We start from the raw sequence: 71,301 nt of genomic DNA, 5'->3' as shown, positions 1-71,301 counted from the left end.
TTGTTAAAACTAAGATTATATATAAAAATAGAGTTCCTATACTAATGCTATTTATATTTACCGCACTTACACTTTTATCACTTTCACTTAGCACAACACTGTCAGCTTTTTTTAGGGCGTACGACAACACTTGGAGATGTCGCAGGTCGACCTCATCCAAGTTGATAGGCTTCCAGGGCGATGCTGCTGCTGAAGTTGGGATTTCCGGAAAATTTATAAGAGGTAACTTGGGATATAGTATTGGAGATGCTTCGGAACTATGATGCCTCAGTGTGACGTCATCGATTTTTAGTTCGCAGTTATCATCGATCACAGCCAGGTAAGTACCTCTGATGTAGATTCTGCTCATCTCACTTCCACAGCGTGTCTTCAAAAGGATGTTGGCTTTAGAGTAGAGAATCCATCGATTAGGTTGTATGGGCTCTACTTTAATTGTCTTCACTTCCACCAGGATAGGATAACAGGTGGTAATATTCATAGTAAACTTCATTAAGTCCGCCACACAGGTATCCTCCATGGATCTTGGGGGAATGTGTTCTTCGTAGCAAATAAAGAAGCCTCTCTCCAACTCTTTGCAGCGTTTGGTGAGTGAGAATGTGTTCGAACCATTCGCAATAAGGTAAGGTTGTTTTGGGATAATTAGGACGGATTGATTTAGGTTGTTTGTAATAGGTAGAGGAAAGACGTGATAATAATCGTATATTCCCTTTTTGACCAAGGGAACTTCGATGATAAAGACTATCTGATTTTCTTTGATATATGCCTTAATCTCTACACACTGCTCTATTTTAATTAAATTTACATAATTTACGGGATATGCAAGGCTCTCTTTACGTTCAATTTTTCCTAAAACAGTTACAAATTCGTCAGTGTCTAATATTGACTGGTGGAGAGTTCCCATTTTGCTAAATGCTATTGCTGTTTCTATTTCATCCAATCTGATATACAACATTTGGAAGTTATGTAAAAATAAATTGTAAATATGAATTAATCTATTGTTTGTAAAATTTGTCATTGACTCATTCAGTATTTTTCTAATGTCCCAAATTTCCCTATCCAATTGGATGAAATTATTTTTTGTTACATTGCTGTTATTCGTAAATGTCCCCAACATTTCAGTGACCAGACTCATTTTCTTTAATTCTGAAATTTGTCGAGTTTTGAGTTCATTTAACATTTTATCATACTTCACAGCATCCTCATTGTCTAAGTTGCCAGTTATTACTTTTATAAGTGACCCTAAAGGGTTTAGTAGTCCACGTTTTATTCTTTTTGATGGATTTAATTGTCTGAGTTTAGTGAAAGTTATGTGTTTTAGGTGATCAGTTTGACTTTTGACATTCGCAAGTTCGAAATTAAAAACATTCTTGCCAAAATGGTTTAGGACGTGTTTATTGAGGTTCGCATAGCGGTTGAAATTAAACTCTATATCATCGTATACTAAACTTAAATCTAGATTCTTAATTATTATCCACTTATCGTAACTTATAATAGCAGTTCCCTCTTTTACAGGAAGTATCCCGGGATTGTGTTCAATCCGTTGTAGCTTGGCCTCCTCCTGGCTCTGGCTCAACTGGACCACCAGCAGGAGCACGACCCTGTGGAGGACGACGAATGTCCTTAATAGGTACATTGGTATTACGGTTCCTAACATCGACAGGTACTACATTCCTACTTATCTCTCCAACCACTTCTGCTTTTTGAAACCGGGGCTTATCTTTACCGCGTCTTGTGTTTACCCCTTTTATAAATATCGTGTCTCCTTCTGCTAGATTAAACCCTGTCTCTCCTCCCCGTCTTTCTTTAACCTTTTCCTTTTTTTCTAGCATTTCCTCCGTCATATATTTATACAGATATTTGGTTCGTCTCGCGTGTTCGGCTACCAGTTTTTGCGTGTAATATTTGTCAAACTCGACGTTAAAAGCATTAGTACAGTCGGTATGTCCAAATACGACTTCAAAAGGTGTAAGTCCTGTTGTCGAATGTATGGTGTGATTGTACGCCATTATTGCGTATGTCATGATCGAAGTTGCGTCCGTAATTTTCTGCTCGTATTTCGCAAGGCGATAAATTTCTAGGATGGTAGAGTGAAATCTTTCGATCATGCCCATAGAATTCGGGTTATGAGGTGTCCCTATGTGTAAGTTTATTTTATAAAATTTTAACGTTTCTTTCATTAATGTATTATTGAACTCTGATCCGGGATCAGCGCTTATCTTCTCAGGGACACCGTAGAATGAAAAGTATTTTATCAGAGCTCTTACTACTTCCGGTGTAGAGCGATTAGGAATTTCGAAAGCCTGTCCTAGTTTACTAAACGCATCAATGATGGTCAGGAAGTATTTCCCTTCTATTGAGAACAAATCCATAAACAATTCTTGGAAAGGTTTTGTCTGCGTCTGTGTCAACTGCAATTCAGGTTTGTATGGTTTGCGGTCGTACTTCATTGCTTTACAAATTTCACACGCGTTTATCACGCTACTGACTGTTATGTTCATATTGTTCCAGTAGTATACGCGTTTCAGCTTCATGAGAGTTTCGTTGATTCCTCGATGACATGTCTTACTCTCGTGGTATTTTAAAACAATTTGTCGTTGCTCTTCTTCGTCCTCTACATGTATAACTCTTTTAGTGCATTCAAATAGTTTGACTGTCCCTTTTCTAAAAAGTTTTATAGCCGCTTGTGTAAACTGTTTACGGTGAATTTCATTTTCAAAATATATGAAATGCTTAGTTTTCGGTTTTACATATTCTTTTAGGAATTGAGTGACCAAATCTGGCCTATTTGTTGGTAAATGTGCTTCTAATATCTTTTGATTGTTACTAGAGATATTCTTTACAGCCGTTTCGTTTCTGTTCCATGTATAAATTAACATCTGATTAGGTTTAGAGTCTATGGCTTCGTTTAGAATAGGTATGCCATTTGTGTCCATGTCTGGTGCCGAATGAACAGTTTGTGATAGAGACATGTTACTCATCGTTCCTTCTGGTATTGTAATGGTGCTTTCAGAAGGCGATAATATAGGGTACTCAGTTTCTAACTCATGCTTTGTTGTTTCTTCTTTCTCTCCACTGCTTATTGATATTACTTCGTCTTCCCGATTTGGTTGCGCGTTACTTAACCTTTCAATTTCAGAAACCACATCATCCAAGTAAGAATGTAATCGTCTTTCAGATTCGTCTACATTCACCTGCATGGATTCAGTATCGTCTTTACCTAAAGCATTTAGCCTTATACGGGATAACGCGTCCGCGTTGCTATTTTGTTTGCCATTTTTGTATATAATGTCAAAATCGAATTCTGAAAGTCGCAACTTCCATCTTGTTAATTTGGAATTTGGGTCCTTCATGGAATTCAACCATGCGAGGGGTCGGTGGTCTGTGTATATTGTAAACTTTCTGCCGTACAGATACGGACGAAAGTGTTTTACGGCCCATACAATGGCCAAAAGCTCTTTTTCGATGGTGCTATATTTAGTTTCTGCGTCATTGAGAGTTCTGCTCGCGTATGCAATGGGTTTGTCGCTTCCTATTGGTCCCTGTGAAAGTACTGCACCGATGGCAAAGTTGGAAGCATCGGTGGTTAACACAAATGGTTTCGAAAAATCCGGAAACTGAAGTAGAGGGGCGCTTACGAGGAGCTCTTTGCATCTTTCGAAAGCTGCTTTGAACTCATCGGTGATTTCAACCTTGTTTTTCTTTTTCAGACAGACTGTTAGGGGTCGTGTAATTTTGGCGAAATCTTTCAGGAATTTCCTGTAATATCCCACGAGGCCAAGGAAACTCTTAATTTCGGTAGGTGTTTTAGGCAATGGGAAATTGAGAACAGCCTCTATCTTATCGTTGTTTGGTTGTAGTCCATCCTTTGTAATGACATGGCCAAGGTAGAGAACTTCCTTCCTGAGGAACTCGGATTTATCCAGGGTTATTTTAAGGTTAGTTGCTCTGAGCCGTTCGAAAACTTTCCTGAGCTTTTCTATGTGTTCCTGAAGACTACATGAGTATACAATGATATCGTCAAGATATACCATACAGTGTATACCCTGCAATCCTCTTAAAATGCTATCCATGGCCCTCTGGAACGTGGCCGGAGCTGTTTTGAGTCCAAACGGCATGCGAGTGAACTCGTAATGTCCCGATTGTGTAGAAAAGGCTGTTTTCGGTCTGTCCTGCTCTGCAACTTCTATTTGATGATATCCACTTGCTAAGTCTATTGTGCTGAAATATGTAGACTTTCCCAGCTTATCGAATAGATCGGTAATGTTGGGCAGTGGATATTTATCATCGGTGGTGACGTCATTCAGGCGACGGTAATCTATTACCATTCGGTATTTGACCTCGCCTGAGGCATCCATTTTTTTTGGGACGAGGTGGACTGGGGCACTCCATGGTGAATGGGATTCTTGTATAACATTGTCCTTGAGGAGTTTTTGCACTTGCTTTTCTATTTCCAGATTTTGAGCTGGTGGTTGTCTAAATGGTTTAATATAGATGGGATCTTCATTTTTTGTACGAATGTTATGCTTTACTTCGTTGGTAAAAGTTAGCGGTAGTTGTTCACAATAAAAGATGTCGCGAAATTCATGGCATAATTTAAATATTTTATCCTTTTCTTCTTTGTTCATGTGATCAAGCCGGAGTCGTTTTAAATTGTCTTTCAGTAATTCGTCAATCTCGATATTAGTCGTGGTAAAGTTGATGTTGCATTCATTTCGTTCGAATTTTTCGACGTGCAACGGTTTAGAAAAAGTTAATGTGACGATATCTCTAGAGGCGTTTTGTATTACAGTTGTCGCGAAATAATTTTTGCATGTAACTATTGCGCTCGGCATACGCACGTCTTTACCGAAATCTACGAAATTAATAATCGCCTCTCCATCTTTCAGGTCCGCAGGAATCGTCACGCGTGTTTCAGTACGTGGTTGAAGCTGCACTTCGTATGGTGGGTTATATATTATTGGTATTTCTACATTTTTCGTTCGGAGAACTTGATTCTGCATATCGATTGTGGCGCCTAGTTGTTTTAGAAGGTCGGAACCGATCAAGCCATCGTAGCGATTATCGACGTCATAAACATAAAACTTATGTTGTAACATGCTCTTAAAAGTTTTCAGAAGGGGTATGACGATGACTTCGTCGTGTCTGCTACGAGCGTGAGTGCTTACAACCTCGAAGGGTTCGAAGAACTTATAGTTGGCGAAGAACTCGTCAACTTTCCTTGGGCTGATAAACGATCGAGTGCTTCCCGTGTCTATCATAAAACGAGCATTTATCTCAGGTAAGTTAATGTGTGGTAATTTTAATAAGCTATCACAATTAAGATTTACTATATCGGGTTGTTGGGTGCGGCCGGCTCGTGAAAATCCGGGGTAGTTTCGGTTGTTTCCGAGCTGGTCGGCTCTTCATACAGATCGTAATATGCTTCATAATCTCCTTCATTTGGATGACAGTAAGTTTCCGCAAGTTCATAGTTATAGAAAAGGTTATTATTACCTTCAGGTTCATCTAACATGTACTGTCTTGTTGCTGTTCGCATAGAGACATCAGTGTCCAATGGTTTGGAGTTGTTTACAGGGGGTCTGTATCCCTGAGGCTGGGGTGGAATCCCGAACCGATACTGATTGGGAATCCCGAATTTGAAACCCTGTGTGTTTTGATTGAAGTTGGGTCTAAAACCTTGAGGTTGGGGAATACCGAATTTAAATTGAGGGTTTGGTTTAAAATTATTTTGGTTTTGGGTCAGGTTTGGCTTATAGCCCATCTGCTGTGGAATCCCAAATTTAAATTGAGGATTTCCAGGTAATGGCATCCGGAACTGTTGTAAAGCACTTGGTCGAAAGACAGGTGTATTTTGTGGAATATTAAATTTAAAATTCTGGGGTTGAACATTTTGAGAATTTTGTGGTTGTACATTATGTGTTGAAGTTAACTGTTTGTGTTTAGAGTTATATTGGTGCTGGAAATTCACCTCTTCAGTTACGATGCCTAACGCATTTTCGAGAGTGGAGCAACCTTTTAGGCGAACAATACGTATTAGGTTTTCCGGAAGGTTATATAGAAAAACATTGAGCGCGCTGTTATTGTAAATGATCATTTTGGCTGCTTTTACGCCTTCGTCGGTCAACCGGTTTACTTTAGCAAATAAGGCGCTGCGAACATGTTGAATGCGGTTACAGAACTCATTGTAGGATTCCCCCGACTTTATTTTCATGCTCTCGAGTTCAATACTAATGCACTCCTCTGAGCGTGGGTCACCGAAATGCTGAAGTAACACAGATTTCAATGCATCCCAGGACGTTATGTCTTGTCTCTCACTGATAAGGGTAGCTGCTCTATCTACAAGCCTACTACTTATACAATGGAAAAGGTATGTGCTCTGAGCAAGGTTACCCTGTATCGTGTAACTATCTAGTACATATTGAGCTTTAGATAAGAATAAATTAAGCTGTTCAGGTTGACCACTAAACTTCGGTATCAAACACAGCATTTCTTTGGGAACTAACGTTACTTGAGCCATATTTAGTTTTATAACGAAACACACACAAAATAAAATAAATGTAACAAACAAAAGTAATAAAAATACTTAAAAGTTCACTTATCACCTATTTAGTGCGATATGTGAAAATCAGATATTCTTTATCTCAGTGAAGTTAACTGAAACAAACTATATAGAGCTATAGAGTTCACTTATTAATAATTGAGCCCGCAACTAACAGGAATAGATAAGCATAAGAAGTGGAATGCGAATTAGTCACTCACAAGCTGCTTACTGCCATATCCTCCACGATAAAGCTGCACTGAACTTCGTAGAATTATGTGTCTCTCGTATTATGTGAAAACGATTTTCACTCTGTCCGCTCACTCACTTGTGTTTAACTTATTTATTTGGTTCGTGGATATCTGCGACTTTTTGACCCGACGACCGATTTTCTAGTCCTCAGGTGCAGCCTTAATGCAAATATCCTACCGGCTGCGCCAGATAAATCACCCGGGGTGAGAGGACTGTTTTTAAAAAGACAATTTAATTGAATTTAAAACTATTTATTTAGAATAAGACACACGTATTCTCTAAAAGAAGTTCAGCTTAAGACTACTTTAAAAACTAATGGGAAGGGACCAAGCGTCTGATCTCATCACGGCTTATCTTATGCAACATAGCGCATTCTCTAGGCAGTCTAGACGCTTCATGAGCTTATCTTGGTGAATGTGCAACGTGGCGCATTCTCCAGGCAGTCTGGACGCTTAACTACCTACTTTTACTTTAATGGAAATAAACAGTTCCATAAAAGTTATCCAAAATTTAAACAATTCAAAGGAAATTTTGCAGCATTGCAAATAAAAGAAGCTATACGATACTTTATGCATCGAACAATTTTTGTTATTGTAAAGTTATTGTTATAATACCTTTTTAGATATACAAGAGATTTTTTGTTTATTCAGATTGATTGTTAACAATGAAAACTGTCTCATATTATGGTTATGAAAGTCTGCAGAGTGTGGCCTAAGATATGCATAAAGTAACACAGACAAATATAGTTTTGCATCTTAATAACTCTACTAGATAACGCAAATAAATATACCAGCGCTGCCTGTAATTGAATTCCGTAGTAATATTTAATTTCATTGAATTTTGTAATATCTGTGACGTGTAATTATTATTATCAATAAATGACTATGACTATGAAAACAAACATCCATATGGCTACCATTGCTAAAAGATAACTGTGAATCCGGCAGACGTTCTCCTGTCCGATCGCAGCGCCACTAATCGGGTCTTAACCATCCATGGAACCCAAACACACAAAATATTTCATCAAAATCAGTCGCTTCAAATATTTATTTGCAGTAGGCACTTCGACTTATTTAAAAACATATTAGACTTAAAAAGACAATTACATTGCGAAATACTAGTGCACGATATGTAAAAGACTAAAATGATGAAGTTGTGATGGTAGAAAACATGTCTATTGAATGAAGTTCAACTGGACCGTAGCGCCATCTCCCGTCGAATAGCGGCAACTATGAAATTCTGACTTCTACTAACGATAAGTATATTTTGCGAATTTGAAACAGACCGACAACTGTCAAAATTATGTGTTTGATAGCCTGTTTAAGACGCATCTTTCAAATAGTAGTACATACTACTATCTAACACTTATCTAAAATATCACTATCGGCTCTAATATTAAATTCGGCTATCAGCAAGTGGTTGTAACAGGCCTTTAGAATCGGAATGCGTATCTGAACGTCAATATCCGATTGACGTCATAGGAACCGTTTAAATAAACGGGGTGTTTATTGTTACAGACAATCGTGATGAAAGTTGTCAGTTTACAACTGCCGTCGGGGCCAAGTATGGAGCGCTTGCCGCTGCCATTCAGCCCTACCGAGCTGTTGTGGCGGTACCCGCTCCCGTGGGCGCCGCCGCCGCCGTCCCCGCTTGGGGACGCCAAGGCCCAGCTACCCGCGGGACTGCCCCCAGAACCCAGATTATGGACGAGAGAAGACGTCGCCGTCTTTCTCAAATGGTGCGAAAGGGAATTCGACCTGCCTAACTTCGACATGGATCTCTTCCAAATGAATGGTAAATTATTTTCATAACAATTAATAAATATTTACAGACTTGTATAAAAAAAAACAAGTCAATGTGTAGAACACACAACTTTTGATCTGAAAATCCTGGGTTTGTTAAGCGGCGGGAAAATTTATCAATAAAACTCTGTGAGACTGTTCCTAGTTATGAAAATACAATCACATGATTGTCCAAAAAGTAAGATGATTCCGTGCTATGGAAGGCTCGTTAAGCTGTTTGACTTGTAAGTATAATACAACACAATTATCTTTGTTACAGGAAAGGCCCTTTGTCTCTTAACAAAAACTGATCTAGGAGAGCGCTGCCCGGGTGCCGGTGACGTTCTACATAACGTGCTACAAATGCTGGTGCGTGACGCGGCCCTGCTAGGCAGGGTGCCATCGTCGCCCGTCACGCCAACCGCGCGCGCTATTACCTACCCACCTTCCCCGCACTCTCACCCCCCCACACCCACATGGGCGGTGGATGGTTTCCACCACTTCCATACCGCAGCCGCCGCAGCCGCTGCACAACCCAATTCCGTCACCCTAAGTCCTGCTCCATCCGTTGATAGCTCAGGAAGCCCTCAACGGGGCGAGCCCGTCACCTATGCGCCAGCTTACGCGCCTCCCGTTCAGAACTCGGCACAACCTAGCTCTGGAAGCAACCACTCAGATTCAGATGAAGAAGGCCAGATTGCTCCCCCACCACGCTCGCCGAAGGATGCCCCTCTAACGAGTCCGGCACCGCAGACCCATGCACCACCACAACATTCACATTACCGTGCTCAGCACAGAGAATTCTTCCCCAGCGATATGCCTGAATCTAATACCAGTAAGTATTCTATTCCTGTCATAAATAGTATGTATAATACTTACCTACATACGCAATTTTAAAGACGACTGTATTATAACAACGTTATGTTTATTTACAGACGGAAGATTACTATGGGACTTCCTCCAGCAGCTTCTAAATGACCCGACACAGCGCTACACAAATTACATCGCTTGGAAAAATAGAGAGACCGGCGTATTCAAGATCGTGGACCCTGCTGGGCTCGCTAAACTGTGGGGCATTCAGAAGAATCATCTTTCGATGAATTACGACAAAATGTCGAGAGCTCTCAGATATTACTACCGCGTCAACATACTGCGGAAAGTGCAGGGCGAACGACACTGTTACCAGTAAGTTTTATCTCTTCACAGATGGAAATATGTAACATCTAATTTGACTATACGAGTATCTCACTAACTCTGCTATCTATTCACAGATTTCTCCGAAATCCAACTGAACTAAAGAACATCAAAAATATCTCACTACTGCGGCAACAGATGAGCCCTACGAGAGTTCCTCCCCAGCCAGTAGTTAAAACAGAAATGAAAGAAGAGCGTTGTGAAGATGAGCCCGTCGATGAAGACATGCCAACCGACCTGAGCATGACGGCTTCGACGGAACCCTGGCGGAAACGCGCGCGTGCCGACCCCGCACCCCTCGCGCACGACAAACACCGCATCAGCGCCCTCATCGGCGACTCTATGATGCTCAAACGAGAAACTGACTACAGCTCCGAACATTACGCGCTCAATCTTATAAGTGAAAAGTGTGAACAATGATCGCCGACGACAGTCGGTGCAGAACGCTTACAGTGCGACTGTCTAGTGCATGTTTGGTTACAATGAGCTCCACCCACTAAAGTTCTAGTCAAATTCCTCTCAGGAAGTAATTGACGTCTTCCTCTAAAGTAAAATACCAATTTGATGAGATTTTATTATATAAAAAAACAATCACTGAGAGTATTTTGACAGATTTAGCGTGGAGTTAAACAGGGTATGGACCTTAAATGCCTTTGTGCCAAGTGGTTTTTATCTAATAGTGTCAATTAACAAAATAGTTAACGGCAAGAGACGAAGAGTTTATATGTGTTGATGTAATAGAGACTGTTATAATATTGTGTGCAATGGACCATTCAGGAGTTAAGTGTGATTATACAGCCAGTGGACTGTTGCCAAAAGTCAATATCCTTGTGTGTATGCGTGTCATGTTGCTGTTACGCGCTCATCGATGCATTTTTGTAATTTAATTAGTTTTACTGTACGTTCATAACATGATTTTGCTAAAACAGAGAGTACTGGCTCAAAGAAATTCATCTGTAAAATGATCGAATTGAAAAATAATTATTAATGCTGTATAGCATTACAGTCTTCCATTGTATTTTTTGGCAAACCATTTCAATTGTAGCATGTGAAATATAATTGCATTATTGTCTACCACAAATTAGAGCAACTCAAAAATATTTGGCAGCATATTCATTTCTAATTTCTAATTATTATTACAAATAGATAACGAAATATTATTGTAACCATAACAAAATATTGTGACAATAAAAAAAGAACAATGTAACTCAAACAAATTGCCTTGAAATGTTAAAATCACCCACTGTGATAAAAATAAAGTGGTAGAAACATAGAGTATGCTAGGGCTTTTACTCAAAGATTTCCAGCTACAATTTTCTGTGATCTCTATTATCAATATAGGTAAATGTCAGAGAGTTAAAAAATATAGAATTTGTAAATATAAAATAGGGCATATTATGTAAGTTAGAATAAGAAACTGACTGTAAACAGAGTGTATGTATGATTTGTGAAACAAAATGTGGAGCTTTATCAAAGTACCTAGTATATGGAGTAAGTACGACAACTGAGTTTGTATTTTTACAATTATTTCTATTTTAGTGTGCATATATATGCATACTATAATTCTCAACTTGTTGTACACAATATAAAATGATTCAAATAAATATTGTGTCAAAATTATTATAACTTAAAATAATAAATGGAGATAATGTTATTCCAGAATTATTAATTTCACCCTAATCCTTATTCCCATTCACCTGAATAAATTAGATACCTACTTTTTTCTAAAACACATAAAATTTACCTAATGTAGGCACATTAGGTATCATAATAGGCATATAATCTTGGTTCTACATGGTTAATTCTCAATGTTAACAGGCCAAGGTTGTAAAAAAAAAAAGTTATAATATCCAAGCAATTAATATTTTAGAATTCACTTTTATCCTATAAACTAATCAACTTACAAGATAATGATTAAGCACTTTCATCTGGTGTACTTTGGAAAAATATAATATCATCTGCTATTATTGTGGATGCACTTCGAACTTGACCATCGTCGAGTTTTACTTCTCCGTATGACAACTTTCCAGTAACATACACCCTTTGGCCTTTTTTTAGGAATTTGTAGACTGTGTCTCGGAGGCCTGGTTTGAAGACACTGATTCTGTGCCAATCAGTTCTTTGCAAGACATCACCAGATTCATATTTGTAACTAAAATGAGTCGCAAGAGGAAAGTTTACCACTGGATGTTCTTCTGATCCTCTCTTCTGTGGGTCGGATCCCACTCTTCCAAGCAGGGTGACTTGGTTGATTGCTAAAAGAAAAGACCCAATGAAGAATTTTTAGTCATCTTTAAAAAGTCAAATAGGATCTTTAGAAAGTTGAATGAAATGACTTACTCTTTTCAGTTTTCTGATTGTTAAGTCTCGAAGTAGAGAAGTTACTTTGTTGACATTGTAATCCAATGGCTCGACAAGCCACTAGGGGCATCTGCAATAAAGTTTAGTCATAATGATAACTTAGCATAACAATCATAATGGTAGATACAATAAAATGTACCATATCCTCAAAGTAAATTAAGGTAACGGTTGAGGATCCTGCCACCGGATTTTGCAGTATAATACCCACAAACTTAGTTTACTTTAAGGAAGGCAGTGATTTTTTTCTTTCACTTCAAAACTATAGCTTACATAAACATAAAAACTTATATTGAATCAACAAAAGAAGAATTAAAGCGTTATAACAAACACTTACCTTCAAAAATGAATGAATACTCAATTATAATAATAATAAAAAACAGCATCACACATTAAACACTTAATAGAAAGATATGGAGCAAGTTAAAACTTTTAAAAGCATTGTGTATAATAAATACTGCAAAAACCGGATACTAAAGACAATGGAAATAAAAAATATGATACAGATGTATTCAACATGACTAACTTACCCTTATGAAGAGATTTTTAGACATTATGTAAAATTCGCATTTAGTATTAACATTTACTTGTAAAATACTGAACACAAATTGTATCCAACAAACGATAAATAATAACCTTACTTTATCAAACTTCAAACGCTTAAAATTTTCCGCAGCCGGTTATTTTTATTTTTTTTTTAATTATTTGCCCATTCGGGCAGGACATCCGGTTATTTTTTAATACGTTTTTGTTTTTTCTCTTTGGTTCCAAACTTCATCCGACCAGGCTGTATGGCTATGTCCCTTTGCCTGCTCCTTCTCGGGGCAAATTTAACAAAAAAAAAAAAATCTCTTTGGTTCCGTTATTTGTGTGTTTCGTTGAATAAAGTAATAAATATTTTTTTTAAAGTAAGCAAGATATAAAGTATCCATACATATTAGTTCTCAGAACAATATTAGTTTGATATTAGTGGACTTTTTTGTCTCTTTCTCACATTTTAGTTAAATCGATTATAATGCTGGCTTGTATCCATAAAACTTTATAACTTTTGGTTTCTGGTATTGTGTCATATGATAATGTTGGTATAATCGATCTGCAAAAAATTATCTGAATAATATTTAAAAATGGCAATAATATCATTTTTTTTTACTTCTTTGGATGTTGATCTAATGTCATGACAGTAAATAATACGACAACTCTACCGAGTCTGTTCTTTATCTTGCTGTCAATATTGTTCAAATAAATACCTTTTTTCGCCTCAAAAAGAGATGTTTTCAATTTCTAGTTCAAACCAAAATACATAACATGACTCTAAACTGAAATTTCATCATGTACGGCGGCACTAGAATCGAATTTGTGCGCAAGAAGGGTTGTTGTTTATCGTTACCTAATAGTAAAAATCACGTAAGCGCTTTGTAGTTTTCAATAAATTCTTTCAAAAATTTTGTTTCTGTATTGAAAACACAAATATTTTTCTGAATAGGAATTAACTTTTCTATTGCAATGTTTGAAATAGCAAATTAGTGTGCGTAATTATGGTAACTACGATTTCGAGCGAGTGTATCTATACCATAGACATATAAGAGTATGGACTGGAAATACCTACAAAAAAAACGTGCCACTTCGTCGCATAAAATGGCGGCCTTTACTAGGGCTGCAAGCTGTTTCAATACTAGGATTACCATACTCGTACCTACTAGGTATAGCATCTTCTTCTTTGCGAGTCGATGGCGATCGATACTAAATTTTTGCTGACCAATAATAGGTATAGCATTATAATAATAAGTATTCATAAGAGAACAGAAAGGGAAGGTAAAGGGTAATTAGGTGGTGTACTGTATTTTTCGCAAATTTTTCGTGTATGTTTTGTGTAAAACTTGTTCTTTTTGGTATGTTGTGTGCAATAAAGTATATTTGTATTTGTAAAGGGTTTAGTCAAGATTTATTTAAGTAGTTTCCTTAACAACTCTATAACATTGATTACATTCTTTATTGCGCACAATTCGAATCCACCTGGAGTGTATAATGAAACATAAATTATAACGTAAATCTGTTTATTAGTAAGTATTCATTTCACACATTATTTATTATGTAACTACATTATATTTACAATAAATACAAATCTAAACAGTGTCAATTTGTTTAGAAATTGTCTTTGTGATACCCTGTCACATTGCATATAAATTATTATACGCTTTCGGAGAAAGAAAATGTAAAGTTAAAGCAAACTTTCTTATTTCTTGGGAATACTTCTTTGGCAAAGGTAAACCTTGAAATTTGTTTACCTGCCTTTTCAAAAAGTCTTGAGGTCCTGCCAATTCTTCCAACAATACACTTTGCCCTTTATTATTTGATTTTTATTCTGCAGATCTTCCATAATATTCTTCAAATTGGCTATCTTTTAATTTTTTCATCGCGTCTTCTTGAACAGACTGAAATAAAGTTTAATAATAATGTTAAAACAGTGTATGTACTAAAATATATCTGATTTAAGTGCATTGTGTACCTGGTTGAATTATACTATATCATGTTAAAAATATAAAATTATTTGATAAATACCTTTTCATGTACTGACTTATGAGACAGACGTACGGGCAATGGCAGCACAGACGACGTTGCAGCTGTGGATTAGTTTTCCAATATCACCTGTTTCAGTAAATCCAGTCGACAATTTTGGATTGAAAGATGGCCTGAAATGAAAGATAACATTCATTTATTTATATAAAATTTGTACAACTCATAATTGTTTCGACATATAATAGTTACAGACTAAGTATATTAAGTACATAATAATATGTAGTTGAATGATAGATAGTATAAACATGTTGTGATAACATGATACAAATATGTTATCTATCTAGCCAGTAGTGAGATGATGCAAGCTAGGCTGAAATTTAAATATAAATTTAAACACCAACAGCCTCTCTCTAACCATCGTCTTCTCAAGCTTTTATTTCTTGGAAACCTGTTAACGTAAAAATAATAACTAGTATTCTTAGCCAGTATTATTGGCGCAACACTAATTTGACTATGACGAATAAAGATATTGGAAAACAAAGAAAAATACGGTTTGTAGTATGACAATTACTCAAAATATATAAAGGTTTAATACAAATTCATGGCTCAGTTGCGTTGTAACATCAAAATCTATAGGATTGTTTGTATTATTCAATGAATACGGGGTACTAACCTATGAAGTGACAAATACGGTTGATTTCTGTCCTTTCTGGCACCACACTGTACAATACAATACACGGACATGTTGAATAACACTTTTTTCAACTTCAACTTCGATTTAGCAAATCAAATCCTCGTAATTTATCCGCAAAACACAAAATACGATCTCATAAACAGCTACTTGACAGCAGAAGTACCACAAAACACAGCGCATAAAATGGCGAAAAATGGCACGCACCTACAGCTGCTGTGACGTCATCACAAAATGTTGCCATAACTAGAAATAACAAATATATATTTATCTCTTTTACCAAATGAAATTTTGTACTATTAAAAAAGAGACAAAACGATTATTGACGACCTGTTTCATAAACTACTCATATTTGTATAAGATGATGTTTATATAGTAGAACAGGGCGCCTCCATATAATTTCCTATCTCTATGATCTATACACTAACGTCGATTTTTCCAATCTCGATTTTCTAGCCCGTGACCTTGACGCATCAGACTGGGTGGTTTGGGCAAAGACTATTAGATTTGGGTAGCATAATAACCGCTTTAGCGTCGAAATTGCGTCGAAATGAAAACGAGCATGTTTTGTGTTGCTAGTAAGAAAAAAATCACAGTGGTACCATAACATTAAAAAAAACGTTTTTGATGCGTCGTTGTGGTTGACAGCTGCCATAGTGTAGTGGTTAGAATATATAGATAGAAAATATCTCTTCAACCACCACCATTCCCAATCCAGGAAAAGTTGTTGCCTGTGAAGGATGCCTTCAGCAGCGAATGCAAAGTCTGAAAAACCAGCCTCTTCGGAGGCTACGGATAATTCGCCTGTACGACAGATTATGACGATTATTGAACACAAAATCAGAAATTTGGAGAAACGAAAGGTAAGTTTAACAGTATAAACAATAACGTGTATTTGATTATCTTTGTAACAACGCAAACACACGTTCAGAATATTCCTTTTTTTCATTTAGTTCGAAGGTTAATTTGTGAAAAACGTGTCGCAACACCGGGTAATAACTGGGAATATTCGCAGCAAACGATTGACGCCATTTTCACACATGTGCTCCTCAAATGTTGACGATACAAAACCACGACGCCCAAAAACCTTAACCAATTACAATTTGTTTCTTCAGTTCTGTTCAGTATATTAAGATGGCTCTGTTTCAGGGCTTCACAGTAACTGCCAGAATCTTTTACATTTATTATGTTCTGGAATAAATACCATGCTCATGAATGTATAATTCTTGCATGGTAACTAAAACTATCTGTAAAATCTATTATAATGTTTAAATAGAATTGTTGATAATTTAAATGAAGCTTTACCTATAAAGTTTTGTACTAGTGATTTGTATTATCCTAATTATCTATTTCTTTGTCAGAAGGGGTTTACCTGTTCAGCAATAAGGGTATCTAAAGGATTCCCTAGGTTTCCTACTGCTGTTTAAAATTAATGTAATTAATATCGTGACAATGATTTTAATTAAATAATATTTTTTTATCACAGCAGTAAATAAACAAACATACTTTGTTATTTGTCCCTGGTTTGTACCTAATAACATGGTAGTTTCATGTGTGTTTCGTTATTGATATACATTTTGTCTTCAGAGCAAGTTGACATCATATCGTGACTTGCAAAAAGCAGGAAAAGAGCTGAATAGTGACCAGAAAGTAGCAGTCGCTAAATATGATGAAGTGGCTCAGACATTGGAGTTTGCAAGGGACCTCTCAAAGCAAGTGTCAGCAATTGCAACTTCTGCTGAGCGTGAGGCAAAGAAACAGGCTAAGAAGGTAAGTTCTTAACCAAAGTTTTTAAAATATGAAGCAGTAAAGAGATTTTAAAGGTTTCTAATATTTTAAAATTATATTTTAGGAAGCATGGGTGCGGTATGCAGCAGATACAAGTAAGATCCGTGAGGTTCTGCTGATAATGGATTGCCTCATGCAGATGGGCAATACAGAAGCACGTGAAGATTTCCTTAATGGTGTTAACGGTGCTTGCAAGCTTACTGAAGAAGATCTCAAAATATTGGATGACCTGTAAGTTGCTTGTTCATTAATTTAAAATACTGACATCTCGACTTGACAATATGGGAATGCCCTTTGTTATAATTATGTACATTAAATTCAATTGAAAACTTGTTTAATATGTAGTTGACTTAAGTTGACACTGATAGTGAAAATGTTATCCTTATCTATGATACAGTAAATATAATATAATTTTTCAGATATCCTGAAGTTACACCTAAGCACGAAGTGAATGAAGAGGGACAACCTGGATTTCACGCATACACAACTAAAGCCGCCGAGCATTTATACGCGATCATCGATGGCAAACCTAAGGAAATTTTCGGTACCACCTACACCCACATCAAAGAAATAGTGACAGCTGTACATGAGTGCGGCTATTTCGACAAGGGCGCCGACACCGGCATGCCCGCGGCCGAGGAGCCGGCGCCGCTTGCGCCCGAGGAGCCGGCCGAAGGCGTGGAGCACGAGCCTGAGGATGCGGCGCTGTACCCGGCCGCCGCCGTGCCGCCGCCGCAGCCCGCACCCGCGCCGCTGCCTGCGCCACCCTACCCCCTGTGCTCGCTGCCGCCGATCACTCTGCAGGAGGTCGAGCACGCCTACTTCGCGCAGCAGTACCCGCAACAGCGGCCCATCTCCGAAGTGATCGGATCCCAAAACTTCTTCTTCCTCCAGGAGTCCGAGATCGATAGCCCGGTCGGCACCCCTCAGCCCCCGCCGATAATGAATCAACCGTCGCCCCCAGCGCCGATCCCGACTCAGACGTTCACGAACCAGCACTTTGTGCAGCTGCCGGGCGGCCGCGTGGCGGAGCCGGGCACAATTCCTATGCCTCCGCAGCCGCACTTCCCGCCGCACCCCGAGCACGCCGCATTCCCGGGCGTGCCGCTGCAGCCGCCGCTGCCCGCGCAACCGCCGCTGGCCGGGCAGCCGCCGCTGGCCGTGCAGCCGCCGCTAGTCGCACAGCCGCCACTGGCGGCCGCGCCCGCACTCGAGCCCTCGCCGCCGCCGCCCGCCGACGAGCGCAAGGTGCACACGCCCGAGGAGAAGAGGGACGACGAATGGAAGGAGAGTCGAAGCCCCGAACGCGAGGAGACCGGTGAACGAAAGACGCAGGGTCAAGGCGACGGACAGGGCAGATTCAGAAGGTACGGCCGCGGTGGAAGGGGCACGTCGAATGGTTTTCGCGGCCGCGGAGCTTTCCAGAGTCGGCAAGGCGGCGACTTCCACGGCAGACACGGCGGCGAATACCAGAGTCGATCCGGTAAAGATGGCTATCAGAACAGACAATACAATGATGGCTATCAAAACAGACACGGCAAAGACAATTACCAGAATAAAGGTGGCAACGACGGTTATTACGGAAATGGAGACGCCGACGGCCACCAACAGAACGAGAACGGCGGACGAGACAGGTACAATGACAACAACCAGAGCTACCAGGGCGGCTTCAAGAGCCGCAGCAGAGGAGGCCCGCGCGGAGGCTCGCGGGGCGCTCCGCGGCCTCCCCGCCCGCAGCAGTACAGTCGTAAACCAGAAAATATTGAATAGTTCCCGTGGAACTTGACGACGAGTCGTATTCGTGGTGACGCCGTATAGCATTACTCTTAACGGACTAAATCATTTGTGAAGGCAGATTTCACCGGCAACAACGCGCTGTGGTAACAACAAACAGAGATTATCATTAAAAAAATAATAAAAAAAATACTAAAAAAAAAGCAAAATATTAAAACTTGAAACTGAATAAAAAATAAGTTACTTGAATTTAGATGTATGATATATGCGATTATTATAAGTTACGTAATTTTAGATTCTTGTATAGGTTGTCACGCAAGTGACACAGTGACGCGGTGAGTGGAGCGGCTCCGCTGCTCGGTACCTCGTGCGTGCCTCGTCCTCGTGATAATTTAGGTACAGGACAACTGTCTACCGGGACCTTTCCAAATTTCATTAACTTTGTACTTTTAATACGTTTTATTTGAAATGGTAATTATATGTGTTACTCGTAAGATATTCTATCCCAGTTGTTTTCCTTATCTAAACCATAACGTAAATAAAAGATAAGTATCATGAATTTTGCTATTATGACTGCGCTGATTTTAGATGATTTTGTTTTTAATTATTTGAGTAGGTATGCGATTCTACCTTATAATCTTCAGATTTACATATGTTTTATAAATTTGTGAGCGACACTACAGCGACCACTACTGGGCTTAGTAATCTGTCGCTCAGGTACATTATTTAAAAACAGTTTCGTCCAAGCTTCATCACTTTTCTAAACATTGTTCTCAATAGAGGCTGTGTGCAAGGAAATTAAAAGTATTCTATGAAAATAAAATTGTTTTAATGTTCTACTTCCGAAGAGTAATGTCCGTAAATTCCCAATTTGTTTATAACATCAATGGTATACCAGTGCTGACCCAGACAGAATGGCAAAAAAACTAAGGATTAAGAAGGAACAAAAGAATAAAACATTAGATTTCCATAAAACTGCCATTTATTAGATCTTATTTATGATAAGAATTGTCCAAAACAATTTGAGATAGCCCTGTCTAATCAAAATAAATAAAGTTTTTTATAACTTCAATTACCAGACAGAACTATTTATATTTTACAATTCTACTTAACTACGCTTTAACTAGATGTAGTTATAATAACCTATACAACCTAAAGCAATTATACAAAATATCTTTTATAGTGTACTTATATTAAAAGTAAAAATATAATATCGTCACATTTTGTTCATTTATAAATAAGGGCTGATAGAAACCTAGAGATAAATTCGAATCACAAAAGCTTTAGTACTATTTCAGGCCGTCTCTCAGGAATGTTACAACAACACTATTACGATCGCGAATGTTTGCGTACACCAAGATCTCCAAATAAGGAACTTTTTAACACAACACACGTAGCTTTTGTAGAACAAATGAAAAGGTAAACGGACACGATTTGTAAGAATTGTAGATGGAGTTATACAGTAGGGATATATAGTAACTTACTGGAGAAAAATATTTCAGCATTGAAAACTTGTTAATTAAAAAACAAAAAGGAGCTCTACAGTATTGATTTAACAAATTAATCGTTTTAAGTTTTGTACGCAGACCATTCCTTAACTCGCTCTTTTACATTGTGCAGGATGCGGAAATAGAATAGTTTAATATTTATTTTCTCTTAAAACTTTCGTACGCTGAGTACGCAACATTAATTAATAGTAGAGAACATTTGCATCACAAAGAAATAAATAATTCTTCTATTAAAAAGAACGCCTTAACATCTTTCGTGTCATATATTCATAAGCAAACCCAGATTTTTGGGAACAGTCAGACTTATTGCAGTATTGCTATTGAGATTTTTTATGCACCATCACCTACGTGTTCTATACAAAAAAATATTTCAATTGAAACGAATAATACTAATGTTGTTCCCCTGAAACAGATTGCACATTGTAATATTTATGTCTTTATTATTTACAATAATTTATTTTGTCGCATTTTTATACGATTGTACAGCCAATCATGCCTGGAGATTTATTTTAAAGTATGATATTGTAGTCACTCCAGATAAATATATTCTATTGTAATACCTGGTTTTTACGTACATTGGATTAGGCCTTATAACTACAATAGTGACATCACATAACCAACTGAGAATAGTAGTCAAGTTTTAAAAAGAAGGATTCAAATGGCACCGGAATATGTACTAAAATAAATAACTGATACTAAGTAACAGCCAATAAAATTCGACGAGTTTCCAAGTCATAAATAAAATTAACAATATGTGATGTACAATGACAGTTTTTAGTTTCCGTCCAGTTTTGTAAAAATACTCATTAAATGCCAATAGATACATATTATAAAATATAAATCAATTACATACATACAGCACATATTTCAAAAGTATATAAAAAGGAAATATGAAAATGTCCGTATGTGTTCCAAGCACTATAACGGTACAGGTTAACGTTAAATCATCTGCCGCGACATGGCGTGTCGCATTTTGCGTTCCCACGACTCCGCCTCAGCCCACGAGTGCCGAACATCTCGGAACAACTGCCGAAAAAAATTTACTTATTAAATAAGGTTGCACTGTACTTAAGGTAGCTAGCTACATTAGAAGTTAGGAACATTCAGCCATACTCCTTTTTGGAGTGGATGTTTTTTTTTTAGATAGTTTTAGAGTCTTGGTTTTATTACCTTCTGGAAAACACTATGGTGTAGTAGGCTTTATAACAATTTTGGTTCATAAAAGGAACGTGTGTCCAGTAGTAGCATGCATGGATATTATAGTGTAGATAGTAAAGGTGCCTTTATAAGAAAATAACAGGTATAACTTAAAATAAAATAAGGTGTCTGCTGGAATCAACACCAATGGTTTACTTGCTTGATTGTACAACACAACAGGGACTGCCCGTTGCATAGTACAATCAATTCTCGCCTATGAAGTGAAATAAAAATGGGCAAAATAGTGTCACTTTGAATAAAGAAAATAACTAAGACGACACTTCCTTACCTGGGATAACCAGACTTCATCCGCTAATAGTTCGTTGAGAATAACAGTGGTGTCTTTGCTCGGGTTCTGCATTCGTTTCTCGGCAACACGTTTACTGCACTCGGCGTACATCAGATACTTCTGGTGCGATATCCTCGAGTATAATTGTACGCGGCCGCAACACGTCGCACATACAAGGAATTCCTAGAACAATATTTTATGTTATTATTGTGTGTTATTTCGAGTGTTGAAGCGGGGAGATAATTGGGGAGAGCACGAGAATTTCACAGGGAGCAGGGAGAAACATTTCAAGTCACGAGGGCGTTGCGATCGCATTATAACCCATGTAACGGGTGTCACTTGTTATAGAAAAGGCAGTAACTTAGGACCGAAGATTTGAGCGTCAAGAAAGTGTAAGTCATAGCGTCCTATAAACACGTTACCTTCTCGTAAGCGAGCCTGGCGTCGGGCTGCACGGGCTCCAGCGTGGCGGGGTTGTAGGGCTGCCCGTAGAGCAGCAGGCGCGCCACGGCGGCGCGCGCGCAGGCGCGGCAGGCGCCGGCGCCGGGCGCCACGCTGAGGCCGGGCCACGTGCCCGCCGCCGCGTCCAGCGCCCGCGCGCCCGAGCCGCCGGCGCCGGCGCCCCCCGCGCCGCCCACGCCGCCCGCCGACGACACGCGCGCCCGCATCGACTCCGTCACCTCGTCTACCGTCTTCACGTTTGATAGGAAGTATTCGTCTGGAATTGTGGTTCAGTTATTGAATACCGACTTCAGACCCGTAATTAGAACAACGATGTCCATGATTTACTAGAGCGAAGTAGGTAGGTAGTGCGCCCTATGACCCAGGATACTTACTAGTGGATTGTCTATGAAGAGTATCGTAACCCTTTAGGCAATTTCCACAACCTGTTATGATTATTGGCGAATCACAGTGTGCGCCAAGCTAGCGGCCTCAAAAAAAAAATGGGCACGAAAAAATAATTTGACCATACCAAAAAATAGTACTCTTATTGAAAAAAATAGTACCTGTTGTAAAAAAAATAGTACCATCACGGTTCTGGATTTATAGCCATGTTTTATTGCACTTGCTAGCTTGACGGTGAGCGAAATATGGCGAGAGTTAACGACAAGGTCTTTCGCTTTGATTTAAACGCCAAAAAATAGTACCGAAATAGTACTCACCCCCTGCAAAATACCGAAAGTAGTACTTAACGGTTCCAAAGTTATAAAGGCAGTTCTTTGATCCCGCTAGCTTGACGTTTTGAAAATACCTATTATCTGGGGAACGCTTGCATACTTCAGTATGTAACTAATGTCAATAAACTCGTATGAAATAGTACTCCCTACCATCATAATTTTGATCCGATTCTCTTTGTAGAAATGTTAAAAAATCATCATAACCTATGCCATACATTTGTTGTTGATACAGTCACGTAGACAATTACATAACCTCACAATTTATTCGTAAGTATTGCCATTTTGGAGGTCTACCCTACCATTTCTTTGCACTTCAGAGTGCTGCTATTACAAAAAAATCCTATTGCATACACCCATATGCACTAATTTTAATAGAAAATGGCTGCATGGGTCTAGTTCTTATCGAAAACAATCTGTGATTTTAATACATCATAATACATTTTTAATCTGCTGTTTTATTTTATAATTTATACCTTCATGTTGAATTTGTTACGGATCGAAGTGTTTGTTAATAAACAATTTGCAGTATTTGTAGAATAACTCAAAGAGTTTCAACAATGATATTACTTTCATCTGACAACCCTGGCACTTCACCAATTTTTACCCAAAAATGGGGAAAAATACTAAAATCTGACAACATTCTTGACCATGTGTAATAATTTTGTTCGCGACTGTACTTGTCTTGATAAATGTATGACATAGGTTATAATGACTTTTTGACATATTTCTACAAAGAGAATCAGGTCCAAATTATGATGGTAGGGAGTACTATTTCATACGAGTTTATTGACATTAGTTACAAACTGAAGTATGCAAGCATTCCCCAGATAATAGGTATTTTCAAAACGTCAAGCTAGCGGGATCAAAGAACTGCCTTTATAACTTTGGAACCGTTGAAGTACTACTTTCGGTATTTTGCAGGGGGTGAGTACTATTTCGGTACTATTTTTTGGCGTTTAAATCAAAGCGAAAGACCTTGTCGTTAACTCTCGCGAAATTTCGCTCACCGTCAAGCTAGCAAGTGCAATAAAACATGGCTATAAATCCAGAACCGTGATGGTACTATTTTTTTTACAACAGGTACTATTTTTTTCAATAAGAGTACTATTTTTTGGTATGGTCAAATTATTTTTTCGTGCCCATTTTTTTTTTGAGGCCGCTAGCTTGACGCACACGAATCACACGTAGAAAAATTATGAAATATTGGTCTTACCTTGCTCTTGAAATATTTCTGTAAGAAAATTGGGATCCAACGCATGTGAAATTAATGTCTGTATGTAGACCTCAAAATTTTCCTGATACATTTGCGTCTCGAGCATTCTTTTCTCAATGAAGCTACAATCGTCGAACGGTAGTTCGCTTCTAACTAATTCTACTATTGTTTCTAAATGAGACTGCGACCGCACTTTCACTGGTACTTGGGTATACAACTTTTTATTATCTGGATTCCACGCTGCGTACTAGAAAAACAAAAAAGAGCATTTTTAAAAGTTTTTGTAAAACAAGGGCTTGCCTTGCGGGTAGTTCGATCGTCAAATATACGGACTGCATCTTCTCTTATTATAAAACAAACACTTACAGTGGATATATTTCTGTACAAAACCTTCCCATTTTCTTCAAAAGGCTCATATTTTTGCAGTAACGTTTTCCCATCAACTCTCCAAATAGCAGGCCACATTTCGTTTAACTCAGTTTTTATTGCCACGAATTCACCAGACTGCAATAAACATCCCGCTTATGATAAATACAAAGATTCAGAACCATATACAGGGTGTTGATGACATAGTAAAGAAAACTTTGACGGATGATTCAGACCATGATTCTGAGTCGAAATCAAGTGGAATTTTCCGTCGCAAAATATGGAACTGTAAATAACTAAAAAATACACTAAAATTTTCATGATTTTTCCGACAGGAAATTCCACTTGATATCAACTCAGAATCATGGTGTGATTCCCCTCAGTATTCGTTACGTTGTCACGATATAATAATTTGAACCTAATCTTATCAATCTTAGTTTGTAATTGTTTAAGTAGTAGTTCTAGGGGGCCAGTTGAAAAACTGGGAAAAAATAAGAAATTCACGTGTAGAAAGGTATAGAAATTCTTTTTACGTGTTAAATGCGCTGATATATGCAATAGCACTGCCTGGACACTCCATACAAAAATGTCGTTATAATCGTGTGCCCTTTAATCCGGTGAGTGCAAGCGATACAGACAGTCCACTTAAACAGACTTAAGTGACCCCTTCAATGGGTGCGCTGGTATTACCATCTCATGGCGGGGTGAACGGAATCTTGTAGCAAGTAGTAGCGCGAAATATCGAAGTTAATTTTCAAAATCGGTAACTAGCGACAACTTCTTTAAGTAATGCACATATAATAATAGAAAATTGACACTCAGTGGAAATAGCCCTGCCCACTTATCACAGACCTCTTACAGAATTTTATATTTAGTTCAATACTGGTGCTAATTCCTGTAAATAACTTCTAATTTTGTTTTAAGTTATATCTGTCATTTTCTTATCCGCCGAAAAGGAAAGGGACGGGTAATCGACAAGCATAAAATTTATGGAACACACGTTAATTTTTTAAGCACAAATCTAAAACCGTCTAAAAATTTTACATTGTTCAATGACATACCAGCGAGATACCTTTTTGATTCGCCCTGGTTATTCATTCATTTACTCTTCCTAAATTAAGAGCTGTCAATCATCCATCCCTTTCCTTTTCGGCGGATAAGAAAATGACAGGTATAACTTAAAGTAAAATTAGGTGTCTGCAAGAATCTGACCCCATTTTATTGACATATAATTAGGAATAATACTACGCTATTGACCATCTATTTACTAAATCTCTTCAGTTTCGCACCACAGCTGGATGCAATTTGTTTTTTCCTCTATATATTTAGATACCACCCGCACTGGGCCCGCGTGATGGTTTAAGGCCCGATCTCCCTATCCATCCACAGGGAAGGCCCGTGCCCCAGTAGTGGGGACGTTAATGGGCTGGTGATGATGATATTTAGATATTGTTCATTCACTTATATTTCCGTCTGGTTATTGGTAACACCCTTAATCTACTATCTAGTGATATAGTTGGTAAGGGTAGGTGATAATAGTAAAACTGTTGTAACATTACCTGATAAGGCATTTCCTCTATTGGCCTAGTATTATCTATCTGGCCACTACTGGATATCTGCTGATGCGATTTAATGTTCTGTAATTTCCTGTTCGCATTATTGTCGGCGTCCGCAGCCCCATATACCCCGTAACCAAGACTACCGCCATGAGCACCAACTAAAATTGTCAAGTAATAAATTGAGAATTACAACTCAAAAGTGAGAATTTACATTATTATGCAAAATATATTACCTGATTCTATCTGCCATTTAACTACGACAGATAAAGTTAACCTGTTATATCGAGCGTCTTAGAAAATAATATGGATTGTAGAAAATAACTTTTTTAAAAGGTGAATAAACTAATAAATAATTAGGGGAGGAGTGGTAAAGGAAAAGGATAGCCATATGATAACTCTTTAGTCATCATTGTGATAACATGTACACACTTGGAAAATAATTGAATGAATGACTCTTAATCAAAAAAATAGAAAATTAGTAAAGTTTACAGCAAATTCATTACATTGTATTGTACATGTCATCCCTATATTGGCGAAGTGAGGGGTGCTACCAGGAATAATTACAAAATTAAAACTATTTAACTCATTGTCAGTAATATACTTGTGTTTATTTTACGTCTTCTCCTATTTATTATACAAAAGTATTTACATAAAATATTGAGAATTGTGCATAAACAAATAACAATTAAATAGAAATACAAAACTTATGTTCGGGGCATGGCCTTCTAATACATTATCCTGCACTTACTTATAGCTGTCAATGTATTATGCATTTCATTTCTTCCTTATAGTAAAAGATCACTTTCAGCTAAATAATATGCATACACTATGGTAAGTACCACTAAACTCAAATACTTTAAAATACAATATGTTATTATATACAACAGACACCCACTGGTATTAATTCCATAAAAAAATATACCACAATTTTGGAATTATTAATGGTAGCACCCCTTCAATAGCGAGTATGACAAGAGTCACAAATTCTACAATTTACAATAAAATGGCACTAATAATGTGTCATTATTAACAACAATTGAAGTGAAATCTTGTTACAGACTAACCCTAAAAAAATATCAATCTCTACTGAAATAGGTACATCACATTTCTTCCATTGAAATTATATACAAAATAAAAAGAAAATAGATTTCATCTAATACAAAATTTACATTATCACAGTTAAAATGTAACAAGTTTTCACGGTATTTCGCCTAAGCGGCAATTAGCTTGCTCCTGTCATACAAGCTTCAGGGCTAGCTCTTCACCATCGCGCTCTACTTCTCAAGTGGAAATCTAATAAATTGAACGCACCTTCATCGGGCTGGTGTTGGTAATAGTATTGTTGCTGGGGCGCTGCCTGCAGCGAGGCCACGGGCTGCGGCGCAGGCGGACGTGGCTTCTTGGGCGCGGCCGGCTGAGGCGCTACCACGGCCGAAGGCGTTGGCTTGTTCATCGTCGTCCCTCGTGCTTTTTTATTTTTATCGTTAAGAGGTGTGCTAGGCACGTTTAGCACCGGCTTGTTCAATCTTCTCGCCTCTTCCTCAGCGTCGTACGATTCTTCGCTACCGTCAAATTTACGTTTTCTATCCTTATTCAAATTATAATAGCGCGGGTCTTCCAACTCTACTCCTTTCGCTTGAGAACCGAGTAAGTGGGTTGCTGCGCCATGTATTTGATTGGCTCCCAATAGACCCGCGGAGCTCATGCTAGTCGATGAACCCATAGCAGGATTACTTAGTGACATACCACTGTTTATTACATTCGATGTCATCGCACCATTAGCGCTTTGTGTGGCAGGTCCTTCACAGGGTCCCTTAGAATGATCATTTTGTGCATATACCTTATTATTTGTATTGCTAGTTGTATTTGTTCTAGACCACGTGGATTTTCTGGCGCCTCTGCCGGCCGGAGGTGGAGAGGTGTCACGCTCCCCTTGTAAAAATTTTAAATAAGAAGCCATGAAGCCTGAGCCGGGGCCCGTGACAGGAACATTGAACTTTTTTTCCATAATTTTTGAAGTAGCGTCTTGTGAAGTGCTGTTAATGTTCTGCTGCTGTGAAGTGGGTGCTACCGAAGACGCGGTATTTGCTCGTTGTTCTGCAAGGAAACCAAGTTCTTCCTCTATATTCGGCACTACCACCTTAGGCTGTTCCTCTTCACGTGTTTCAGGCGTAGAAAATGATGACGAGGAAGCCGAAGGTGGAGTTTCACTAAATGACGACAATGGTGTTAACTCCACTGAGGACTGGAAATCAGGATGAGGACCTAGGTGAAAGGGAGGGAAATAGGTTAATGCATGTCCATGCTGCATGGCCAGGGCTTGATGTTGGTTAGCAAAATTCGTAGCATGTAAAGGAGCTTGTGAACCAAATGCAGAAGTGCCTGGAAACATTTTTGGTGGAGGAGGTGGAAGATTCCATCTTTCAAAATCAAAGTAGCTACCATTCTGTTGCTGATTACTAGTTGAACTATGTGCAGGTGGGGGTATTCTGTTAGCTAAATAGTCTGCCATTACTGCCGTCGACAAATCATTCATATTTGCAGGGGGTAATGGTTTTTCGGTACTCTTTCTACGTGTAACTGTTTTATTTGACGTTGTTGAATTAGATGGAGGGGGCTGACTTTTACTTGATTTCATTTCTTGTAATTGACAACTTTGTTGTAAACTCTGCAAGTTTTTTACTATACTCATAGGATCACCGCGGCAGCTAGACAAATCTTGTAAAGCTACATTATTACTATCAAAATAATTTTGATGTTTATCAGTTAAATTTAAAGTTCTATGAGCAGTACTTTGGGACTGTGATGAAGATTCATCATTATGAGTATTATTTTCAGACAAAGAATTACTATTGTAACTACTATTAGTATTATTGCTGTTACTAGAATATTTACGAGATGTCTGTCTATCACCCTCCCAACAGCTTTGACTGGAAGACTGAGAACGTTCATAACGGTTTTCTGCATAAGTTTTATTTTGCTCAATGCCTAGTGCTCTAGTTATAACTGAAGGGTAAGCTACTTGACTATTCTGTGAAGGAGGCCGTGCAACTGAAGCATCCAATGGTGAACGTGGTGCTGCACTATTTACTTTATAGTGGTCACCATGTTGCTGAGGGGAGTTTATGGAGTTCATTGGACTATGATACATTGGATATGCAGGACTAGACCCATGACCTAAAGGCGATGTCTGGGGTGGTGCCTGAGAGGGACTCTGCCGTCTGGACACAACTACACCACAATCAGGACCATTTTGGGAGCTACTACTGGAATAACCTGTATCTGTGCTAGAACTACTTTTAGCTCTTACATGGTAATCTGACTCTACATTATTTCCACTTTGATAGTGTCTGAAACTTGATCCTGGTGAAGAAGAGTACTGAGAACCACCAAGCCTACTTGACTTAGTAGTACTTGCACTATTACTACTATAACTCAATCTTCCAGGGGCATCCATTATTGAATAACTTATAGGAGAAGACTGTGGCTGAATCTTTTCACTTGCCTCACAGCTTTTCCTTTGTTCTGTACTTAATTCTGGATAAATTTTACTTTGGGCTTTCGTCTGTACTTGGGGTGGTTTAGATGTGGGAGAGATAAAACTACTATTGCTACTAGTAGTACGTGCTGTTTTCTCACTACTTGTGTTCTTGGGAGATTGGGAATTATAAATGGAAGATGAAGGTCTTGAGGATGTGCTAGAAGATGAGCGGTAATCTTTACTGGGAGTTGAGGATGAGGTCACTGGTGGAGTTGACACAATACAAGACTGCTGGGAATGTACAGTTGTACTTGCCGAACTTGAATAAGACTTACTTCCAGCATAATCCTGCTGAGACGAAAGTTGACCAGTCTTTCCACTGCTTGTACTGTATGAATTATCAGTCTGATTTCCAAAAGATGAAGGAGATTGAAAGAATGTTGTAGACGATGTTGATGAAGCTGGCTGCTTCGATGCTGGGGAGCCAGACCTATTTGTTTGTTTACCGGCACTGGATATCTGAGAGTTCAGATGATTGTTCAGGGTTTGTGCTGCAGCAAAATGTGCATTAAAATTCTCATAGGTTGCCGATGCTTTTGTTGTAGCTGGACTTGGTGATGAAGGGACTACACTTTCATGAGGTAAAATCCCAAAGGGACTAGGAAGTTGATTGTTTCCTTGCCAACTTAGTCCACTTGTGCTGCCTGGAGTTGAGGATTGATCAAAAAATGATGTTCCTTGGGCAGCTAATGTTTGGTGAGAATAATTTTCCCGTAATGAAGAGAGTTCAGATTCTACTGAAGATTGCTTGGATGCAACTGCGGCTTGGGCTTGAGCTATCACTTGTCGATGCTGAGCTTGAAGAGAAGAACTATAATGGGCAGGTTTTGGGTTGGCATGATGAAACAGAGGAGAAAATACTGCATCATACCCAACTGCGGGTGGGGAAAGAAATCCTCCAGGATTGAAAGGTGAGGCAGTTGATGAACCAAGTTGTCCTGCCAATGATGCTGTTGTATGAGCTGCTTGAAGTAACAACTGGCTTGTGGTCGAAGGCACAGATTGAGCGCCTAATCCTGAACCACTTCCTGCTAGGTGGTGATGAAAATCCCCACTTGCAGCACCAGCCTGGACCCCTGCTAACCGATTGTAGGAAGCATATGCTGACCATGGTCCTACTGGATCCATTACCACCTCCGTGATGTTTTGTTTAGTGTCAATGTATGTATATGTCAATAGATGTCCACACTTTCATCCATAGTTCATAATCACATCAAATGTATTGTTACTACCACTAAACTGGATCACTGGAAGTCATGCCATTTTGTTCATACAGTCTTGAGATAAACAAAACGCCTGAAAAGAAAAAACCATAATCATTCTCACATATTAGAATAGTAGCTACTGGTCTTATAGGAGCACGTAACAGTATATTCTATATAAAACATCATTAAATATGATAATTCAGGTGTAATAATGCAATAAAAGTCAACTATTTTGTAGATTGAGCCATAAGATCGACTAGTGAAACAAAAATAATCCGCCGCTTCGCCATGGAAGCGTCGATGACGGAACAATACAGGAACTTATTTCTATAGAAATGATTATTAATCTAATACATATTTGTGAATTGAAACATACCATCGCCTTATTTTCAATGAGCATTTATCAATGTGGTTTCCGAGGACGCTCACACGACAGATAACATCATAAATATGGCCTCGACTCCTCGCTGCGACGGGTTTTGTCTATTGTGAAACGAACTGCCACTCAAATTATATGTTATTCACACTTGTTCACGATGCAATTTACACTTTATAACTTCTCTTGCTCTGCTTTCATAAACGTTATATTGTTTTTGAGTACAAATTACTTTATTTACAAGTAGAAATACGACAACGTTTCGCCTTTCACATTAATCGCCGCCATCTTACTTGTCGAATGTCGTACAACCGCCCGCCCGCCCGCTACACGCGAAGCAGCGCCATCTACGAAAATCATCAAAAATGTGCATGAAATGGAAATGGAATTTTCTAATCAAATTGTATATAAAGTACGAATTAAACATAATTCAACAAAGTAAATAAATATTTTAGCATTTTATAATGTATAAGTTATAAGATTGTAGTCACTTTTGTAATCATTTGCTAAGGATCAATACTTTCGAATTTTTTTTTAAACTGGCGCCATTTCCGTTCTACTAAGGCGTTTTGTTACTGCCACCACGTATATTTTTTCGAACTTTGTTATAATGAATTAAACATTGAAGAAAACCAAAATACGACGTAATACCACAAATAAGAAATTATAAAAATGTGTAAAAAATGTGCCGAATTTAATTGACTTTATACGGCAACTCATTCTTCTTATATTATTATTCATTTTAGAATATAAAAGCTATCAGAAGGTAATAGGACTGAACTTTATTCGAATTATGACTAATGATATTATTACGATCACAATGCAATGCATTTCCCCATTAGGGTAACACGGGCCACAGGCGCGGCGCGCGGCGGCGGCAGAAAAATCTATTTTTTTATTTGAAAGTTGGAATGGTTTGTAAGCGGAGTACCATCTTTTCGTCATTCAGCTCTGCTCTGTTCTTCAAGTAGCTACCTACATAGATAACAAGCACATCTACGCATTCCTCGGACTCGCCTCAACCTAAGCCAAAGAGAATGTGCCTCAACGAGTAGGTACATTTATAAAACTCAGCTTCGTTGATCACATCCAGTCGAACGTCTGGTGGCCAAACTAGACCAAGACGAATAAGCTATGAAAATAAAACGCTATTCTTGATATAAGATACATTTATTTTAAGTTAAAGATTTATTAATATCTTTGGTACAAATTATTCCAATCAGGTTACCGGAAGACTTTCAGAAAAATAAACGACTAAAGCACTGTTCAATATAAAAATAAACTATTAAAAACATATACCTACCTAAGCATAATTAAATCGCGACAATGCAATGGTGCTAATTCCTGTAAATACCATCTAATTTTATTTTAAGTTATATCTGTCATTTTCTTATCCGCCGAAAAGGAAAGGGACGGGTAATCGACAAGCATAAAATTTATGGAACACACGTCAATTTTAAGCACAAATCTAAACCAACCGTCTAAAAATTTACGACACAGTTAAGTAGACAGCACGTCAAACGGATTACATACCAGGGACGTACCTTTTGATTCGGCCGGGTTATTCATTCATTTACTCATTCTTCCTAAAATTAAGAGCTGTGAATCATCCGTCCCTTTCCTTTTCGACGGATATGAAAATGACGGATATAACTTAAAATAAAATTAGGCGGTGTCTGCAGGAATCGGGGCCCTACACTAACGAAAAATAAGATGCTTCAACGGCTCAATCTTAACAAATTATAAATGTAATTAACCACGAATAAGTAACTATAATGAGGAATGTTTTTCAAAAATAAACATGGAAACTATAGTCAATATTAATATCAAGATCGGATAACTTTGTAATGCTTTGAACTCGTTTCCACTAATCAATTACATGTATGAACTTGAAGCGACACGTGCTATTTGTGCACTGTGCGAATGAAATCATGATTAGAAATAAACACTAATTCATTTCACATGGTTTTATTTGCGTATAATTGCGAGATTATTATGCGTATAAAGAAAGTAAGTGGTATAGTGGAAACGAGCCTTCGATTCCTCGAGCATTGATGACTCTGCTCTCAAGAGCATTATGGTACCTATTCTGTCTTATTAATTATTAAAGATTTTTGATTCTTCTTTCCAGTACAAAATTTTTGGCACAATATTTACGTGCAGACGTTTCACAGCTGACAATGGAAATCAAAACAAAAAACCACATGGCTAAACGGTTCATCTAATGTGATTAAACATTTAATTAGTTGCTTTAAATCGATAAGTGTTGCATTTATAGTTTTGTATCAATTTACAGAAGTATTTTAAGAGCCTATGTCATTGGAAACGGACAGAATTCTAAAATTATAGTTAACATCGACAACAATAATCAAGGACGGCAAGATCTATAAACAACCATCATACATAAAAGCAATATTTAGGTACTACTTTTGGATTTTTTGTTTTACGAACTATCTTCATAATTTTAAACGCATCTACAAATTTTTCGGTTATGGCGTCCGCTACATAGTCATAATAATTTGTCATTTCGCATTTTGTGCGGCTTTCTGAGACGGAACTTCTAATTACATCTACGACTTCTTAAAGAACCTTTTATTTGCCATAACAGTTTACTGATACACATAATCGAAGTAAATGTTCCTACGTAATATCGATACATAACTAATATCTCTATAATCTACTGAAATGTATGAGATCACGCGTAGGTACTTGGCATTAATATTTTAAAATGTCGAACATATAAACGGTGCAATTGGTATAAATTGACATTTATTATGATGAAATCATTATCAATTACTGCATAATATGTCTGTTATATTGACATGTACATCGAAAAACATATTTAAATAATTATGGCTGATTTTATAAATACAATTCATAGTTATTGTTGCACGAATATCAGATCTGAATAACTAATTAAACTAATATGTTCTGAAGAGTATCATGAGAATCACTGAGATGGCAATATCCAGTAAAAAATAACAGATAATTTCACTGGCGTTCGGAACGCAACTTGGTTCATAATTTATGAAGAAAAAACATACATGACTAATTAAAGTACTAATTTACAACATATAGTTAACTACAATAACATACAAACTAGCATAAAAACAAAAACAGTAAATGCTACAATAAGCACCGTTAAACAAAAATAATCTTTGGGTTCATCTGGCAAGTTATTAAAACAATAAAATTTAAACTTACAAATAACGGTAGGTAAAAATCAGACCCTGGACACTAGTAATAAATTCATAAGTTTTGAAAATAAATGAGTATATAGTTAAGACTTACATCTAGTTATCTCGTTTCCTCAACTAAACTTCATATTTTACTACACACAAAAATAGACTTATCAAAAAGATCTTTCGTCTCTTCGTTCATTGTCGTTACATTTAATTCGGTACTTAAACATGCAGATAAAGAATTAACATTATCAAGTAAGTATATAAATAGAGAAAATATGCCCCGTAAAAAGTAAACTTAGGTGTACAAGTCAGCTTGCAAAGAACAGATTAGTATATCAATACTACATTAGTAATTTTCACCCTGCGCTTTGCAGACCGTTAACCCAATAAAAGGCGATGGGTATAGTGCATAATTCCATTGGATTGGGTGATATACGTCCTTGGGGTACGAAAGATTCCAACTGTCATGGATTGGATATAATTATTATAGATTAGATATAAATATATAGAAGTTTAACACCTTGAAATGGCTCCACAAGACTGTCTATATTTCGTTGAGCCAGAAAGTCAGTTATTTATTATAACTTTTAAAGTTAATCAATTTCGCTATATTTGGAGTAGATAAATTATGCCTGTAAGACTTTATATTCCCTGCGTGAGTGAGTTTTCGAGCACGATGTCGAACTCGTCGAGAGGTTCGAGAATCTGCCTCAAAAACGTGAGAAGACCGCGCTTACGTAGGAAGCTTTGTTCTTCGTACATCTCAGTGGTGACGCGTGTCATTGACATTGGTACTAGCATTCTGTGGAGCCAGTGTTCCCTGGAAGCAAACGAGCGAGCAAATTAGGTCACTGCTAAACATACGTAGTTATACCAACACATTTTCTTTAAGATATTAGTTATTTATGGCAGATTATAGTAGACTGCCATAAAATAGTTTCAAGTAGTCATCAAAAAGACCATTTTTATCATAATATGATACGATATTTTAGTTTCGCGGAGATCCTTGGGGGAGGCAGTGGGCGTCGTACGGCTGCTGATTTTAGTTTCATCAACATTGCATAGCAATGACAGAGTACTTTGTATCATACTATAGCAACTTTGCCTTCGATGAAGCCTTTTTAACCTCCCTGTCAAAATGATATTTGAAACAAACGTCAAAGATCAAAAAAGTCTTCTGTTATTTCAACCGCTTGACTCACCGTAAACTCAGGCAGATGAAGAGTTGGAACTTCCCGTCTTTCCCTAGGGTGCGGCCCACAGAGTTGATCTCATCCATCAGGTGGCAGTAGCACCGCCATATGGCCCTGTGTTCCTGATCTTGTCGACAGTTGTACGCTACGCCACAGCTCTTGTTGGTTTGAGCGTTAGGCTCGTCGCATAAACTCATTTTGAACTCGTCCTTTACTCGCGCTGAAAGATTGTGTTATTTTACTGAATTGCTTATGTAATATATTGCTACACTTGTCGTGTCATGAATATGTTATATTTAGGGAAATAGTGTAATTTACAGTAGTGGGATACAATACAATAGTGGTATAAGGTTTGTTGTGGACGATGTTAGCGTAGTAAGGTATTTGTTATTTGTTTTGACACTTACCAAAATAGTCCCAAATGAAAAGATTCTTTCCGAATAATCGGGCCGACTTGAACCCGCAAAGGAAGGCTTGCTCTAAACATTTCACAAGACCATTTTCCCCACACAGCAACACACTGAGAGAATTTGCATCTTTGTCTCTTTTCGACTGGTAGTGCCATTTAACTATCGCATTCACGCAGTCGCCTGAAATTATAATTAAGTTTAGATTTCTCGCAGTAGCTGTAAAATGGAGACATATAGCGTATGAAGCAGTATTTAAACGAATAGAATTAGTTTATCGCATAGGGAATAGTCTTGGTTAATTTATCGCCAGACGCGATATGCTTGGAACATGCTACTATGCTGGTTTAGTTTGACGTTTTATATAAAATCTGCAGCCGTTTCATCATACCATTACTCGTGCTACCATTAAGCGTTCTTGTCACCATTACTTCCATACCAATAAGCTGAAATCTCAGCCGATTCTACTTTCTTTAACTTCCTTCATAGGTATATACGTGCTCCCTGTTACCGATGCCCTTTAACGTTAGGGTATATCTCAGAGCACAAGAAGTCAATATTATTTACGTCATTAGTATAGCAACCGCAACCGCAATAGCAACCATTCCAGGGAATGATCCAAAAGTGGAAATGTTCGCGTTATAAAAACTCTTTAATAATAAAGCTGCTTTTCTTTTCCATGTTGTTCTTTCTTGTACTCTGGTTCTATCCTTTTTGCAAACATCCAGTTATAACTGGATTAACTCTAAACTGAATATTTGAAAAAATACCAATAACGAGGACGTTGCTTATAATATTGTCTTCCGGTGCTCTGTAGCTTAATCTAACCCAAGGTTGAACATTAGTCTGAACATTTGAAGCCACCATGTAAGATTGATATTCTAAAATTCCATTAATCAAATCTCCCTCTACTGCAGATTGTTCAAGCATGCTGTGAAACTTCCAACCCGTAAACCCTCACAGGTCACTTACCAATAAGGTATGCGTCGGTGAACTAATATCATTTATCTCTTTGGTCTGCTAGTGGTTAGAATTAGGTCGATTCTTGGTTGCCGGAGCGCCTAAATAGACCTCAAAAAACATGGAGTGACTCTTTTTATTCAAAGGCCTAAATAAACCGGAAATAATTAAATGGCTTGGAAACTTGGTTTTGAGTTCTGTTGGTAAAGACATTAAGTAGCGACACTGCCATTAACTTCGTTCGGTCGGATAATGACGTCCGTCACTGCGTTCGGCGATAGTGACTTCTTTTTGAGTCCATGTGATAGACTGATGTGACTAGAAAATCGTGTAAATAGGCTTCAATTGATGCAATCTTGTCTTTGTTACTCATTATGGTATGATAATGGGCTCTATTCTCCAGTAGGTGGTCCATTAAGTCGCAATCAAGCGGCGACTCTCTTGACTCTCGTGGTGAGTGCGCTGGCGAACTTACCGATCATGTGTTGTATGGTGGAGGTGGAGAGGTGCGTGGTGGTGGGCGTGGGCGGCGCGGGAGGCGCGTGCGGCGCGGGCGTGCGCGGCGTACGCTCGCTGCGCATGCGCGCCGCCACCAGCAGCCGCTCCGTGGACCCGTCGTCCACGCCCGAGCCCAGCCAGCGGTTGCACGGGAATCTACCCAGTGAAGCGTGTAACTAAATGCTTAATATTTTTTGAAATGGTATCGATTCTCGCGGGTAAAGACTGCCGGTTTGTTTCCAGTCGTAAAGGTATAACAGACTGTTATATGTTAGTAGTCTGTTACTGTTAGACATTTCTAAACAAAATAGTATTAGACAACGACGTAGTAAACTAAGTACTTACGTGTATGTGTGGCCTGTGACCTCATTGCGGACGTAGACTTGATCAAGCAGCCACCTTGGTGACAGTCCAGAGTTATCATGGCCGATCCTCAAAGTTGACAGAACACCTAGGTTTTTATGCTGAAATGTTATTATCAACATTAAATTCTTGTAGGTAAATACAAAAAGATAATATCAGTTTAATACCTACAATTACGTGATTGCGAGGTGTCTTATAAAAACTTGTGACTCTGCCCACCCTGAGTTACACTTACATAATCACACTGCGAAGGTGTAACAAAGTAAGTAAATCTAAAACAAATATATCTTACGTGAAAGACAAATTCGTTGGTATTCCGTGGTATGGGTATTTTGGGCGTAGACTCTCCGTTGGCTCCGGATATGGAGATCCAGCAGTTGGCAGTCGTTTGACTGGCCTTGCGAGATGGCACGATCAGAACGCGATATGGCAATTCTAAAACGGGCATAACCACATTATTTGAAACATTTTTCCCTAAATAGTTACATGGAGAATGCTTCACCGACAAGAGCGTGACTCTTACATTAATAATGATAGAACATACATGATATTTTCGTGTGCATGATTCTAATTAATGAAAATTGCATTGGGATATCGTATTTTTAATAATTGTTGAGGTTTTATTCTATTTTAATTTTGTTCATTGGTTTAATTATGTTCTAAAGTCCATCAAACTTTCGTGGATAAAGGGTCAAAGCTGGTCAATTACTACAAAGATTAAAAAACTCACTAGTGGTGGGATACGTGTTGGTAAAGCAGAAGTAGTCAACAGCATTGAGTGTCAGGAGATGATATAAAAACTGTTCTCTCTCCTCCTCGCAACGTAGGAAAGCCGTGCGCTTATACTGGGACCGTAGGAGCGTCGTGTCTGCTAGCAGCTCCCGCAAATGTTTCGATAACAACTTCTTTTCTAACGACAGCCGAACCCAAGCACGGGCGTAGCCGATTTCGGTTTTAATGTCTGTCATTGCTTGAACGTTCCTAAAAAGAAAATGACAAAAATAATGATTATAAAGTAATTTTATTACACTAGCTAGATTATGCCATTCTTGACACACATTTATATTTTTTTTATAACCCGTTCGAATTAATGAACACCTTGCGTCAAGAACGATGCGAACTAGTAAGGCAGTTTTTAGTAAGAGAACATGATTAAAACAAGCTGTAAAGATTACAAACCTCATATCAAAAGTGAGGCTTTCAGGCAGCGGTCTTAACGGACAGTTGGGAGGTTGCGAAGATTTCCGTTCTAAAGTCCCAGAGTTGCTGAGTCTATCTCTTGAACTGTCTCTGGACCCTCCTCGAGAGCTATCCCGGGACCTGGTGACTGTACTTGTGCTTTGTTGCGCTTCAACCTCCGCACCAACAGACGATAAATCTACAATAAACATGTTTAAATTACTATGTGATGAATGTTGCCAAGTTAACAGAAAATGTTTGGTACTTACAATCCAACCGTTTCCGTAAAACACACCAAGCCAAGGCTGCATGTTGGGAAAGTACTTAACATTAAATGATCATGTCTTAAACGTTAAGAATATGATTGTAAATAATTTGAAGTTTTTGCTTAAACACTAGCAAACAGCATGGAGAATGCTACGCCGACAAGAGTGTGGCTCTTAAATTTGTGATGATACGTAAACACTTAGTTACTTAGGTGCTTATGCAAAAACTGATTGTGAATATATTATAATGCTGTTATGTGTGTCGGATAATAAAGTTAGTGTTAGTTCAGTGTTAGTTCCTTACTGTTTATAATATTAGTTGTACTGTAAATATACTACTTTACAAATTCAACATCACATTTGGGTGTGATTTTTGTTACGAAAACCTCGCAATGTTAAAATATTGTAAACCTCACAATTTGGAAATCGAATTTTTGGAAGTTTTATGGAAGAAAATCACATCAGAATGTAATTAAGACGCTAACGTGGTACGTGGTGGTGGTACTACAATGCGATGAAATTATATAATATTCGAATTTTAAAGATAAAAATAATAATATTAAACTACATACCAGGCGTGAGGTAATTAGGATCAATAGGTTTCGTTGAGTTGCTGCATTGCTCCAACTCCTGATAGTTGGTGAGGTGCATCCACAAGGCCGATTTCCCCAACTTGTGCTGCAGTCCGTGAGACCACAGTCGTTCTAACAGGTCGCAGAGAGACGCGATCATAGTACTCTCTTCCACGCCTGTTATAGATACTTCTGTACCTAAGCCCAGGTCTGTCTCTTCTGTGCCCATCTTCTCTACAAGCATCCGCTTTGTTTTACTTTTGCATTCCTGTGGTCAAAGGTCTTAGTTAAATCTCGTGATAATAGTGCTTTGTAATCGAAAGTCGGACACCTAAACATATAATAGAAGTCAACGGGTTGATGGAGGTGCAACGAGGACAAGCAAGCCGTGATAAGAAAAGTATGATAAGATTTTTAGTTTTTACATACATACATACCATCACGCCCATTTCCCATTGAGTTAGGTAGAGACCACGGAATCTTACTTACTACGATCCTGTCACACCACCTTCGCTTCCTCCACTCTCATCAGACTTCATGTATGCTCGCCGGTTTAGAGTACTCGGTAACATGTATAGCAAGCAGTACATAATCCAGATTTTAGTAGGTTTAATTTAAAGTTTCATTTGCTTCTATGCTGTTCTGGGAGCAAATAAAAAACATAGAAAACGTTCAGCTGCTTGTCTTCCCGGGCATGTCGTAAAAACCGACAGAGGGATTGTGTCCTCTAACATGATGGACTAATGTTATGGGCGATAGGCTGATCCCTTATCACCATAAGGTTCATCATATCCAGCTTACGACATCGTATCAACAGTGGCTGCAAGTTGTCTTTGATTACTTGTGGCTCTGCCCACCCCATTAGGGATTATGTATGTATGTAATTTAAAGTTTAATTTTCAAAATCTCTTACATTTATATTCTAATGAATTACGACCGAGAGTTCAATTGAGCCGTTAAACTGACCTTCAAATAAATTACATTGATCTTATTAATTATGCTAATTCACATTACTTCGGTATAAGATTTTACTAGTTACTAGAAGGTACAAGAATTTGTGTATAACAGTACCTTAAGAAGTTTTTCAACGAACGTCCTGTTGTTCTGAGCAATGGCGGCAGGTGTGACGTCAGTGCACAGTCTCCGACTGATGTCCCCCAGGAGCAGTTCCGGGGGGCAATCCTTGACTTGCCACTTCGCGTTCTTTATACGCTTCAGACTATTCGTTCTGGAAGGCCAAACGCGATTTTATTAAGAGATTTTGGGGGAATAATGAATAATAACAGGTAGGAGACAGAAATTATTCATGGTTAAATACAGATTTGAGTTAGTTATAGACCATGCTTGTATTTTTTTCTAAGTTAGGGATATAGAACCCGGAACAAAGGGAAGAACGCTGAGGCAAAGAGGAATATTAAAGTCCATTTAATTATTCAACGTGTTTAAACGCGACCTGTTCATATCTAATGTTATTATTCAGACATGCAACGAACAAAATCCCACAATAACAAAGCAAGCACATAAAGCAAAAAGCCACGAAACACAACAATATGCCTCTAAAAATAGGTGCAAATCTAACGACTAAAGGAATCGGGTAGTCATTTAAAATACACGAAGTACATATCAACACATTTATTTGAATCAAATTGGATATAGTAATTATTTACATAAATAAAATTAAAATCTCTAAAACTTCAGCTGCAAGGAAACAATATTGCTTTTATATATGTATTTTCTACATAGGTAAAGATATTTTTCACAAGACAGGTGACCGCCTTCTGTATCATCTATGGCAATCACAAACAAAACACAAAAATATGAGAATAGTGGATACTGTTGTAAAATAAGTTTCTTAATGATATAACGCAAGGAAAGGGATATCGCTGTGCTAGATATTGATGGCTCTCGACCTTATTTCCGAGATGTTAAGTGCTAGAAGGTTAAGAAAGTCCTTTGACTTTCTATCGTACACTGGGTGTAAGCACATAATATAGGTTAATAAAAACGTTCAATTAGTCCGTCATTCTACCAAATAAACAATTTAAAACGGTCTAGTTATAGGTTTTTAGGACGGTCACTCCAAGGTATAAATTATCTACGCTTATAACTAAAATTATTATGTTCAAAACAAAGTAACTAAAATAATATAATAAAAAAGAAACTAGGACATAAAGAAATATTATTCTTAATTTAAATTATTACATAAAATAACGCAACAGACGTAAATTATTATTCAACTGCATTATATGCATTTGAACATTTAAATAAGGAAGTATAGAAATAAAATTTATCACACAACAAAGTACTTAAAGTAGCTTATTGGGTTTAAAATGTAAAATAATACATTTAAAGTGATTGATATAAATGACAATGAACATAATGAAATTCGGATATTTTTTTAAAGTACTCATCTAATAATATCATTTTCTAACTTTTTTAAATTCGTCCTATTAATAAATTCGTCAAAAAAACTGAGCGTAACATGCAAGTCAGTACATGCTATAATAAACATTAAAAATATGCACGAGTATTAAAGACGTAATATTGAACTAAAACAGTCACGCATGCACTAAACATTTTAGTAATACTAGCTCATTACACAATCGTAGAGGTACGTTGGAGGTAATAATGTAAAATATTAACGAATATAATAAATACAAATTCTCTGATGAGATTCTTTCTTTAAAATTTTAAGTACCAAATCATATTTGGTATGAGATTGCGCAAAGAATACCAGACAAAGCAATCACAGTTTCTACCTTGCGAACACAATTTAAATACAACCGTAGTGTCGCTACTAGTCAACAATCACTAACCACAAATCAGGCTGAACAGTCGCATGCTATCACAAAAGCGGGATTTTATTTTTAGCTGCTCGTTTCACATAGTTGAATGAACAAATAACTAAAAATAATTTGTACAGCTCACCGAGTAAACATTTTATAAAGTTTGTCAGTGCAGTCTTGTGGATCTGCTGCACTTGGTACACTAATAAATAATTCACTAGAGAACTTTCGCTAATTGTATTAAATGGAAGCATATTTCATTATACTAATAATCTACAATCCAGCAACCCCAGGTACGAGGTCCTTCTAGATGTTTCCATATCCACAATGACATAACAGCATTTGGAGACTTTTTAAAACTTATGTTTTGTTTAATCCTGGTAATGAAATTTTCAAACTGTTTATGTAAATGATTTGAAAAGTCCATAAATGTTGTCACTACCGAAATGGGAACACCATAATAATAGCTGCAGTTCATAAGGTCGTTTAGCAATGTCCATATACATATTTCTTCACTTTCACATAGTATATACTACATTGTTCTACTTCTACTATGTTATCTCGGTGCGCAGCGCGAATCGGCGACATGCAGGCATAGACAACAATCATTCGAGAATTAAGCATTCGTATAACTTCGAGACAATGCACATAATCAATAAATACTACTATATTTGTAACCGGATTAGGTTACACGGGACGAGTATTATAGCAAAGAGGCCTACAGTAGAATTTTGTTTGTATTTAAGTAGCATGCCATCTCATTCGCACGTATACTACGCACGAGATACGTGAGATTCGTCGTAAACTGACGGTTCTGATGGAGCGTTCACTGTAGGTCCCTTTGCCGTGATGTGACAAGGGGAAGGGTCGTCGGAAAGTTGTCCCCGGTCAGTCGGACCTGCGGTCCTGCGGCGGCGGCGGCGCCAGCGCGGCGGCGTCGAGGCGCGCGGGGAAGGCGCGGTAGTAGGCGGCGCGGTGCGGCAGCCGCTCCCCCGGCGCGCCCACCTCCAGCTCGGCGCCCGCCGCCGCGCCGCCCGCGCCCCCCGCACCGCCCGCGCCGCCCGCCCACACGCTGTACCCGCGCGTCGCTAGCCCGCCCTCGCCCAGCCGCCGTCTGCAACCATACCATAAGACTAAATAATAAAGACCGACCGAACCGCCACCGAAATTTTTTACAATTCGAAGATAAAGGGAGTTGCGTCTAAATTCCATTATTTAGTCTTACAGTAACTTAGAGCTTCCGAAATCCCCTTTTACGTACATGCGTTGTTATTCATTGGTTAATAGATTAATGAAATGTTAAGGGTGTATTAATCACTAAAGTCGCGTTGGATTAGGCTTCTTGTTAGCGCGGAAGCTTATCTTTCGCATAGCGAGTGGTTAGTTTATATGTAAGTAAAATGTTTATTTCCTTTACAAAATGTTAGATTACCAGGTTAAAGCCGACCACACTTTAGATAAGTTTTTGTACAAATTCGACTCATGCGTATATTTACGTACGAATACTGATGTATGAATCAATCTTGTACTCATAGTACTTAAAGGTTGAGATTGTTCCGGCGTGTTCGTACGTGCGTACACGTCATTCAAAACGACCAACATACCTTACGGCTTTGATGCGGTGCTCGAAGACTTGAAGGTTAGCATCGTAATCGCCCCAGTTGGCCATGATTCTATTGTCTACGAGTGTTGCGAACATCTGCGTTTCCAGGAAGCGCGAGAGGAAAGGCCGGTGGCGCTGCGGTTGGTCGGATAGGAAGGACGCCTTGTCGAAGTTCACCATCGATTCCCGTGACGACAACCATGATTCGCGGTCCTAAAATGTAAATTAATATATTTGATGAACTCTAGAATGTGTCCGTCTTTTGATGCTTACAAGGAACCAGGCTTACTAGTTGAGTAGAATAGAACTTTTTTTGGCTACCATGATGTGACACAAACGATACGGTCTAGACACGCACACGCCGGAAATTTCATACAAAAATCTCATTCATTTGCCTTAACGCGTAAATGCGAGCGAGACAGACAGGCCGCGCATGCTCTCCCTTACTCTTGGTTACCGTTCTATACGTAGGATTATTCTTTGTTCAGTTAGTATTCGGCTACGGAGACTGCTACTACATGGTTCAATTAAGAGCTTAGCTGGAGAACTCGAACCAACGTGCTTTATTTCTTTATATTTGTACAATAGTTTGTAGGCATGAGACCGAAAGTATGGCGGAAGATAGAACAATCCTATGTCCAGCTATAGAATAAAGAATAGAAATACTAAGTATAGAATGGTAAATCTCCGCCCCGCTACAATTCGTACCGGACGTACTCGTCGAAAGTCTTAAATGGCCGTAAGCCGCTAAGGAGTGGGGAGGGGGTTGGGGGGCTGTGGACTTCTCGCTCGCAATTAAACATTAAGCAGCACGCGGTAAGAATGAGATTTTTGTATAAAGTGTCCGGGATGTGCTCCGGCAGTGGATTTTAATGTGCTGAAAATGATGACTACATACCTGATCAGGCATGATGACGAAGTTTTCGTACATGAGGAACATGTGCACGAAGCGGTTTAGGAAGGTCTCGCGTATGGCCAGGTTGAACCTGATGTCGTCCTCGTACTGCTCTTCATCATTCAGCACCTTCTTCTTCATCGTCGGCATCACCGTGTCTGCGTCTACATCGTCGATGTTCACGCCTGGACAATATAAAAAACCATGTAACATGTGCTAATTCCAGCAGACACCAATTTTATACCTGTCATTTTCTTATCCGTCTAAAAGGAAAAGTAAGGGTAACCAACAGGCTAAAAATTTCTGGGACAGTCGTTTTATACAGAATTCTCAAATAACACTTTCTACATTTTAACGTTGGCGTATAACCCGATAGTACGGATATTCCTGTACAAGATAACACAGATTTAAAATTCAGGGCAGAGCGGCCGTTAGTATACTGCATTTTTCCCGTGCGGCGATATAGCTCACTACCTATGGTCTAACAGAAAGCTCCGTGATGTGTGGGTACATAGTTCATCTTGCGATGGATGTACTGACTACCTCAATTGGGACATACGAATTACGAAGATAGTCGTGAGCTTATGTTATGTGTTCCCGTGCGAAGCGGGGACTGGTCTGGTCGCTATTATGTTATAAAGGCGGCATGTCACATTATTCTACTTTATAATCCGTTCGGGTTGCAAACCAAGGATAACATACGAGCTCCACTTGAAAAATGTATATATTCAGATCGCCGACCGGCTGAATTTCCAATCGCGCTATTTCCATTTTATTACGGAAGGGCAAATATACCGGAATAGCCTATTGCTGTTGAATAATTCAATGTTGTGCTTCGCCTTGGATTTAAAATAATCTCACGACTGTATTCAAAATTGTTCTAGTCAGAGGTACATCCATCGCAAAATATACTGTGTACCCACGCATCACCGAGGTTTTTGTACACCGACGTGATAGGTGGTCAGTAGTATCGCCGTCTATAATGGTCGAGCCAATTGTGTTAGTACTTGCGGCTAAAAGTATTGCAGGCAAGAGTAGAGAATTCGTATATCTCAGTAACAGAGAAAAAAATGCTTCGAATTTGCCTAATCCACAATCTGTGGTGTAATCATTTTAGTCCGTCGTGTAAGCTCAACATTTTATCATATGTGTTACATGTAAGTTTTAAAAATAAATTGATGGATTTAGATAAAGTAGGTGTTGTTTTTTTGTTACTAAGTATTAATATTAACACCGATTTTAGGCAGCATTTTTTGTAATATTTATTAACATCCAGTTATTTATAATAGGGGTAGTTATGTGCGTATTTCTAATTATTTATTCAGCACTTTTGACTTAGTTCTCCTTAATTCACCAATAACTCTTCCATTAAATCTAATAAGAAAGTATGATTCGCATAAAATCTAAAGTTACATCGCATCTTTCACAAGTGACAGCTTGTAACGACAGTGTACAACCGATATTGCACTTTATTTGAATAGCGATCTAAATTTAAGGTAGCAAACTTATACAATCTACATAACTAAATGTATACGTATTTACAACACGGTTCGGACATTTTTTTAGAAAAACTCCTTACTATCAGTTTTTACTATCAGTTTATAGTATGTTAGTGGATTCAAGTTTAGTGTAGGTGGGGATACCTGGTTGATGATTGCGATGAGTGCGAGTGTGGAGTATCACTACAAAGGCTCACCTTTTGTGCTGTCCTAAGTGCCCTAACACCTGCAGTATTTAAGACTTTCACGAAGCCACTGACAATGCCGTAAGCGTGGCCAATTATTGGTCAGCAAAAATTTAGTATCGAACGCCATCGACTCGCAAAGAAGAAGAGTGGATTCAAGACATCAAGTATAGTATTTAATGCCATAAATTAAATGTATGTGTAGTTACCAGTTCGTTTGACGATGTCGACGATGCGCTGCAGGGCGTCGAGGCGGCGCGGCGCGCGGCGCGTGGGCGAGCCGGGCGGAGACGCGTTCAGCGGACGACTCTCGTCCCACTCCAGCACGTCGTGGAACGAGTGCTTGCGCCGTAGACCACCTGATGATGTATTATTTATTTACTTATTTGTACACAATTGCGTCGATTCGGGCAACCACCAACTTAATTTTATCTTAATTTGACAGGACTAAAACTAGCTCCATCTCTTTCTTGCACGTATTGTTAGCGAAGGACGGCACTAATTTAAGAGCTGTCAGGCTAAAATTACGTTAAGTTTGGGTCCGCCCGAATATCTACAGTAGAATTCATATATAACGACTTCGCTTATAACGATTAACCGATTATAACGACGATAATGTTTACTCAAGTTTGGTTTCATAGTTAGGTGCTGAGAAAATATAACCGTTTAGTGCGACTCCGGTTTAAACGACAAACTGCTTATAGCGACCATAATTTATGATAATACGTCCGGTTAAAACGACGCGCAATGTTTTGTTTATACAACCTACGCACCAATACTTCGGCGCCCCAACTTCATCCCGCCCCGCGCACTTCCCCTTTCCTTATTGGCGCGCGTAAATCACAGTTAGTGTTTGTCACTTGTTATGAAAAGTTCTTAACGCTCGACAAAATGAGTTCTGTAAAGCGAAAGTGTTTTACAATTGAAGAAAAAAGTGCAATATTACACCGATTAGAAGCCGGTGAATCAAATGCAAACCTCGCGAAGGAGTTTGGCGTATCTCATTCTACAATATCAACAATAAAGAAGAACAAATTATAATACATCATATTATAATACATCTCAAATTATAATACATATGTATTCGTAAGTTTGGTACTTATGTACTTAAGAAATAATCCTGCCGTTTTGTTCGTCGTCCGGTTAGTACGACATAGTATCGCCAGTCCCTTGAAGGTCGCTATATCCAGATTCTACTGTATATATTTTCAAAGTCGAAGTGTAGGTCAACGAATACGCTATTTTGCACCCTAGTTTAATGAGATAGGTACTTTTTACGAAAATTTTCTATTTTTTATATAAAAATATGGTATAGTAACGTGACCAATAAAAACAGTCAACCATCGTACTCATTGTTTATTTATTTATTTATTTATTTATTTATTTAGATATCCAACAGCATTAACAATAGTCGTTTTCTTATATAATACATGTACAAAATTTCTTCGCCAATAACAGGATATCATAACATGCAAATTTAAATGAACCGTGTTCGCGTGTGTCTGTGTGTGTGTGTGTGTGTGTGTATGTGTGTAACATTTACTTACGTATTTTATATTATATTGTATTGTATTATACCTATACAAAAGACAATGAAATAACAAAATAAATACATACATATTAACATTAATAGCACAATATATCTAAGTCATTATTATATATATATATATATATATATATATATATATATATATATATATATATATATTATAAATATATTATAAATATAATATGGATTTAACTACATGATGGTTATTTATATGCTTCTAATTTATAATTTAGATAACCTCTCGAGTACAAGTTTCTTAAAAGAAGGTTTCGATAAAGCATAAATGTCAAAATCACTAAATGTATTATTATAAACATTAAGTGCTCGTGAAGTAAAATCGTTGCTTCCGTAGTTTGTGCGATTCCGCTGGATATGAAATACTTTATGTAAGGGATGTCGAGGGCGTCGTTGTGGCGTGATAAGAGAGATAGATGATGTAAGTGCGGGACAATCAAGACTTGCGTTAACTATATCGTGCAAAAAGGCCATGTCCAGTAGTATTCTTCTATCCTTCAGATTACTGACGCGGTGATATATGCATCCCTCCTCATAGGATGGTAATTTTATTTTCTCTCTATAATTAAGGTGTTTAATGAATTTTTTTTGAATGCGTTCAATTTTTTCGACATATTTTTTGTATTGTGGATTCCATATTACGCTTCCAAACTCCAAAACACTTCTTACATAGGCATAATAGACCATCTTAATGCAGGCTATGTCGTCAAAGGGCTTACAGACTCGCATAACAAATCCTAGATTTTTATAGGCTTTTTCAACAATCGTGTCAATGTGTTTGCTGAAGGAAAGTTGGCTGTCCAAAATAACGCCCAGGTCACGAGACTGTACAACCCGTTGAAGTAGAATGTTATGTATATTATAATCAAACAGTATTGGCTTCTTTTTACGAGTGAAGGTAATTTGTGTGCATTTGTCAACATTCACGTTAATTCTGTTATATGCATAATATATCGAAAGCCGGTCTAGATCTGCTTGAATTTTCCTGCAGTCATCAAGTTTAGATATTTTTAGGTAAATTTTTTTATCATCAGCGTATAGTAAGTGCCTGGAATGTACAAAGCACGTATGGATGTCGAATAAATACGCATTATAAAATAAAGGTCCCAAATGGGATCCCTGGGGGACTCCAGAGGGGATGTGTATATAGTTAGACTTGTAACCACCCAGCACCACTGCTTGCGTTCTATTTGTTATATAGGATTTTACCCAACGGAACAAATCGCCCTGTATACCAAGGTTATATAATTTGTGTAATAGTATGACGTGATCCACACGGTCAAACGCCTTTTCGAAATCCGTGTAGATCACGTCCACCTGACTGTTTTCCTCCATACTCCGAGAAATATATCTAGTAAAGGGACATAGATTAGTGTATACCGACCTGCGACGCAAAAAGCCGTGCTGGAATTCGCTAATATTGGAAGCTATAGTATTATAAATAGTATCGTATACAATCCTCTCAAATAACTTTGCTATTGTGTTCAGTATAGAGATTGGTCGGTAGTTCTGTATGATTGTCTTAGACCCCTTTTTATGAATTGGAACTATGTTTGCTTCCTTCCATACATCGGGAAATATACCCTCCTTGATAGAGCGATTAAAAATTATTGATAACGGTTTGGATATACTGTGTGCACACTGAATGAGAAATACTGGTGGTATACCATCGCTACCGGCTCCCTTATGAGGGTCCAATTTGTTAATGTATTTATATATTAAGTCACTGCTAGTCAGTAGGGTATGCACATAACAACTATCACCTCGGGGAGCAGGCAAGGTGTCTTGTACAGGATAATTCAAGGCAGGTTGATTAAATACACTTTGGAAAAAGTCATTAAAGCCTTGGCAGATGTCAGGACCATTATCCAAGGTCTCTCGGCCATTCGAGAGTACATTAGGATATCCTGATTTACCACTATTTCCGCGCATTGTATGTATGAAACTCCATAGCATTTTTGGGTTGCGTTTAATATTAACTTGGGATTGTTTAACAAAATTATTGTAGCACTTTTCCTGCAAATATTTTTGGCGAGAGCGAAGTAATGAAAATTCGTCGTAATCTCTAGGGTTCTTATATTTTTTCCACTTTGCATGAGATTTCCCTTTATGTTTAATTAGTTTAATTAAAGAATTCGAGTACCACACCGGATAAAGTTGTTGATTATTATTAATATGTTTAACTGGGACATGTAACATTATCAAGTTATTAATTAACTCATAGAATATATTCGTTGCAACTTCCATAGGCACATCAGTAATTATAGAGTTCCAGTCGATTTTGTCAATTTCACTATTAATTATATTATAGTTAGCTTTATGGAACTGAAATTTGGGGGTACATGTTTTGGGCAAAGTAGGTAAAAATATGTCAGCAGCTTCTATATCCAACGTAATATGACTTGGATCCTCGTTCACGAGTGGGTTTAGTGATTTGTTTATAGTTAAAAAGAAATTAGAGAAAATTAAGTCCAATACGTTATCATATGCATTACTATGGACGTTAAATTGATTTAGCTCTAGCATGTTAAAAACGTTTAAAAGCCTCTCAGCTGCCTCCTGTGTCTCAGTGAGACCCTCCTTTACAATAGTAGCATGGGGCTCGGACCATTTAATACAAGGCAAATTAAAATCACCGGTAATAAGATAATAGTCATTAGGAAAAGAGTTGACAGCATTAGACACGGTATCCATGACATTAAAGATATGTTGCGCCTGATCTCTTTTACCTCCAACAATGTATGTAATACAAATGTGTAGGTCGTGTTCTACACCGCCAAGTGACCGTCGCGGAATTGTTAGCCATAAGAGCTCAGTAGGTGGTTTAGACCAGTCAGAGCGAAACTTGGCTGCTAGAGTTTTCTTCACGCATATCAGTACGCCCCCACCCTTAGTTACGGTTACTCTATCGTTTCGAAAAACATCGTATCTATTATCACATAGCTCCGTGTCCAGTATCCCTGAGTGCAACCATGTCTCGGTTATTAAAATTATATCCAAGTCGGAGCTCAATATATTTTGATAAAATTGTAAGGTTTTCGTTCTAAGACCCCTGACGTTTTGGTAGAATATAGACAACTTTTGATTAGCCATTAAAGATTGATAAACAGGACCATATAACATGAAAATTATAGCAGGTTTCTGAGTTAACTATGACGTTGTTGTTATATCTATTACATAATTTACCACGAAGCAAAAGTATGTGATTTTTAATGTTAATACGAGAGTTATGCATGCAAAGACATGATTTAGAGAGAGGTGATGATGATATTGTCATATACTGAGAAAAACAAATAAACAATAGAGATATACATATATAGAATTGTTCTCGAAAAGTTAGGTTTAATATGTGTGTTACGTATGTAATTGAAAGTATGACATTATGAGTGAACATATTACTATAGTGAATAAGGATAATTAATAAGCATACAAGAAAGTACAAGCAGTTGTCTTTCATAATATCTGACAACAATGAGTTATACACAAAATATAACGAATAGAGACAATACAGGTAGCATTGTAAAAAAGGAGAATTAATATTAATGTTTAAGTGATTGAAGAAATGACTTGTTCTTTACACGGATGGCGACCTTGTCGATATCTTTTCGTAGGTAAACTTGGCTGTATTTCACCCATACAAATTTATAGTCATTCTCCTTCGCGAACTGTCTCACATCATAATGTAGCTGTTTTACTTCAGGTGATAAGTGCTCCGAAACATATATCATGCGTGTTTCTCCTTCAATTCCAATATGCTTCGAGCTTAGCCTGTCTTTGGGGTGTTCTTTATTGAAACGATGAGCGGCCGATAGAACCGAATCACGCAGCCCCGGCGACGCCAGTGTTACAATTATATTGCGAGGTCTGTTGGATGAGAGATCCATCTTGGCAACTCGCCGGCAGGCGCGTATGTCTACTTCTGTGACTGGGGTATTTACGGTCTCGCACAATTTCTTAAAAACCGTATTCAACTCTTCTTTATCTCTTTCTGGGACAGCTTGCAATTCGATGTTGCAACTACGGGATATTTTTTCCAGAGAGGAGATTCGGTTGGACAAGCTTGCATAATCGTTCTGCAGCTTAGAGTGTTCGCTTTCGAGTTTCTTGATAATTCGATCCTTTTCATTAACCCTCGACTGCAGCTCTTTTACCTCGTTCATTATAAAATCTGTGGTTAAGGTAAAATCCTCCTTAATCTGCTTTATAGCCAAATTAATTTCTTCAGCAATCAAGGTTTTAACATCATTTTTCCAAGCAGTACGTAGGTTCGTCATGGCCAAAGAAGATGGTGCTAGCTTCTGATCGAAAAGAGCGCTTATATCGTCAAGGGACAAGTTATGCGATGAGCGATGGGCAGTAGGCGATTCAGTGGCGCTAGCAGGCAGGCGTACAGAGGTATGTTCGGAGCGCATTCTACGAGATGCGTTAACATTCATGCATGAAGGGCATTTCAATGTAGCCAATAGCTCAGGTTTAATATCCGAGACCTTTTTCGTGTTGATGTTTAAACACGAAAGACAGTAGCGTGACCCGCAAGCATTACATTTGACGGTTCTACTCTCATCTAAGTTAGACGAACACCCAGTACAATCCATTGCTGGTAGGTATAAGGTGTTAATAATATGCAAGTGCTGACCTCTGTAGTAAATTAGTGGTAGTGATCGTTAGATGCGCACTATCGGTGTATAGTCGCTTGAAGCGTAGCGGTCCGTTTAAAACTCACTAGATGGCGCTCATAAGAAACGTTGATAGTGATCCTCAATTTTAACGGCGAAGTCTCACGCATTCGTGGTCTAGCGGACAAGGCGCTGCACGGCGCTCTCAAGACCCCGAGTTCGATTCCCACGTCTCCGGTCTTTTTAGATTATCAATTTGTTTGCAATTTCAAAAAAATGAAATGATAAGCAAAGATTCACCGAATTCCGCACCCAATGAGGCGCAAGCGAGAGGTCCGATGAAATTCACAATGGCCGCCGTGGCAGATGGGTCCGCACGCAAGTTGAAGCAGGAGGCGCCGATTCTCTTCAAGTGACGTCAGGAATGGTAAGTGAGAGGTCCGAAGAAATCAAATATGGCCACTGCAGTATATGGGCTCTCCGATAAGAGTAAACAGGAGGCACCGAACTTGACCACTGAGCCAAAAGCAAGCAACTACAAATACTCAAATTAAATAATCAAAAAGTATAGTGATCGCACAACACACGTCCGCTCGGTTCGAGAACGAGGAGAGAAAAAGATTGAAATTTCGAGGAGAGAAAAAAATTGTGATTTCAATTCGTAATTACAAATAGAAATAAGTCAAAAAGAAAAATGAATTTGATCATCACTGCCCTGGCTCCTATTTCTAGATTAGTGTTTTATAATTTATCTTTGATCCAGTGAAATACCCTATTCCTAAGCTCAGGCGGAGACATAACATAACATAAGCTCTCGACTATATCAAAATTGGGGTGGTCAAATGTGGTCAGATGGAGACGACCATGACCAATATACAGAATTGTGGCTAAGAGATGACTGACGACCACCAACCAGATGGTCAGATGACCTTATGAAGGCCAAAAACTAGAATAAGGAGTGAACATTTTAATTATTTCCAACATAAGTGCAATGATTGTTACCTGATGGCAAAGTACAACTGCTGCTCATACTATCATTCATGTGCTTATAAGAACTTCCATTTATTGGCACTCCAAGTTTGGTGGGCTCGGTTTCGGGTCTTTGGATCTGCCAAAGAAAGTTAAAATATTTATAAAATTGGTAGCCCAGTTGGTAGAACGCTTGACTCTTATTTTGAGGTCGCAGGTTCGAATCCCAGCATTGGTTTAAACCAATGATTTTAGATGTTTTCAAATTCATGTTTGGATCATAAATGATTATCCTGTGCTCAGTGGTGAAGGAAAACATCGTGAGGAAACTCACATTTCTGAAAAATTCATTTCGGAGGTATGTGACCTAAGCTATATTGGGCTGGTTTTATCTTCGCGGGTTGGGAGGTCAGACAGTCGCTTCTGTAAAAAACTGTACCTGTCAAATCTTCAGGTCACGTAAGCGGACCCTGTGAAAAACGGTTATAACGCAAGGGAGATGATGATGATGATGAATCTAGTAACAACAGCATTTCGTCAAAAAATACATCAGCAAGTTTTGTCGATTGATGAACATGGTACCTGGTGCTTATCCAAGATATGGTTAAGTTCTTCAATCAGAGGCGTCCGATGCGGGAATATGGGCATTTCCTCCGGTAGCTGTATGTCTGGCTTGTCGATGTCGACGAGACATAACGCCGCTTCAGTGCCCAGCGCGATGCTCCGCGGGCCATTTGAACCCAGATTCATCGCCCCACTCTCTGCGTGTAGACCTTCAAACAATAACAAACCTTTAAACACTGATTTTATTTGTGTATTGGCAATTGCAATTTTTCTAGGTCTAGATAAAAGTGTTAGTCATGAAAGGATGCACAAGAGGTGTGGGTCCAATAGAGATACAACAAGACTTACACCATATTCTCGATTGACGAAAAATAAATAATTATATTATAATATATAATATATATTTGAATCTAATTATAAAAAACATTATTAGCTTCAAGCAAGGCTAGAGTGCATCGGCATTTGCTAGGTAAGCGTGGTCCACCCTAGACCACATCGTCACTTACCATCAGGTGAGATCGCGAGCCTATTTTATTAAAAAAATATATCCACATTTTAATAAGGTACCATCAGATGAACGATTTCTAAGGCGGTCGTTACTATCGAGTAGGCTCTCCAAGATCGTATTTGATACAAGAAAAATACCTACTAACAAAACTCGTTATAAAAACGACAACAATAGTCTTATGTAACTGTTTACATTTTACGTTGGATTCTAGTACTGCAATGGGGAGATTGGTCGCGGTGGATGGGTTTTGGAAAGCGTATTGTTTACCCATGACGAAAGGCACCGGCGCGTCGAGGAAATGATACAGTGGCGCCGGCAGTATCGGCACATACACGTGCGCCCATGTGAACGGCAGCAGTAGCGCTGTGATGCATTCTGCTACCAGCATTAGCTTGTTGTAGTCTGGAATAAAAGTTATATTCTTCAACTATGAATTTTGAAAACGAAAGGCCGGCACAGACGAGAGATAACTTCGATTCGACTTTAACTTCGTACTTTTTTGGCCGGGACATTATTATTGAGATCATAATGAATTTGTTAGCTTATAGCCGCTATTATTCGCCTTCAAGTTCAACCAAGCTACTGGTAGAAGATTGTGGACAAAAAGTACCTCGAGGACTGTACATCATCTGCACAGGCCCTAAAACACACACTTTAGCAATTTTTACATTCTCCAAACAATAAATAAAAGGAGAGGCTTGTATGGAATAATGGGAAGTATGGTGTATTTGTATAAAAAATAAATGAGTTCTTACCACTGGATCGAAGTAACACTTGGTGTTCTAGAAGGACACATGTGAACAGTTGAACAACACACTCTACGCCCAGCGTAGAAAACATTATGCGTAGTGGGTAATCCAGCAAAGGTAACTCTTCTGGAGGATTTGGCATTCTTATCACCTGAAAAAGAAGAAAGCTGATATAATAAGAAATAACACCAATAGACAGGCAACATTGCCCATACATCAGATTATGTCACCTTTTTTATATTCATATATTACACAAATATAAAGAGCCTATAACTATCCCACTGCTGGGTGTAATTAGTATTCAGTTAAATAGGATGAATTGGCTCCATTGTCTTCAATAGAAATTATGTAGGTCTTCTTCTTATTGTGTGGGTTGTGAGGTGGAAAACCAAAATTATGTATGTTACTTGATCATGTCAATTGCTGGCATAATTGTAATATGGACAAGAAAGTAACAACTTCTCAAATGTCTTGTCAACAAATAACTTACAACTGGTATAGGATCAAGGTGTGGCTCCGCTGGTGGGACATAGAGACGCAGGGCTTGACCCGGCAGTGGCACTGGCACTTCGTACAGCAAGTTGTAGACATAGGACTCAGGGCTCAACCCTGGCCCTGGCTGTCTTGGCAATGATCTGGAAGAAAATAGTCAATTTTATGAAGTATTTTTGACTTTCTACACACAAATAGTGAATTATTCAGCTTTAGAAAAATATTTAATTTAATCAATGACGATTAAAAATGTGTAGAATAGGATGTGATAATTAGTTAGAAGAAAATTATATTTTTTTATATTATAAATAAAAACATTGCTTTATGCTTACCTAAATAAATTTTCTAAAAACAATTGCGCTACCCTTATAAAAGGGTACTGGCATATGAGTGCTATACTTTTGGCTACATAGAGTTTATCTTTGGCTATGTCATAGTATGTGAGTGCTGTGCCAGTATGGGGAGCCAACTTAAAAGATCTCGGCAGTGAGCGGGAACTCTCCTTCCCCGTTGCTTTCCTATGTCCAGGGGGAGTTTGCCCACTGGACAGTTCAGTGATGAACATTGTCTGTAAAAGAAATTGTTAAAAGATATATAATTATTCATTTTTAAATACACAAAGGACATTTTTATTAAATAGAATTTAGTTACATCTTTATTGCACTTACCTGCAATGTATGCATTGCACTACAAATATTCCTGTTTCGAACTTCTTCATAGAACACAAGACTGTATCCATAGTATCTAGATGCATTTTCTCTTGTCACAACAAAACTATGAAATCTGGGTTCCAGGCAGTGCTTCTGAGTCCTAAATTGCAGTCCAGCTGGCAAACAAAGCTGGAAAAATGAAATACACTTATACTGTAAACAATCATACACTTAGTAAGCTTTGCATACTCTTGCATAAAACTGATGTAGTTACACTTACCATACATACTGCATGTTCGTCAAATGGATTACTCTGGATATTATCTGGATAATGAGCTAAAATTTTTGCTTTATAAGAACGATCTAGAGGAGATACGTGCAAATTATCACCTGAAATATCAAAAAAATGTCAAGAATATATTTCGACACAAAGACAATGAACATAATTTTACTAGACTGTACTGACCACATAATCTGTCCGGTTCCAGACCAGAGTCAAAGTCGAGGCCACATATCGCAAAATAATCAGCAAAACGACATCCCACAGATAAATCCGAGACGGACATATTCATATCGACCCGTTATTTACTATTTCAAACACTTTCTCTTCCATTCACTGTTTCGCAGGATTTGCCCCAACATTGTACACTGGTTCGTTGGAATACGTTACAAATCAATTTGTTATGTTAGCTCACATAATTTTTGCAGCACATAGATATACCTATGTAAATTAAATAAATCTGGGTAAACAAAATTGTCAGCAAAAATCCATTTGCGCCACCATCATCCAGCCAGCTGCTGGCTGCCAAAGTTAGTGTCGTGCTTGTGACAAAATAACATTATCGATAAATTTTATAGTCCAATCTCGTTGTTCCACCAACCATTCCTTTATATTAAAATATAATATAATGGTGCTAATTCCTGTAAACACCATCTAATTTTATTTTAAGTTATATCTGTCATTTTCTTATCCGCCGAAAAGGAAAGGGACGGGTAATCGACAAGCATAAAATTTATCGAAAACACGCCAATTTTAAGCATAAATATCTAAAACTACCGTCTAAAATTTTTTTGGGTTATTGGCCAATGTAAAATTATGAGAGGGTTGTTTAAATTGAAATTGATGTGTGTTCAATAAATTTTATGCTTGTTAATTATCCGTCCCTTTCCTTTTCGGCGGATAAGCTAATGACAAGTATAACTTACCGGAATCACTACCACTATGTACTTGTAAAATACTTCAAATCCATAATCTTCGGTTTTTAAACTATTATCTTACATTAAACTTAATAACAATAAAAAAATACATCTGGGTTGGTGTATAATCGGGCGTACACGAAATTAACCTAATTATAGTCTGACAGCACTATTTTAAAGTTCTGTCCTTCATTTACAATAATTACGAGAGACGGATAAAACTAGTTCAATCTTGTCAAATTAAGTTAAAATTAACGTGGTTACCCAAATCAGCACCATTAGTAACACAAATTATCGACAACAAACAACATATTATGCAGCACTAGTCGTACTAAGTCTATACTTTATGGTTTTAAAATCTAATCATAGACTATATAGAAGGAAGTACATTTGACAACAGGATAGCGTACTGCTTTTATCTTTAGTAAGATAAGGACAAACAATCTTACTTTTTAAATGTATTTTTTATCTAATGTGGGATTTTGGCGAGAATTTATCGTGGATGGATTTCTTTATTATTTTGTTGAATTTTTATTACTCTTATTGCAAAAAGTTTTAGTTTGTGTGAGTAATGTTATTTTGGTACTTTTGGTAAATAACGTCTTGCAAAGAAATAGATCGAATAGATTTCGATAATATATGATAGCTTTGCGCTCAAGCGTTTTCTTATTTTTAATGCCTGCACCACAGAATAGATAATAGTTATTATGTTATCATCTCTTGCGTTATTATACTTCCTAGGGCACTAAGGGACTTTCCAGGCGATGTTCCCCAATGAGAATACAGATGGCGCTGTACAGATTTCGCATCGTTGTCTTTCTAAATTCATGAATAACAGACATACATCTTTTATCTTTGTTTTTGGGTATATATGATGGCCCTTGTTATTATACCTAGGCACAACACATTGTTTTTGAAGAAAGAAGCCTGGAATGTCTCTTATTGTTTACGCATTTGATGCAAATATCAAGTAACAATTATTTTCGTCTGCCATTAAATTATATTTTTGAAGTAATTATCACGTTAAATCTGAACAGCTCCATCTATATTTTTTTTGCGAACGTGGCCTGGAAAGTGCCTTCTTCCATCGAGACCGCCTTTTTTCATACGTCTGTCATCAAGTTATCATTGTCGTTACCGTTTCCACACAAAGACCTTGTATAGAATAGACGGAGCATATTTAAGACGAAAGAAAAACATAGGTTTTGTCTTTCGCACTCATGTGAGCCGTCATAAGTTAAAAAGAGATAAATATACTATCGTCGTAACGTCTTTTGTACTCGTGTAGCGGGTTTGTTATAGAAACGTACCTATAGTATATGTTTTTGTATCAGAACCACTAGTGCCGTTCCATGTCTTTATCGACATTATTATTGGCTAAATATTTCATGTTAGTCCAAGATCTAAAAAATATACATTACAAATTGAATGATTAATTAAATACAGAAATAACGACCTAGTATCCATACCTGGGTGGGTAGAACCACAAGTAAATTAGTTAAAACGATACCTATTTGTACCCTGATAGAAAGATACCTAAGAAGAACCGTACGTTGCGGTGACAGATTCAGAACCACTTATTCAACGTAATTATCATGGACAAACTTGTTAAAGGTCAATTTATCATTTTTGAATCTATGTCATTTCGCAAGGTGTTATGGCCGAGGAGGTCGAGGACGGTCCATCTAGTCCACATATACTATAGTATCATTTTAATACGACATTGCGGCCACCCTTTGGTTGCTATAAATCACATACCTACCCTTTTATAAAAATTAAATACACGTTTTTCATTGACTTGACCGGAAATCGAATCGGCTCTCGATACAAGAAGTAGACGACCTTCTAGTATATTTCGGGGATTATCTCAATGCGATTAAAGAATAAAAGCAAATACTTCTTTATAAGATTTTTATTCAATATACAATGACTACGAAGCACTGAACAATTCCGACTTTTGGTGATAAAAAAAAAATATTTCCTCTTGTTCACTTTCTTTAGAAGTGTATAGTGTCGGCTCTGGTCGTTATAACTTTACCTGCAAGAATGGCACATATTAACGTGGAGCACACAAATACACAAGCATTGCATGTTTACACATTGCACATAGAAGGAATAATCACAGGTAATTACAAAAATAGTTATTCATACTAATTATTTATAGAAGGAATAATCACAGGTAATTACCAAAATAGTTATTCATACTAATTATTTTGTGCAATAGAGAATATTTGTATTGTGTTGAAATATTTTTTCCATGCTAATGTAGAATACAAAAACGAAATAGCTGCAAATTTATCTATAAACTTATAACTAAACTTAAACTCACCTTTGTGAGATATGTGAGTGAATATTGTTGGTACTGCATCTCTATGTAATATTTTTGTTTGGTATCCTGCTCGATAGAAAGCAAGATACATCGAAATGTAATTAGCACAGGCTTAAATAAGGAGAAGGCGTCCTTCAGAAGAGAGAATTATCTCGTTTCATGGTCTGAATCTAATTGTTTCTTAATTTCTTGTTTCGTAAATTAGGATATTTAGGAAATCTGGAAAATACAATATCTTTATGTAATCTTCATCCAAATCGGAAACAGGTCGTAAAATAAATTAAACGTGAATAGAATAACGCAACATGTAGATGTTACATTCAAACATAATAATTATGTTATCGATATCAAAGGACAACACTACTTATAATACTTTGGGTACATGATCTGTCAAAGCTGATTAACGTAAAATGTGAAATCAATTATTTGTACAAATGTGACGGCTTTGCTGAAAATATGCGTCTGCATCGTGTTTAGGGCTCAATAAACTTTACAAAAACCAGACCAGGTAATGTATTTCTTGCACACAAACATGTATTATGTGGTCGATAACTTACCCATGGTGAGACATTGTTTGATCGTTCTCCATTATAACACCCATTCTACTCTCACAACCAATAGCTACGCAAGCCATGGTTCATAATGAATAACTATTTCACAGATTGTTTATATAAAAAGTTAAAATAATGTCCCAAAACACCAAAAAACTAACGGCAGGTTTGGTATCCAGCTGACTACCACAACATCTCAAAACGGTAAACACTGACGTTCTAGACAGCGGTGTTTGTCTATGTTTGTTTCTTTTTTCCACAGAGATTGTTGCCATAGGGAAGAAAGAGAGCTGTGATAGTTTGATCGTCACTCTAAAATATTATCCGTCTATTCTATACAAGGTCTTTGTTTCCACAGAATAAATAATAGTACTACGGTACGGTTGTTACCACAATCTCTAGACGTAGTCTTATGACTTCGCTTTTGAAACCAGGCCAAAAACTCAAAAATAAATAATATTAAAAAAAATCAATTTTGTGTCAATTGCTAGTTTGCGAGTGTAGCTAGGGCGTGTGTTTATTCTTGTAGATTTTTAATTTATTTATAATTAATTACATTAGAAGGTACATTGTTTTGAATTTATTTCACTCTCATTATTTTTGGAAATATTTTGTTTCAAGTTTTATGTGGCTTTCAGTCCCCATAACGGCTGACCGTGATAGTAATTTATGATTTTCTAAAAAAATAATTGAAGGCATTTTTAAGGTAAGAATTAACATTTATTATACGCAATTATTATTGAATAATGTACTATAATTTAGCGCTTTGCTTGAAGTACTTTATTTGTTTGGAAACCGTTTAATTTTTATTTTTTCGCGCGAGACTTAATACTCTGTTTCTTTGATAAAAAATAAATTTTCAGTGATCGTAAATACCCCTCCCAAATGTACATTGTCCTATACGCCGCTGACTCCTTTTGGTGACATTAATTACTCCTTATAAGACGCAGGGTCGTTTTTCTCATTATATCACTAGATAATGGTTTATGCCTGTGTACCACAGTGTTTTCAATGTACTTGGTTAATAGCATATTATAATTATGTTCATGGAAAGTGCTGTGAGATGTTTTCGTTCAAAGATATTTTTGTATTTTTGTTCAGGGGTTCATTGTCTGACCTTACTAAAAGTGACTTATAATTTTAAAATAGCCTGTATTTTTTAAACCAAAGGTAACTTATCTAATCTAAAGTGTAATATAGGTAAAGCTGCTAACCACAATATTGACACCACACAGCATTGAACACTGATTGCATTGAGGTATGTTCAGTACTTCTGAACTGAAGTGTTATTATATGTGTAATTTATGTATGTTTATGGTTGACACACATTTAAGTACCTGTTTATGAAACAAGCTGTGATAATTTAAATATATTACTAATTCCATTTTGAAACTAATGTTTATTATTGTTAGGCACATTATTTTACAATATTGAAGTCTGTCAGCTCAGCACTGCTGCTGCTATGTGGGGAATTCCCAAGTGCAGAACTAATGAAATGAATGTCATTGTTTCAGAATGCTGAGAGGAAGAGTGAAGCACTTATTACATTGTATCTTTTTTATATCTTTTATTTTTCTTTTTCTTGTATTTGCTGGAATAATTAATTTAGACAATAAAGAAAAAGAATATGTTGACCCTTGGGAGGCATATGGAATATATGGTGCCATAATACTATATGTGATGAGACTTCTCACATTGCTGACAATACCTCAAGTCCTGTGCAATTTTGCAGGGCTCATGATATTTAATGCTTTCCCTGGAAAAGTGAAGTTGAAAGGGTCTCCACTGCTGGCCCCATTTATATGCATCAGAGTGGTTACCAGGGGTGATTTCCCCAAACTTGTAAAAGAAAATGTCACAAGAAATATGAACTTGTGTATTGATGTTGGAATGGAAAACTTCATGATAGAAGTTGTGACTGACAAAGCAATAAACTTACCAAAGCATAGAAGGGTCAGAGAAGTGGTAGTGCCATCAGAGTACAAGACAAAGACAGGTGCCCTGTTCAAATCGCGCGCATTACAGTATTGCTTGGAAGACACTGTGAACATCCTTGCTGACACAGATTGGATTGTGCATTTAGATGAAGAAACTTTGCTGACTGAAAATTCAATTCGTGGGATATTGAATTTTGTCCTGGATGGTCAACATCAATTTGGCCAAGGACTCATCACCTATGCTAATGAAAATATTGTCAACTGGCTCACTACTCTTGCAGACAGCTTTCGAGTAGCAGATGACATGGGAAAGTTAAGACTACAATTCTACTTATTTCATAAGCCACTTTTTAGTTGGAAAGGCTCATATGTTGTAACACAGGTAAAGTTGTATTTATGAACTATTATTATTCAGACTTATGTAGTTTTTATTACAAATCCTTAAGATTTGAGAATTATCCTTAAATAATTTGTGTATGTTCTTAATATTGTAATTTCCAGGTGAGTGCAGAGAAGAAAGTGTCCTTTGATAATGGACTAGATGGATCTGTAGCTGAAGACTGTTACTTTGCTATGAAGGCATATGTGGAAGGGTACACATTCAATTTTATTGAAGGTGAAATGTGGGAGAAGTCTCCTTTCACACTGTGGGACTTTATGCAGCAAAGGAAAAGATGGCTTCAAGGTATACTGTTAGTGGTACATTCGAAAGAAATACCTGTTCTTAATAAGATTTTTCTAGCAATATCTTGTTACTCATGGGTAACTTTGCCATTTTCTACAAGCAATGTTTTACTGGCGGCCATTTGTCCCATACCATGTCCCCAAGCTTTGGATGTGATATGTGGGTTCTGTGGGGCTGTCAATATTTACATGTATATTTTTGGTGTAATCAAATCATTCCCCATACATAGATTTGGAACACTAAAATTTTTATTATTTGTTGGTGGAGCTCTGGCCACTATTCCACTGAATGTTGTGATAGAAAACATTGCAGTTATATGGGGAGTCCTAGGAAAGAAGCACAAATTTTATATAGTTAATAAGGAGGTCAAGATCCCAGTGACAGTATGATTCCTGGTTCAGTATTTCATATCATTTTAAATTTTCATGTTCTTTAGATAAGTGCACAAAATACTTAAAGGAATGAATCTTGCACTTCTCACGAAGCATTGTTGTATTTGATTGATGCAAGATTTGTGTATATACTATGCAACTCTGCCTATCCCCTCGGGGATACAGGCGTGAATGTATGTTACGCATGTAAGATTTGTGATTGAAGATAAATTACTTCAAAATTAAAATATGACTGATATTGTGTGTGTTACCAACCAAAGTGTAAATTCTTTAGGAATAGTCTGTAAATGAATGTAACAAGAAGTAAGACGTGGTATTACTCTTACTTTTTAGAGATTTTATGAGTTTAACATAAGCACAATGGTACAAGACCTATGAAAAAGTGATGCTTAAATATAAATAATTTTAAATTTATTTTTCGATATTTTTGGTAATGCATTGTGATTTATATTTTTTGTATTCATTTTTATCGAACTAAGCACAGTTATAGCATTTACTTTTTCATTACAATGAACCCAGTGGGATCGATAGTCAAGCTATTGATCCCATTGTTAGGTACTTACTATAAATTAGTAAGTAGTTACTGCCATACCAGTTCGAACATAAATTGTTTCGTCTCATTTATTTTGAATCGATGTTATTTTAATTCTAGTTAGACAAACACAAGACATTCAGTCCTTACAAAGGTAATTAAGCTTATATCTTCAATATTATACCTACCACCGTACATTAGTTAATACCTACATGACATTTGAAAAGACATGTTGAGCTTAAGTTACTGTTACGTTTTATTTATCTTTGATTATAATTTTGTTACTTCCGTATTCAAAAAGCGTCTCATGTGCTCCCGAGTCGTGGTCCAAAAGTTTATATTGTAGTTTACACGGTCGCCATATTAGGTATGTTAGTAGGTCTCTGGGTTTAACGCTTACAGCGTCTTAAGGTTAGTAGGCAACAGCTTATTGACCGTCATAGGTACAAATATTTAACATTTGTTCAGTGTAGATAAGGCGACACGCGCTCGGCACCCATACACCATGGCCTGATGACGTTAATACAGTCACACATTTACGAGTAATCATTGTACTTAACGATGTTCTGTCGACACATAATATAATCGTGTTATGTATGAATTATACCACAAAACACGACTACACAGTACCAACAGTCTGCTGATAAGCTAATTTTATGGAGGTAGTTTGAATTTCCCAGTATTTTATATATTTATAATAAGATTCACTAATTGGTATTGTAATAGATATTAATCCAGGTATTATTGAACAAATTGTCTGTCCATATATGGAACTAAATATCTGAACAATTTATTGAGTACCAACTGTATTTAATTGATCTCTTTTGTTAGTTTGTAACGGATGCATAAAATTATTGTTATGAAAGATAAAGGTTTTGTAAGTTGGCTCGTTGTTATCGTTGCTTGTTTTGTTAATTATCGAAATTAGTTAACACCTAATATTATAATAGTACTGCGATAAATTATTACTACATTAGGTAGATGAAAATACAATGTGTTATACTCGAATCAATGGCATTTGTTTAGAATTTCATTCTGTTTAGGATTAGGCACCTAGTTCCTCTTTAATTTATGGAAACAATAAGGAATTCGAATAAAAGCTCCACTACAGTGACACGAACATTGGTTATATTCCGAATTTATTGCTGCGAGACGATGTGGAGATGACTGGCTGCGTACATTTATCTCATTGTCAATTGTAAAATTTGGTGATAAGCATACATACATTTTGTATATTATGAATATCGACGCATGGATGTACATTCAGCGAAGCATTTACACGAGTATTGATAGGTATTTCAAATGCATTATAAATTATACTACGCGGGTCATTCACTGACACATTTTGTTGAATAATGTTTGTGTAACTCAGTTAAAAAGCAGATAGTGGCAGTATTGTCTACCTCAGAGTGCACTCGAGTGAAGTCGTTTGATGACACGGTAGAGTACAAACACTTTGTTTAAATCGTAGTAAATGTAGAATTCAAAATTAATATAGTAACAATAATGGTACTACGTAATCGTATCTGTATGTTAAAATTTTCTACACTATATAATATACTGTATTCTGTCCAGTAAATCTTAACTTGTGTTATTGTTAGCAATATTAGAAATTGTTATTATTTTAATACAGCATCCAACTAGTCATTTAAATACACTTATGAATAAATATCTAGTTGTAACTTAGATTATAATCTTCCAGTGTTAATGTTTGGTCCTGGTTTCTCACAGTTGGCTCTTACGTGGGGTTAGGGATCAATTGGCCCGTCTTAATTACTCAATTTAGTGCTATAGACGCTTCGCTATTCGTCCTTGGTCTTAATTATAATATTAGGTAACTTAGTGCCCAGTGGGTTACGAACAAAAAGTACCTACTCCATAAGAAACGACCAGTATATGATATAGGGGCGTTCAAAACTTGTCCGGTACAAGATAACAGAAAATGTCTGAATTGAATTTGTTTAATAAATAACTGAACGCTCTCTTTTTTCCTGGATAATGTATAGTTAATTATTTGGATTATACTATAATCTGTCACAACACGCTAGCTGCGTAACTGTATACATTTTTGTGTATAGTTTTTTATTACTTTGGAGGTTCATAATGAGCCAATGATTGTATCAAGAGTGTGTTTGTGTGCGTGTTAAAATTAAAATTTTATCTATAAACACATAATAGTTAGTACCTACCTAGCAACTTATAAATAAACAGCATTATAAAAGTGTCATCTTTCTCTAACCACCTCTGCATCTTAAAATGCCGGTGATCGGTATTCTTTTTATCATAAGGTACTTATTTTCAAGTGCTTCTTAATCAATAATCGCTTATATATACACAGTTAATGCTTGTATAGATAAGCTATCTTGAATCAGAACAACCGGTACCGCTACAATCTTATCGATGTTGGTGTTATTTACATTATTGAAACTAATCTTCATATGATAGGTATATTATTTTTATTTTGATTTTTACCCATGTTAAGCTATGAACGTATTACAGATGACTTCATTCCTTCATTCATACTTGCATATCTTTAATATTTACCTACTACAAGCGATGAAGTAACTCTGTTACTTTTTACCGCCTAGGACGCTGGACTAATTTGGATAGAAATTGGAACCTAGTGTCGGGCATAAGGAACGTTTCAGTAACGTACTTAGACTACCTAGGTACATCGCGCATCTGTGTGTGTGACGTCTGACACCACCGTGGGGGGGGGGGGGGGGGTTTAAACCTAGCTCAGATGCTGGTGCGGAGCGGGGAGTTGCCGTTCTATACGTTCCTTATTCTATGACCTAGGTAGTTTCCATGGAGACAACCGAAATGCACGCGTACAATGTCACGGACAACAGCTAGTCTGATATTAATTATTCACATGCTGGATCTACGTATGTGGAGGCGTGTCACTTACCTACCTATAATTATAATTAAATACTTTTTAATTAGTTAATAGGTACGTACAAAAGTTAGTTAACTTGTCGTCCCATGTAAGTTTGAAATGACAATATTGTTCTTGGTAATTTGTTTGAGGACTTACAATATTGATTGATTTTATTGATAGGTAATGCTTATGAAGCTTTAGGCTTATGAACATACATAAAACATAAACATGGCGATCAAACGTAAACTTATTCCATAGAATAAGGAATAATATTACGTATAAAATGGCATTTCCCCGCTCCCCACCAGCGGCTGAGCTAGGTTTACTTCCCTCCCCCTCGGTCTTACTTTAGTCTTTAATCGTAAGGGCGTCACACGCACAGAAGCGCGTGTACGCTAACGACAATATAATTGTAGTGTCTGTGTAAAACGGGCTGTTTTACGTATGTATACGTATGTATGAAGTGTCCAGGGTTACCTTATTCGGAAGGGCTTAGCCAAGTGGCAAATGTTTCTAATTCTACAATCGCTATTGTGTAATTCGTACGAATTAAGGCGCAACGACCTTGCCGCAAGTTGTTTAAATTCGGGCGGCTTAGAAAAAAAAACATTTACTTGAGGGATGCCAATAAAAATGAATGTCACATACACCATTAACAACTTCATTGGTGTAAATGATGAGGATTGTAATAACGCGGTTTTATAACGGGAAACGCGTATAATCAGTGTTAAGGTACCTACACTATTGTTCAAGCTTCATTACTAGTTTCTCTATACTACTTCATTAAAAGTTATGAATACTTATGTAACATAAATAAGGTCACGCCTACTTCCGAGATATTTGCAGAGGCCACGGAATTCCATTAAGTGAATAACTATAAAACTTGGAAATTCATTAGGTACTTTTTTCTTTTCTGTTGTAAGCATTTCCAGATTACGGATTTTCCTCACAGTTTTTGCTCAAATTTGTGATTGTGGGTCTACGTAAATAGGCGTGAGTTTAAGTAGGTATGTAGGTGTCTTACTGAATTGAGCTATGCATGCATACATAAACTCACGCGTATATCCCACCGGGGTAAGCAGATACTACATATTTACTTGTGGTATTATTTTGCAACATCGCGATTGACGCAATTAAGTTAATTCCGTTATCTTATGAGTTACGATTATATGTAAGTATATAAACCTACCTAGTATAATATAAGTTACGATGTCACTAACACCCTGTATAGGTAAGTTATATAGGTACCCCATAAATACGTATGTATAATTTTAAATCGCTCTCTATTAGTTTCGAAGAATACAACGCAAAGTAAAAGGATTATAATTTTGCCAGACCACTCTAATAATACTTAGGTTAATATTTAAAACGAAAAGTAGGAGGGTTAGACGTCCCATGAAATACATGCTTATTTACTTAAGTGTTCCAAAGGACGGTCGGAGTGGATAATAATGATGCGTGCGTAAGTAGGTGTAGTTTTTAAGCCCTAGATCACATCAGTATTTAAAAATTACACAACTGCAATTGCCTTACCGACTTTGAGTATCATGTCCTTGCGGTCTTAAAGAAAACGACACGCGACCCCAATAGTGTACCAGCCAAGTGGCATGTTTATGTCACTAAGCTTAAACACGTCTCAGGTCAGGAACTAATTCCTTTAAGACAAGTAGACAACATACCATGAATCTCACTCATGGGCTGAGTCACCGTGGCGTTGTGATTCATCGGCTTGCTCCTCAAATGGGGAGCGCCGGTTCGAACCCCGGTAACCAAACTTGCACCAATGAGCTATTAACACGTTCACTGTGTATGAACCACATCATCATCCCCCTAGCATTATCCCGTTTTTCACAGGGTCCGTTTATCACATGAACTACTTACATATGAGGCAATATTAAAACTCAAACGTGCATGTTCAATATGTGAGGCACATATTTTCTTGCCATAGTGTGTCTATCGTGCACATAAAAATCTAACGTGTCCAATCCAAAAGTAAAATTGTACGTGAGGGGTTGATATCTAATTTTCAGTTACACAGTGAACGTGTTAATTGCAGTTTTCACTAACACAGTTGGCTCGGCCATTACGTTGGTCTAATAGAAAGCTTGGTGAGCTGAGGTACAGTCAGAAGCAAATAGTTAGTGACAGTCAAGGCATACATATATTGTTAGCAACATCCAGAATGTCCAATAATTAAGACGTTCAAGGTAGCCATATAGATAGTAACACTAAGTGACCAAAAACATCGGCACGATCTGCGTGTTGAAAAAGTTGGCAACAACCTAATCGCCTCCTAATCTAAGCCTTACCACAGGCTGCCGCCAGTACTACCAACCTTATGTAAGCCTACTAACTGACCAAAAGGTTACTTTGTAACAGATAGCCTTAGCTGGTTTAGCTAAGATCTATTTGCCTTGGACCGTATTACAAGATTTGAATTCAACAAAGTAATGGCTTATTCTTCTTCCTCTATCGTCTGGCTAATATATCCGGGTACTTCTCAACTATCAGGTTATGAACATTTTATAAATTTGTTATGTCACATAGGTACCTACCTACTTTACTCTCTTACGCTGCTTCTATGATGTGTTTCCTATATCACAATCAAGGCATCAAAAGGTTAAAAAGCTTAGGTGTTAGTGACATCGAAACGAAAACTTTGAGGGATAATTCAGACCATGATTCTGAGCTGATCTCAAGTGAAATTTATGTTTTTTTTTTAGTTTAGTATTATTAATTTATAAGTATACAGGGTGTTAGTGACATCATAACGAAAACTTTGAGGGATGATTCAGACCATGATTCTAAATTGATATCAATTGAAATTTCTTATCGCAAAAGTATGGAACTGAAAATAATTTAAAAAACACTACTTATTCACGAATTTTCCGACAGAAACAAAGTGACATGAATTTTGCGATGAAAATTCCACTTAATATTAATTCAGAATCATGAGCAGAATCATCCTCCTCAGTAACCGATACGATGTCACTACCACCTGTACCTGTAGGTACATAGGGGTCAAATTCATAACCTTTTTTAAAGTCAGTTAAAATACGGTCTACCTCTAATAAATCTATTTTATGATTTCGTTTCATTTACGGCTGTATTATACTGGGTGTTAGTGACATCGTAACGAATACTGAGGGGGTTAATTCAGACCATGATTCTGAGTTAAAATCAAGTGGAATTTTCCGTCGCAAAATTCATGATTTTTTTTTAGTTTTTTTAAATTATTTTCAATTCTATACTTTTGCGATGGAAAATTCCACTTGATATTAACTCAGAATAATCAGCTGAATCATCCCTCTCAGTATTCGTTACGATGTCACTTACACCCCATACAAGTACATACAGTAGCCATACAAGTAGGTATGGGTGTTAGTGACACTGTAACGAATACTGAAGGGGATGATTCAGACCATGATTCTGAGTCGATATCAAGTGGAATTTCCTGTCGGAGAAGTCATGAAAATTTTAGAGCTTATTTAAATTATTTTCCGTTCCATACTTTTGCGACGGAAAATTCCACTTGATATCAACTCAGAATTATGGCCTGAATCATCCCTCAAAGTTTTCGTTACGATGTCACTAACACCCTGTATCTATCTACGTTTGGGCGTTTAGGTAAAAGATAATTATAAATTTTGGACACGTGGCAATCATTGAACAAGCAATTAGGGGCATGTGACATGTATACGTACGAACAAGTTAAATCAATAGGATTTGAATGCCTGTTTTTGTTGAACTGAATCTGATTTAATGGTTTGGATTCCTCTGAGCCTAAACGCTTTATGAATTGTTCAAGT

General features: G+C 37.4%; 6 protein-coding genes and 1 long non-coding RNA gene across 12 annotated transcripts in view; 3 read left to right on the top strand and 4 right to left on the bottom strand.

Annotated features, from left to right (window-relative positions):
• Nucleotides 1-11,419, top strand: part of LOC126366057 (ets DNA-binding protein pokkuri) — a 12,905-nt gene extending 1,486 nt beyond the window's left edge. Inside the window, exons 2-5 of the mRNA XM_050008960.1 lie at nt 8,308-8,584; nt 8,852-9,406; nt 9,507-9,756; nt 9,843-11,419. Of these exons, the coding sequence (XP_049864917.1) occupies nt 8,317-8,584; nt 8,852-9,406; nt 9,507-9,756; nt 9,843-10,185 (1,416 nt within the window). The 5' untranslated portion in view covers nt 8,308-8,316 and the 3' untranslated portion in view covers nt 10,186-11,419. The remainder of the gene's footprint in view (nt 1-8,307; nt 8,585-8,851; nt 9,407-9,506; nt 9,757-9,842) is intronic.
• Nucleotides 11,420-11,606: 187 nt separating this feature from the next.
• Nucleotides 11,607-12,814, bottom strand: LOC126366093 (single-stranded DNA-binding protein, mitochondrial). Its single transcript, XM_050009025.1, has 3 exons — nt 12,654-12,814; nt 12,106-12,196; nt 11,607-12,020 (listed from the first exon to the last, which is right to left on the bottom strand). The coding sequence occupies exons 1-3, from the start codon at nt 12,675-12,677 to the stop codon at nt 11,680-11,682; spliced, it is 456 nt and encodes a 151-aa protein (XP_049864982.1). The 5' UTR covers nt 12,678-12,814; the 3' UTR covers nt 11,607-11,679.
• Nucleotides 12,815-14,460: 1,646 nt separating this feature from the next.
• On the bottom strand, nt 14,461-15,554 carry LOC126366106 (uncharacterized). The gene is made up of 3 exons (XR_007566308.1): nt 15,314-15,554; nt 14,683-14,813; nt 14,461-14,555 (listed from the first exon to the last, which is right to left on the bottom strand). It is a non-coding gene; the product is annotated as an uncharacterized LOC126366106 (long non-coding RNA).
• A 407-nt stretch (nt 15,555-15,961) lies between these two features.
• Nucleotides 15,962-19,676, top strand: LOC126366045 (caprin-1-like). The gene is made up of 4 exons (XM_050008943.1): nt 15,962-16,194; nt 16,919-17,101; nt 17,184-17,350; nt 17,539-19,676. The coding sequence occupies exons 1-4, from the start codon at nt 16,072-16,074 to the stop codon at nt 18,887-18,889; spliced, it is 1,824 nt and encodes a 607-aa protein (XP_049864900.1). The 5' UTR covers nt 15,962-16,071; the 3' UTR covers nt 18,890-19,676.
• A 141-nt stretch (nt 19,677-19,817) lies between these two features.
• LOC126366020 (nuclear pore complex protein DDB_G0274915-like) lies at nt 19,818-31,585 on the bottom strand. Of its 2 annotated transcripts, XM_050008879.1 has the most exons (9): nt 31,286-31,585; nt 29,980-31,000; nt 27,475-28,260; nt 26,164-26,321; nt 24,605-24,742; nt 24,239-24,485; nt 22,270-22,565; nt 21,848-22,030; nt 19,818-21,387 (listed from the first exon to the last, which is right to left on the bottom strand). In XM_050008879.1, exons 2-9 carry the CDS (start codon nt 30,830-30,832, stop codon nt 21,301-21,303), a joined length of 2,748 nt encoding a protein of 915 aa, XP_049864836.1. In that variant the 5' UTR covers nt 30,833-31,000; nt 31,286-31,585; the 3' UTR covers nt 19,818-21,300. The 2 variants fall into 2 exon arrangements, with proteins under 2 accessions (XP_049864836.1, XP_049864835.1); XM_050008878.1 differs by having other exon boundaries at nt 27,475-31,000.
• Nucleotides 31,586-34,450: 2,865 nt separating this feature from the next.
• On the bottom strand, nt 34,451-57,812 carry LOC126366025 (DENN domain-containing protein 5A). Of its 4 annotated transcripts, XM_050008892.1 has the most exons (23): nt 57,455-57,812; nt 57,269-57,378; nt 57,007-57,177; nt 56,671-56,906; nt 56,337-56,481; nt 55,853-55,997; nt 55,365-55,499; nt 54,608-54,798; nt 54,059-54,164; nt 47,086-47,235; nt 45,196-45,377; nt 44,299-44,510; nt 43,593-43,808; nt 40,980-41,136; nt 39,909-40,176; nt 39,071-39,269; nt 38,622-38,872; nt 38,184-38,326; nt 37,874-37,992; nt 37,506-37,684; nt 36,071-36,253; nt 35,673-35,883; nt 34,451-35,290 (listed from the first exon to the last, which is right to left on the bottom strand). In XM_050008892.1, the coding sequence occupies exons 1-23, from the start codon at nt 57,558-57,560 to the stop codon at nt 35,113-35,115; spliced, it is 3,993 nt and encodes a 1,330-aa protein (XP_049864849.1). In that variant the 5' UTR covers nt 57,561-57,812; the 3' UTR covers nt 34,451-35,112. The 4 variants fall into 4 exon arrangements, 3 of the variants coding, with proteins under 3 accessions (XP_049864849.1, XP_049864850.1, XP_049864851.1); XM_050008893.1 differs by lacking the exon at nt 43,593-43,808; XR_007566294.1 differs by lacking the exons at nt 34,451-35,290; nt 35,673-35,883 and adding an exon at nt 37,043-37,141 and having other exon boundaries at nt 36,119-36,253.
• Nucleotides 57,813-61,483: 3,671 nt separating this feature from the next.
• LOC126366059 (beta-1,4-mannosyltransferase egh) lies at nt 61,484-66,832 on the top strand. Of its 2 annotated transcripts, XM_050008964.1 has the most exons (4): nt 61,484-61,629; nt 61,704-61,771; nt 62,580-63,384; nt 63,504-66,832. In XM_050008964.1, exons 3-4 carry the CDS (start codon nt 62,581-62,583, stop codon nt 64,074-64,076), a joined length of 1,377 nt encoding a protein of 458 aa, XP_049864921.1. In that variant the 5' UTR covers nt 61,484-61,629; nt 61,704-61,771; nt 62,580; the 3' UTR covers nt 64,077-66,832. The 2 variants fall into 2 exon arrangements, with proteins under 2 accessions (XP_049864921.1, XP_049864920.1); XM_050008963.1 differs by having other exon boundaries at nt 61,485-61,771.
• The last annotated feature ends 4,469 nt before the right edge of the window (nt 66,833-71,301 follow it).

This window comes from Pectinophora gossypiella, chromosome 4, assembly GCF_024362695.1.
Source record: "Pectinophora gossypiella chromosome 4, ilPecGoss1.1, whole genome shotgun sequence".
In the NCBI taxonomy this organism is placed as follows: Eukaryota; Metazoa; Arthropoda; class Insecta; order Lepidoptera; family Gelechiidae; genus Pectinophora; species Pectinophora gossypiella.
The sequence above is the reverse complement of the archived record's forward strand: the minus strand, read 5'-3'. Positions and strand labels throughout refer to the sequence as shown.

What these genes read in the sequence shown, in the direction of transcription:
- LOC126366093 (XM_050009025.1), bottom strand. Translation starts at nt 12,677, where the DNA reads ATGTCTAAAAATCTCTTCATAAGG. An exon ending in CTAAAAATCTCTTCATAAGG is followed by an intron (nt 12,197 to 12,653) that starts GTAAGTTAGTCA and finishes ACTTTATTGCAG; the next exon opens with ATGCCCCTAGTGGCTTGTCG. An exon ending in CAATCAGAAAACTGAAAAGA is followed by an intron (nt 12,021 to 12,105) that starts GTAAGTCATTTC and finishes CTTTTCTTTTAG; the next exon opens with CAATCAACCAAGTCACCCTG.
- LOC126366045 (XM_050008943.1), top strand. Translation starts at nt 16,072, where the DNA reads ATGCCTTCAGCAGCGAATGCAAAGTCTGAAAAACCAGCCTCTTCGGAG. An exon ending in GAAATTTGGAGAAACGAAAG is followed by an intron (nt 16,195 to 16,918) that starts GTAAGTTTAACA and finishes TTTTGTCTTCAG; the next exon opens with AGCAAGTTGACATCATATCG. An exon ending in CTCAAAATATTGGATGACCT is followed by an intron (nt 17,351 to 17,538) that starts GTAAGTTGCTTG and finishes ATAATTTTTCAG; the next exon opens with ATATCCTGAAGTTACACCTA.
- LOC126366020 (XM_050008878.1), bottom strand. Translation starts at nt 30,832, where the DNA reads ATGGATCCAGTAGGACCATGGTCAGCATATGCTTCCTACAATCGGTTA. An exon ending in CCAACACCAGCCCGATGAAG is followed by an intron (nt 26,322 to 27,474) that starts GTGCGTTCAATT and finishes TGACAATTTTAG; the next exon opens with TTGGTGCTCATGGCGGTAGT. An exon ending in ATGAAGTCTGGTTATCCCAG is followed by an intron (nt 21,388 to 21,847) that starts GTAAGGAAGTGT and finishes TTTTTTCGGCAG; the next exon opens with TTGTTCCGAGATGTTCGGCA.
- LOC126366025 (XM_050008892.1), bottom strand. Translation starts at nt 57,560, where the DNA reads ATGAATATGTCCGTCTCGGATTTATCTGTGGGATGTCGTTTTGCTGAT. An exon ending in ACGAACATGCAGTATGTATG is followed by an intron (nt 57,178 to 57,268) that starts GTAAGTGTAACT and finishes TCATTTTTCCAG; the next exon opens with CTTTGTTTGCCAGCTGGACT. An exon ending in GCCGGTGCCTTTCGTCATGG is followed by an intron (nt 54,799 to 55,364) that starts GTAAACAATACG and finishes TATTGTTTGAAG; the next exon opens with GTCTACACGCAGAGAGTGGG.
- LOC126366059 (XM_050008964.1), top strand. Translation starts at nt 62,581, where the DNA reads ATGCTGAGAGGAAGAGTGAAGCACTTATTACATTGTATCTTTTTTATA. An exon ending in GCTCATATGTTGTAACACAG is followed by an intron (nt 63,385 to 63,503) that starts GTAAAGTTGTAT and finishes TGTAATTTCCAG; the next exon opens with GTGAGTGCAGAGAAGAAAGT.